Source organism: Ceratosolen solmsi, unplaced genomic scaffold, assembly GCF_000503995.2.
Source record: "Ceratosolen solmsi marchali unplaced genomic scaffold, CerSol_1.0 scaffold10, whole genome shotgun sequence".
NCBI lineage: Eukaryota > Metazoa > Arthropoda > Insecta > Hymenoptera > Agaonidae > Ceratosolen > Ceratosolen solmsi.
Window position 1 is genome coordinate 15,222,280 of NW_011948412.1, and position 64,159 is coordinate 15,286,438.

General features: G+C 21.8%; 3 protein-coding genes across 3 annotated transcripts; all 3 read right to left on the reverse strand.

Moving 5' to 3' along the window:
- Positions 1–1,057: 1,057 nt before the first annotated feature.
- On the reverse strand, positions 1,058–11,392 carry LOC105360619 (synaptic vesicle glycoprotein 2C-like). The gene is made up of 11 exons (XM_011497573.1): positions 11,125–11,392; positions 8,153–8,209; positions 6,901–7,062; positions 6,416–6,578; positions 6,221–6,342; positions 5,557–5,795; positions 4,838–5,064; positions 3,705–3,922; positions 3,326–3,485; positions 1,242–1,369; positions 1,058–1,156 (listed from the first exon to the last, which is right to left on the reverse strand). The coding sequence occupies exons 1-11, from the start codon at positions 11,126–11,128 to the stop codon at positions 1,101–1,103; spliced, it is 1,536 nt and encodes a 511-aa protein (XP_011495875.1). The 5' UTR covers positions 11,129–11,392; the 3' UTR covers positions 1,058–1,100.
- Positions 11,393–31,271: 19,879 nt separating this feature from the next.
- LOC105360627 (synaptic vesicle glycoprotein 2A) lies at positions 31,272–45,462 on the reverse strand. The gene is made up of 11 exons (XM_011497585.1): positions 45,304–45,462; positions 44,454–44,501; positions 44,202–44,363; positions 43,712–43,874; positions 43,431–43,552; positions 41,664–41,902; positions 40,915–41,259; positions 39,330–39,477; positions 38,733–38,892; positions 31,723–31,850; positions 31,272–31,496 (listed from the first exon to the last, which is right to left on the reverse strand). The coding sequence occupies exons 2-11, from the start codon at positions 44,497–44,499 to the stop codon at positions 31,396–31,398; spliced, it is 1,614 nt and encodes a 537-aa protein (XP_011495887.1). The 5' UTR covers positions 44,500–44,501; positions 45,304–45,462; the 3' UTR covers positions 31,272–31,395.
- A 6,733-nt stretch (positions 45,463–52,195) lies between these two features.
- On the reverse strand, positions 52,196–53,886 carry LOC105360636 (speckle-type POZ protein-like). Its single transcript, XM_011497597.1, has 2 exons — positions 53,142–53,886; positions 52,196–52,593 (listed from the first exon to the last, which is right to left on the reverse strand). The coding sequence occupies exons 1-2, from the start codon at positions 53,829–53,831 to the stop codon at positions 52,249–52,251; spliced, it is 1,035 nt and encodes a 344-aa protein (XP_011495899.1). The 5' UTR covers positions 53,832–53,886; the 3' UTR covers positions 52,196–52,248.
- Positions 53,887–64,159: the final 10,273 nt, after the last annotated feature.

Below are 64,159 nucleotides of genomic sequence, written 5' to 3' on the forward strand. Positions count from 1 at the left end.
AACAATAACGATAAAGTTGTCAGAACTATTAACAATTAAGTCGAGATCAAGCTTTTCTTAATATAGCAGAAAACAAATAAATATCGTATTTACAGAATTAAAGTAATTTTTGAAATGAATCTAAATATTTAAGAACAAATTTTAATTCTATATGAATTTAAATACCATTCGTTTGACTTTGAAACAATATTAATGCAATTTTATTGAACAGTTAATTAAATAATTAATTTCAGAATTAAAAATTAATTAAATCATAATAAAACATAGGACTGCATTTTCTGAAGCGATGTAAGTACGTATCAAAATATTTTTATACCTATTTATTGTTTAGTTATTAAATTTTAAGGCACTAAAAAATGTACATTAATAATGTAGAAATTCTTTGATCGTTTAAATTATGCGTGTGAATATGTAAAACACGCTATTATAAACGTATGATTTAACGTACTCTTAGAAAATCTCTTATTAAAATTTCGCTAATTCATTGTAACATAATCAATAAAGGCTAAGTTATAGTATTTCATCGGTATTTTTAAATACTTGATATTATGCAAGTTCTTCTTTCTAATGTAACCATGCGACATATTTCTAGTATATAATGACCATTTACAATAGCCATTAACATGATACGTTATATATAAATAAATACACACATATATAAAATAGTAAAAAATTACTACATTATGAATACTCGTTGGACATCAGTTGGTTTTTTTCTAACTAATTCTCTTTTTTGTGCTATTGATTTTAACGTGTCTAACAAAATCTTTTAAACACTTCTAATTTTTTTAATTTTATCTGATATCTAGTATCAAAATATATAAATAATCTGTTTAGAACAAAAATAATTATAGTGATAATATAGATGCATTTCTTTGTATTGGAAAATAATTGTAGTTTCATATATTTTCTTAAATAGAAAATTTGTTTTTTTTTTAGAATCGAAACTCATTAAAATATTATATTTATTGATATAATTATTAATTATTTGGACGTATTCTATTCTTGAATGCAATAATAAAATATCACACATATTAATACGTAAGTATATATGTACAAAAGGCAAAATGATTTTTATGAGAGATGTTTAATTATCTCTGTTAATTTAGTGTCTCTTTCCCAGTCTTCGGTAAGAAAATCGACAGAAACCCACAAGCTAAAATAAATAAATACAATATTAGTTTTATAATTTTCTCATTTTATATTTTGCTAATATCAAATTTAATTTGAAAGCTATTTACCAAATAAAAAAGCGGCGAAAAGGATCACTGGTACAACACAGGCCAAGTCGATTAAATAACCGAATACCAAATTTCCTACCAATGCACCTAATCGGCCCATTGTAAGAGATAAAGCTGCTGCCATAACTCTGAAAATCAAGAAAGCACGATTACATCTTATTTTAATACCATTACATTTAATTGTATAATTAGATTTTAAAAAGTAACTATTAAATTCAAATTATTTATTATTATTATATATATATATATATATATGATTGTTAGATTTAACGGTTGATATTTATGCATCAATAAATTTAAGTTAATACTTTTATCCTAATTTATCAATTAAATAGGAAAGTAACATCATAAAAAATATTTAAAAACAAAATGCGGAAATGTATCTATAATTATCAACAGATCAAAATTTAAATTTGTATTTCAACAATTTTAGAATGCTATTCTACAATCTTGAAATTAGAAAAATAATAACATATTTAAATTTACAATTTTTTTTTATAAAATTCGGAACAAAATTTCTTTCTTTTCTTGAGTACTATATTTTACTAAATGAGTTTTATTTTTTTGTATATAAATTATATAGAAATAACTTTTGACAATTAATGATAAAATGTTCACAGCCGCATAGTACGTTACCACTATAATACGTGATGAATGAAATATTATTACTAAATAATAAGAGTTTAATGTTTACAAATTATTGCTCTGAATAACAAAGTACAAGATAAAATATTTACTCTAAATATTAGTTTTTTAATAATATAAACAAATATAATCAAATATTCAAGTTTAACCTTCGTGTAAAGTTTAAAAATAAATACAAGTTATAAAATTTTAAAAAGATTATACAATATTTAAAATCATAAAATTTGTTAATTTATGCTTTAATTTCATACATAGTTTCATAATTTTTTTTATATAGTTAAAAAAATAATAAGTAAATTAAGAAAGTCTATGTCAAAGTATGTTACTGTATTTATTTAAATTTTGATAAAACGATAGGTACGATAGGTATGGGCAGAGTAGGTTATAAAAATCAAATACTATAGAAATAGGAACTGCAACACGTTATATGTCTATTATATTTTATTACATTGTGTCGGTACGGTAGGGATTTAATGTACAAGTTATACTCCAACGAAAAAAATGCTGTTCAAAGAGAAGTCAATTGAGTAAAGCTATTAAAAGTAATAGATGCTAGCCAGGAAAATGTTGCGATAACCACGTCGAGTGCCAAAGTTTTTTTAACTTGGTGTTATAAATTCAGCCAAAGGCCTCGTCCCAAAATAAAGTTTTTCAAACGTGTGTATGTTGTAAAATGAAATGAGTTTGTTAATAGGCGTAAACCAAAGATGTCATATAGTGTTCTTATACATTTCTATCTATCTGCATTTTGATACAAGTAATATAATGCTTAGTTTCTTTTATAATTTGGTTGCCATCGTATTATTAAGATTTCATTAACATGTATTTTTATAATTAGATATATTTTTATGCGTATAATAGAAACTCTGTTAAAAAAATATTTTTAATTTGTTGGTTATTTAAAAGTAATTTGAAAGTGAATTTTATACATTAATTAAACGTTCTTAAATTTTTCTCTAGTTTGTATAATAATTGAAATATTGTATCATCATAGAGAGCAAATCATATCATTTTGTAACATAAAAAGTGAAATTATTTTATATAGCATATTATATAAAATTAAAATGTAGGAAGCTTTTTAATCAGAAAAATATATTTTCATAACTAAAATAAATGAAAGAATTAATCAAATAAGACCAGTTTTTATATTTAAAATAAAAATTGAATGACCCGTTGAAATTTTATACGTTATAATATCTGAGATATAGGTTATCCTAGAATAGTATTGATGCGAATATAAAAATTAATATATTTAATAAGTATTACAAAGTAATCTCTTTCAAAATTAATGCAAATAAATAAAAATAAAAGCTTAAAGTAAAAATTGAAACGAATACGATATGATTTTAATCTGCCTTCTTATTGATTTAATGATTAACAGAATTTAATTGCATACTTTCGAATACAAAATGGTTTTTATAAAAGTATGTGTAACTTACCTAAGATTAGTTGGGAACATGTCAACAATTACGCAATAAACCAATGATATTCCAAGAGATGTAAGTGCTTCGAAAAGGCAGGAAAGTATGAGATTTTGCGTGGCATTTATCACGTAATAGAAGCCTACCGTCACACCACCCGAAATCACCAGGGAAAATACTGAAAAATTGAGAATAAAGAATGAATAAATTTTCAAACTCTATGCAGCGATACTCAACCCTTTTTTATAGTTGTTTGCTATTAAATTTGTATTCAATATTGGGATTGCAATAAAATCAGTATATTAATTAGTGTAAGAAAAATTGAAACAATTTATTTAAGGATAAATAAAATTATAATCACATATGAAAGAGTTGAGAAACAATTCTCGATACTTACTGAGAAAAAATTTAGCTCCTAGCTTGTGAACGAGAAGAGGTAGTACAATGGATCCAGGAACACAAGCGAGGCCAATATAAACAGTATGCAAGTAAACGGATGGAGGGATTGTTGTTTCACATCCATAAGGATCTAGATCCGTCATGTTTCCAGGTAATGCGGACACGATGCACACTGACGTTGTTTTATCGGGATATGTATCCTCGAATTCTTCGAACCTGGAAAAATATAAGTATTTTTAAATAATTTTTTAAATCATCCATCATAATGTAAAAAATATTAATCAATGATTTGGAACTTCAAATAAGTATATTATGTTAGTTCGTGCGAGAGAAAAACCAAAAATAAAAAAATTTAGCCTAATTAATATGTAAATTACAAAATATAATCTCAATAAAATTACATGTAATTGAATACTATTGAAAATTAATGACTTCTTTAATAGTTTAAAATATTTTAAAAATAATTTTATAAACGAACTATCAAAGATACAACTTATTTTATATTGTTATAATGTTTATATTGCTTTCATGGAAATTAAATTTGCATATTTTAATTCAAATCAAGATTGTATATTTTCATTTATATAAAGTAATTTTTATGTATTTAAATAAAGTATTAATATAAATACTTGCATAATTGATCAATTTTTGTCAATAAATGAGAGTATTAAAATGGTGATTTGACTTAACTAAAGAAAGAAGATTAATTAAAATACTAATATTCCTATATAATCACATCGATAATACAATGTTAAAAATTAATTTACCAATCAAATGAATTAATATTTTTACACAATAGAATATTTAAATATAAACAATAATCAAAAGTTCATTTTCATCCTGAATTTGAATATTTAAATTTCAAGCATAATGTAAGAAATTCTTATACTAATTATATACTATTAAATTATATTTTTATAAAAACAATGCGTATATTGACTACCATATTAAAGCTTTATACTACTATGCTTTAAAATAATTTAATTAAAAAATTTAAAATAATAAAATCAGTATAAAAATATTTATATTTTACTAAGAATATTACATTTAAATATTACGTTAATATTGAATTATCTGTTTATTAAAAGTTATTAATTTGGTTATTGAAAATAAAACATTTTATTAGTGTACCTCGTAAATAATTCAGGAAACCAGACCATCAGTGTATAATAACTGCTCGTTAAACCAAATTGAATACCACAAGCTAAAAGAGTATTTTTTACGTAAGGTGGTTTACAAAGCGCCTTTGTTAAATCCCAAACTTCTGCAACAAGGACTTTTAGATCCTTTCTTCTATGAAGCTTTAAAGCTCTTGTACTTTTGTCTTTCGAATTCGGTTTTTCTTGAAGAAATTTTACCTAAATAAATAATTTATACTTTGTTACATACTAATAAATTTGTTTTCGTTTCAGTTGGATAAAGCAAGAAAATGTAGAATCGTATTTAAAAATGTATAATTTAAATCGTATTTAAAATTCTTATTAGAAAGATTGAAGTCCTTTGTATATTTATTAGTACTTTTATAATTTATAATAAGCAATGCGTGACTAAAATATTGTACATATTAATACCTATCATAAATAATTTATTGTTAGAGGCAATGAATTTGAAATATATTGAATTTGAATCAGATTTCTTAAAATCTGTTATAAATACTTTCAAATTATAGTTTCAAACTATAAAAGTATAAAAGTATATATATATATATATATATAATTTAGAGTTTATTACATGGTAAATATCTAATGCTTTTAATACATTGAAACTGAAATTCAATATAAAATTTATGCAGATTATCACTATTATATTTTCAAACATATAACTTTAAATTTAAGAATTTAGATATTTACTGGATAAGTGTCGGGATCGTTGCTTGTATTCTGCGCGTAAATCCATCTGAAAACCTCAAGAGCTGCATCGGTCTCTCCACATTCAAGAAGAAATTTCGGACTCTCGGGAAAGGCGAAAAGCCAGAGACCAAGCACGAGAGAAGGCAAAGCACACAAAGCTACGAAGAGATTCCAGGATTTGAAGTCGAAAGTTGTTGTCTCATAGGATAAATCTAGCGGGACAATTAGCCATGCGATCACTGCAAATAAAGTCGCGATAGTTTGTTACATGCATATTATTATTATAATAACGCAATGGTGTATATTTAATAGAACCATCGTATAATTCATACGATCGTACAATTTATATATAAATATATGTTTTGCAGCTATATGATTGTACTTCATTAATTATTAATTGATTGAATTATATTAATTAATTATTTTCTCGAGTAAAAAAGTAAATTATTTTCCTATATTTCAGCAAAAATAATTTGTAATAATAATGACTAGATATGTTTGAAATATGATGAATATATTATTTTGTTGATAAATATGAAAATATTTTATAAATTAATATTTTCTACCTTTTATTAATGGAAAATTAATTTTTAATATAAAACAGATGTTTCTTCATAATTAATGATATGATATAATTTGTAAAGATCAAAAAATATATACGAACATGGTAACAGAATAACTCCAATAGTCCAGAACATCTCCATCCAACATAAAATCCTTTCACGATGTTTCGTCGGTTGAAATTCACCCAAGTAAGGAAATACGATTCCCATTGCACCCGTTACTCTAAAACGGAGAATTCAATTGCAAATAAAACAATGAGTTGAAAGGTAATTAAATTTTGATAACTGATTCTTACGCGAAACCATTAAAGAAACGAAATACTAAAAAGACCCAAAAATACTGAACGAAGGATGATAGTATACCAACAATACCATCCATAAGTAGAGTTGTTATGAGCACAACTTTACGTCCTTTTGTATCGGCCAAACATCCCCATATATATGAACCGATGACCATTCCTATACACAAGAAAATATATTAACTGTTATATTTATATTGGTCCTGATAATTGAAAAAAAAATGTTATACGTTATATATACATCAGACGCATTTGCAATTTGTCAAAAATTTATTTTTGCATACTTTTATTTTTATTTTCATTAATTTATTTTAATTCTTTCTTTTAATTAGTGAATAAATCAATCACCAAATTCGTATACTATATTAAATATTAAGAAATTTTATAGGAATTAAAACAATGTTTTTTAGATGCAACCATTGAATTTGTTTAAAGAAACTTATTACATTTATTTTCGTAGCATTAAATAATTCTGAATGTACCAAGCATTGGTGCAGCCGTTAACCATCCTTTAGATGTGGAATCCATTTGGAGATCACATTGAGCAGCAGGCAGCACGAAAGATAAAATTGTGACACCGATGGCTGTATCCATGTAAATTAAACCGCATACTGCTAGGAGCATGTAATGAAATTTTCCGAAGCCTGAAATATTAATAATTATTCGACTCATTCCTTCATTATTGTAATTTTTCAAATTTTCAAAATTTCAACGATAAAGTTATAAATAATAATGTTTAGATATATTTTCATATTCGGAAAGCGATAAAATTTTTTTTTTTCAATTCTTTTAATGCTCTCAAGATAAGTTGAGAAAATTCAGTGTAATATTTTCGGAATGATGAACATATCATTACATATTATAGAATAATACATTATTTGATTAATATATTTTAAAAATTAATATGCTAAAATGTATTATAAAACTTATTGGTAAATTACACTAAAATTGTTTTCAATTATTCTAAAAAAGTATTATGTATTAAATAAAATTGAAATCTACAGTTAACTATGAAGCAAATAAAATGTATCGATGCTTTTAACATTTTAATAATATCATACAATCAATGATTAAGAGTTTATTTCAATTATAGAATTTTTAATTTTTGATAAACTGTATATTATTTTACCTTCATCAAACAATATCAAAATCAATAATTCATTGTACAATCAAATAAATTAATGATAAAAATTTACAGAAAGAAAGAATAATCATATTTTAAACTATCTACAATAAACTATCGATTCCATTATTATTATCAGTAATTATAATTTTACACAAAACATTATAATTGCGCTAAACTATTCTTTCGTATAATGAACAAGCATAATGATTATACAGACAATTTAAATATTATATTAGTGGTTGGATATCATTATCTATGTCCCATAACTTCAAAAATTTGTTATCGCGATCAAATATTTACTAACGGACGCATTAAACCTGATTTCATCATTATGGTGTTCTATGGCAATTATGAGGCTGTATTTACACATACTATTTTGTAATTAATTTTTCTTGATAATAATTGATAACGAAGTTTTATTACAAAAACATGATTATGTTGCTGCTCCTTTTATTTACGTGTGTATGAAAGATGAATTTATTGTTTTAAATTTAATACAATTATCAACCTTATCAACTATATATATATATATATATATATATATATATTAGGCATTAAATAAAAAGTGAAATAATATAATAACTCATCCTTTCATGATTTTAACTTACCTGTAACACTGATTGCATGCTCGAAGTCGGCACCTCCGTCTGCCAGGAAGTCGAGCCCTAAAACCAAAGTTTTATTTCATTCTTAGTTATTGAATTAAGAACAATTAATTTTGTTTCTGATTCTGTCTGACAAGTTCTACATTTTTTAAAATGTGTTTCATTATCAATAAATAGTAGTAATACTACTATCAATTTTATTTGCAAGTAAACATCTAATTGTTCCAGCAAAACTATTATGATTCAACTTGTATTCTTAAGAGTGAAACAATTGTCATTCAACAATTTTATAAAATACATCTTCGAAATTGAAGTAAATATTTTTATCAGTAGATATAAGCATATATTTATTCAAGTCAAGGTTATATTTATTAAATAAGAAAAAAATTCTATAAATCCACGATTTTTTTGGTTTATGTAAATATTTATTTTCGTGCTACCTAGAAATATATTTAATTTGATTTAGATTTTTTCATTGCCACATGAGTTTTATCATAAAATGAAAATATTTAAAAACCGACACTATATAAAAATATATTTTGAATCTTTAGTTTTTCAAGCCTTTTTTTTAAAAAAGATCTAGATATATGTATGTTCATTAAATATCAGTATTTTTTTAAGTTTAACGTAGTTTATTAAAATTTAATATGATAAAACTATATTAGATAGCAAATTTATTTATAATTTTTCGAATATTGAAAATTATTGCATTTTTTATATATATTTAATATATTAAATATATTATGTTTAATATTATAATGAAATTAAATATGATTTTTGTGTTTAAACAACTTAAGAGGTTCCAATTCTGAGTATAAATTCTAAATTGAATTATGATAGTTATATATTTTAACATTAAATACGTTAATAGGTACTTATATTAAATATTAAGTTTAGATATTTAATTACGAATTTTGTTATCAGATTTTGAAAATTAAATTTTTATTTTTAAACCATTAATTCACATTATATTGTGAAAGCTTTGATAACCTTTAAATTAATTATTATAATTTCATTTTTTAAAAGTAAAGTTTTTAATGTTTTAATTGTTATTTCACTGTAATATTATTTTACATTTTTCTATGTTAATTTTTTAATATAAAATAATAAATAATTTTATTCATACATTCACAATTTTATAAAATTATATTTTTATATATGTAAGTAAATTAAAATATAATAAATATATATTATTTTTAGCTATAAAACAATTTAAATACAAACATATATTTTACATGTCTTGTATCTTTATTCAAATATATGTGTATATTATATGAATTTAAAATATTTAGAAATTTTTTTTTTTTTTATATATTTTTTTTTATATATTTTTCGAGATTTAAAATTTAAGATTTAATTTCACTGTGAATTAGCAATGTAAAATTAATATTTTTTATTACTATTATTGTTTTTAATTTTATGTAAAATATTGTAATAAATATATAACTAATTACATACAAATGAAATTCCCATTTTAATCATCACTTGTATTTATCTAAATACTCGTGAAATAAATCAATTATATGATTATAAGCATAAATTTAAGCACTTAATTAATATTTAATAAAAATATACGTATTAATTACTTTATCAAATTCTTATTATTTTTACATATATTACAAAATATAATTATAGTTCGTAAAATAAAAAATATTAAAGTTATTATGAATAGCAAATTTCTAATAATTACAATTAAAACGTAATGTAAAAGGTTTCGACGACTTGGAAATTGAAGAAAATCTCTGCATATATAACTATAAATATATAATAAATATAAAATATTGTACGATTTTATTGCATTTAGAAATTAAAACAATAAATTCAAGATTTTTTTAATATACAAGTCACTTTGGTTTGGTAATAAAATAATACGCATAACAATTTGTTGGTTAAATCGACATATACAGTCGCTTATATAATTATATAAAAGTTGATCCAAGTGTTGATTGATTCTTTACATAGGTTTTTATTTTAATAAAGCTGATCAATAATTTAAATAAGCTTAAGTAATGAAAGCTTAAAAGACTAAAAAATTAATTACTAAATTAATTATGTTCCTGTGATTGAATGCAATTCCATGAGAACTCATGTCAGCCATGAAAAGTTTATTCTATGTTCATTAATTAATTCACAGTCAGTAATAATTTACTTCACTTACAATTTCCTATCGCACTCATATCCTTTTTATCGATAGTACAAATTTCATTTATAAATAACAAAATGGAATGTATTTCATTAAAAAATCTTAAAAGTGAATATATGTATACATCAACCAATTAATATTCTAAAAAGTAAATAATGATTAATAAATTTCAATTTAAAGAGGATACAGTTATCATACTTTATTATTATTAACTAAATATTAAAGATTAAATTTTTTGTGAAATATTTTATTTAAATTTAATAAGGAGCATGCATTTTTAAAACATTTTAATGAATTGAATTTGATGTTATCAACAAGAAATAAAAAAATTATGTAACATTTATATGAAAAAATTACGACTTACTATTTAATTGTTTTTTCATTATAATATACGACAAAATAAATTAAAATTTATTATTATTATTTAATCATTATTTTTAAATAATTCATAAAATGAATTAATGAAACTGCTTTAAAAATATATTACTAAACATTTTTTATTCTACCAAAGAAATTTTTGTATAATGAAATCGTATAATTTTTTCCATTACATTTTTCATCATGAAATACTTATGCTAATTGTGCTAATTCAAACAGCTTTGGATAAGATCTTGTAATATTTACGTTATGAAATACATAAGAAGTGATCTATTAATGATATATAAATATATGATTTCTAATTTCTGACTGTTAAAAATTATTGATATTTGTTTAAAATTCCAATTCTGAAATTTCTGAGTATTCATAAACTACAGTTTTTCATCAATGAGTATTCATTACGAAATAATTTTTAAATGATTTATAATATCTCTGATTAAATATCACTGCTTACCCATTTCGATATGTTTTTATGTGATTGTGTTCCGTGGTAAAAAATTGCTGGTTGATAATACTCTCTGTCGTTTGCTTGCTTTCGATTGTATTTGCCCCGCGTTTCCGTTGACTCTGGCACCATTTATGCACTCCAGTCATTGGTGCCAGACACTTGCTCCTTTACGGATGCGAAAACTCGCTTTTGACTCACTTGTTCTTATTATTGGTTGAAAGAGAACAATACCACACGGTTGCTTGTAAGTTACGAAGTATACTGATGTGCTTGGCAAGCGTCACCGTCTTAAAACCTTCTCAATGATAAGTCGCGATGGATCGTCTCTTCCCCCTCTCTCACTCTCTCTCTCTCTCTCTCTCTCTCTCTCTTTTCGACTCTCTTTCTTTCTACGTTCTAACTTGAAATACTATTTTACACATATGAACAAATAAAAAAATAAAAAAAAAATGACACGTGAGAGAGAAGGAAAGAAATTATGAATTTTTCATATTCTGTAGCTTGAGGAACTGCTACTGTTAATACTTGTGTAGTTAATTGGTGGAATCGGTCAGAAATGAAACATCAATGATTATTTTATCCCCTGAAAATAAATCTTAATAATTATAAAAGTAATAGTACATGAACAATAAAAAATTACTTCCTATAATATAGGAACTTTATAAATATAAATATGTTTTTTGCTCGAGTATATTATATAAAACCTTAATTATGTATGTTTCATAATGTTCTATAATTTAATGATCATATTGCATCAGAAATTAAAATTTTGTGTATTACATATATACAAATTGTAATTATACTTAATTTATTACAGTTTATTTTTATGTACAAGTAAAGTTCTGAAATATTTGACAGTAATAATAAAATTTAAAATAGGAATATTTTCGTCAGCTAATTATTTTTATTTAGATTTTTAGATTCCTTTTAAATAACTAAAGATTAAGATACTACTTATTCTTCATATTTTTTCTTCTTTGTAGTATAAAGAGATAGTCAATGAATTAATGTAAATTTATCAAAAATCAATATCTGGTTTTATTTGTTCATAAAAACATAGTTATGTTTTAAAGTTTATAAGAACCAGAACTAGTTTCGAATAGAAAGATATTTAATTTAAATAATCATTACGAATATTTGAAAAAAAAATATATTTTTGAAAATAAAATATTTTAGTAAATTTAAATAATTATTATTAAAATAAAGAATCATTTTTAATAGCTAAACTTTTTAATACTTTCAATTGTAAAATGATTGTTTATTTTACAAAATCAAGTTGTAATAATCTAATTAAATAAATATTTTGAAGTATATGTGGATTAGCCTCTTATTCAAAATGACTATAGAATTATACTTGGATGTTATTAATCATGTGTAATCTACAAAACATTAAAATAATCGTAATTTAGAATCGTAAATAAAATATTTATTCGCAATAATTATCACTGTTTAAAATATTAATATGTTAATATTATCATTATTTTTTAATGTTAATCTCACAGTAATAAATAATTGAACTTACATATTTATCAAGTATTTTCATGTAATTATTGTCAAAACCTCATTTATATATTGTAGATAATTAATATATTGTTTAATATTGATAACAATCTCTATTATTTATGAATTGAATTAATTGCATTTATGTGTTAGAGATTGTGAGATTATATTAAAACAAAAAATTCTATTGTATCGATAACCAATATATGTTACAATATTTTTACTTAATATTATTTTCTACATGTTTATTGTTTGTCTCGATAAAATACTTTTTCTTTACAAAAAGGATTTGCACTAATTGTTGTTTTTTTTTAATTTTAAATATATTATTTTACATACAATTTAATTATTAAATTGAACAATTTTAATAGATTTGCTGTGCAATAAAAATTTATTAGACAAAGAATTGTAACGGAAAGCAAGTTATTAAAAAAAAGTCTGAACATTGCACATTGATCGCAAACGATCAATGCAAATTACTTTAAAAAAGAATAATAAGATTTATAAGTATAATGTATGTTGACTAAGCAAGTCAATAATGTAAGTAAATTAAATTACATATCATGTGATGACATAAAATCTTTGATTACAGTAGAATAAGACTTTTCGATCAGCCGGCGTCTTGATCTCTCCGACAATCTTATAAAAATATATCTCCTCTCTTTCTAATTTTGAATTTATTTGTTTATATATTTACTTAATTATATCTATATATTTGTAGTCTCATTACTTTAAAAAGTAAAATTATTTACTTTTAGAATGTTAATTTATAAGATTTATTTCAAATATTCATATAAAAATATTCAAATTACTTTGAATTTAGGCGATATGTAACAGTCACTAATGGGATAAAATTTATTTCTCTTTGTTATTGCTTATTTTAACATTTATTTTTTTACAGGTATTTATACAAAATCGAAGAACTTCATGTAAACCTCTACCTATTTTAATAATCGAGTATATATACATATATATAATTAATATATATATATATATATATATATAGAGAGAGAGAGAGAGAGAGAGAGAGAGAGAGAATAAATATATATATATATATATAGTTATATATTATTTAAATAAATATAATTTATTATCAATAATATATATAAATTATATATATATTATTTTATAATTATAATAAATATATATATATATATATGAAGAGAGAGAGGGGGGGGGGAGAGACAGCGCGCAAGAGAAAGAGAAAGTACCAGACGAAAAAAAAACAAGAATATTCGCTTAGTTATTAAAAAACTTGGTTTGTTCGATTTTATAATCGAATTTTATTACTAGATTATTATTATGAGAATTATATTATTAGTTATGTACAAGTTAATTGTTAAAATTTATAAATGCATAAGAATTTGAATAAATATATCAAAAACTATAAACAAAACTTTTATCACAGTAAATATTTTTCACGTGGTATACTATATTTAAATTCTAATTTTTTTCGTAGTTTTAAAATAAGTTTCCATAATTATTTCATTCATAATACCATTTAGTGTAAATAATACGATATTTTATTTCAATGATTTTTACGATCAAATTATTTTTGTTTATAGATTTAATGCTTATTTTTATGATACAATATTTTTGTTTCAGATTTAAAGTTATCTACAAATGTATGTAACATAATTCATAAAAATATTTGATATTTAATAAATCAATTCGTGAATAATTATTTATAAAATATATACAACTAAAACAATATTCACGCATTTTTAATTTTTATTTAGCATGATCTAGTGTACTTTTTCGAGTGAAATTCAAAGCCAAATTGAAGAAAAAGAAGAAGAAAAAAATTATTAAAGACTATTGATAATATGAAAATGAAAAAAAAAAGTTATTTAGTTTAGGGTTTCATATATTTTTTAATTATTTAACATTTTGTATATTAACTCACAATAGTTTAAAGTAAATTTTCTACAACTTTAAATAATGAATTGTTAGTGTTTAAAATAAAGAGAAATTTTATTTATAAATTATTCATAACGTCAAAGAATTGTCAGATTTAAAATATTTATCAGATATTAAAATAATATATAATAATAATAATAATAAAAAAACAAAATTTGTACATTGAAATTTAAACAACGCTTGGAATGAAATAAACATTTAAACATTCAAAATTGATTATTTATTATTTTAATTCTTGCGTATTTCATTCAAACTTTACCTAAAATTTCCTAGAATATGGCATTTTTAAGAAAGTGAAATTGTATGCTATTTTTTGTATGGAAATTATTTAGTACAAACGAATAAATATAGTTTTGTGGTGATATCTACATTTAATATTAAAATTAATATAAATTATTTTCTTAGATATATTTATTTTACATTTTTTTTCTTCAATTTCAAAATAGTTTGTTTTCTGAACTACTCCAATGAATTTTGACATGACGATAAAATAGATTGAACTAACATATGAGTCATGGAACTTTACTCTGATTTTATTCTTTATATCTATTATTTACAAAGCCATTAATCTGAGTTCCATTCTTAAAAAACAAAAATGATAAATTAAGATTAATTACTAAATGATATATTACCGTAAGTATTTAAATATAATTTAAATAAAAATTAAAAATATTCATTTTATGCAATTATTGTACAAAATAACTGTATTATAATTGCATAACATTGGTTTCTTATTAAAAAAATTTAAAAGAGAGAAAAACAGACTCGCTTGTTCGAATAATTTATATCATCAAACAAATAGAAAAAAAAGTAGTGATCATAATAAGGAAAACTTAATAGAGTTAAAATGGTAACGTAAACAAGAGAGCCATAGAAAAAAGTGGTTATGCTTGCACATGAAACAAAAGTTGATTATTATGAATCTTGTGCAGATTTTCGTAATGGAGACGATTAAATATTCACATCAAAGCTGGAAATTATTTAAAGATTGAGATTTAATGGTTCAGTTGTATGTAGCAGTTAATGTCATATATTTTATATATTTTTAAATATTATATTATAACACTAATTAATATGAATTATGGCGCTATTTAAAATATTTAACAATATTAATTTATACTTAAAAGTTGAGAACTTATCTATTAGTTTCAACAGGTTAGATTATTAATGCATTATTTAGAAGCAAAATTAAACTATTTTAACGCTCTAAGCTTTCACTGAAAAGTATGTATATTGTATTATAATATATATATATACATACAATAATAGAAATTTTAAAAGATAATTCGATCAGATTTAATAATAAAATTTATTTACTCGCAAATTATTTTACAAAGTATTTTTATTTGCTGTTCTTCGTGTATAAATTGGTTCTTTTATTTGTATATTGCTACTAGAGAATTCTGAACCTATCTATACAATACCATTAACTTATTAATGTTGTTGTATATTTAATTTTGAAATATTGTTATTTTAGAATATCCCTAGGCTTCAACTTTAATCAATCTAAAAATTTATTGCTATCAATTTCAGAAATAACAAAACTTTTAGTAATATAATATCATGTTCTACTTGAGACACTAATTCATAATAGAAAGTTAGGAATGAGTCAATTGATAATATATTTAAAGTATAAAAGTATAATGATATTAAAAGACAAATTATATTTATTCTTAGTGTATCAAATTAAAAATTGATATTAACTTTTACATAGTTTATGGCATCTGATTTTTATTAGAATAATAATTTTATTATGTATTAAATATTAAGTAGGGTTTTAATTGTTGCAAATTAGTATAGTAATGGTAAATGAATGAATATTACATTTTTTATAAATTCTATTAACGTTTTGTGATTTCACTATTGCATGGCATGATGAATTTGAAGACCGTTCAAAGATTTATATTAATTAATTTCAATGGATTGATTATGCAATTTATATCAATGAATATTTATGAAAATTGAAGATTTGCTTTGAAAATATTTATTTCACGATTTAAATTGATCTTTTACATTAATATTTTTCCAATTAAATGGAATATTCATTTAATTGTTTCTTCAATAGCTTCTTTATAATAGAAATGATTTTAACTTAATAAATTTCATCGAAAATGACTGTACATGTAACCAGAGTAAAATAAATATTTAGAATTTATAGAAAACAAATTTCAAAATTTCATTTTGTATAATTATTTAAAGATAATATTTTAATAAATAGCTCATTGGAAATTAATTTTATACTTGCTTATTATGACCTTAAATATTTTTTGGATAAATAATAGTTTTAAAAATATTATCAGCAGATTCAAATATATCCTTTTTATTTATACAAAGTATACAAGTTATGATAATATAAACTGAAAAATTGAGTTTGCATAAGATAGTTTAAATTTGCTACAATACAAATTATACTATCGTTCGATTGTGTTTTATGAATTTATTATTAGAAACATGTTGTTTCAGTACAAAATAAAAATGCCATAGGGATGCATATACTAAACATCATAGAAATTAACACAATTATTAAAAGTATGAAATACGTTAAAATATTTATTTTATTATAGAATCTTAATTTATTATTTAATAATTACAATAAAAATTACTTTATTGGAAATTTATTTTATAAAGTACTATGACGATAACCAAAACAACAAATTTATTACCTTTATATTAAAAAGTTTGTTTCAAATTAATATTAATTAATGCAGTTAAATCGACGTTATGAATTTATATGTATTTTACATTTAGCATTATTTAATGAGGTGTATAGCTTACATGTATCAAAAAATAAAAAAGTGTTCATAAATTTATCGTATCTAAACTACCACACGTCATTACGAACCTGTGATATTTCACTTGATTGTAAGTGTTGAATAAAATGTTAAACTAATATATCAATATTTTTGTGAAAGATCATAAAAATGTAAGAGTATTTATTACAATAATTAATTTATTGTGTAATAAAATTTTATAATATTTTGAACTTCTGGTTTGATTAAAAATTTAATCTCCTTATCTGCATTGTTAACTATTCATATTTGCATTGATAATTTTTTAATTGGTCTTTAATAGATTTTTTAAATCTATGATTTGTTAGTGTTCCAAATAGTCATAAATTAATAGATAAATACTTATTCCATACTCTATACAACCTTATCTATTGATTAAAATTTGTACAAATAATAAGTACCTCGTGAATTATTTAAGTTTATTTTAAGTAGGTTTCAATCAAATTATACAGTTATAATGAATTTGGCAAAGACACTAAAAATGTTTATGTTAAATAAAAAAATAATATTATTCTTATAAATTTATATTAAAATATCTTACTGAATTTATTAACAAAAAATAAAACTTTTAAACTCAGATGATGACTTTGAATATTTGTTTTGATAATATTTGTAATATTTTTTTGTTTATATTTTTTTCTTCAAAAATATTAATTTTTTTATTTTTTTTAATGTATATTTAGTACAATATGAATGAAGTTTATTTTAATATTCATATTTTATTAATTCAAAGTGATAAATAACTAATTACAGGCTCCAAATTTTGAATACAAAAAGATAATTGTGAATGGATTTGGATGAAACGTGTGTAAATAATTAAAAAATGATAAGTAGAGTTATTTACAAACATGGAGATTTTTATTGTGCTTATTTATTTTTCCCACGGTACATAACGTAACAAAATAAAACATTTTTGTAATATCAAATAATATAATAAATATAGCTACTACAGTATTAACGTATATAACTATAGTATATTAACGTATAATTAAGGTATGAAGTTTAAAGATTTGTTATATATTTTGGAGCACTATAACAAATATTTTAGTAACAATAAAGAACTTTTATTTTTCATAATAATTCGCATAAGATTATGCATTTTTATACTTAAATAAAATCTTTATTTCTAGATTACTTATGAGGAAGTCTTAAAAGATGAAATTAATTCTGATTCAACGGAGCTCAAAACTTATACGAGTCAAATGTCACTTCATAAGATTTACACAAATATCTTATGCATCGCAGCACCTTTTCTGTGCAATTCGATATATAGTTGCCTCGTGCCTATTTCCAATTCCTCATATATCCCTTTTATAAATTATAGAAATCCATTACTCGTTTGATGTATGCTTATAGCTTTGGTACACACGAATGTTCTTCGTATTTCTTACTTTTATCGCTCCATCTTTTATCATTTTTTATGGTTTGGCATAATAAATATTGCGTATGTATATATAATTTGTTTATGTATATATATATAATTGAGTGCTTATTTTTGTGACTTATATATATATATATATATATATATATATATATATATGATTGGCGAAGGATTAATTTACTGCTTTTATAATGATGTTGGGATCCGAAACATGTGACCTACAAAATTACTAAAATAGATAAATAGATTATAGCTAAGATAATTTAATGAGGAAACCAATTATTGTATTATTAATGTCTTTAATGCTATCTATTTGAATATTCAACGACAACTTTCAAATATATAAATAATATTTCCAATATAGTATAAATAAAAGTTAATTACATGATAAAACTTGATAATTATTGACTAATATAAATACTAACTTGAAATTTGAATTATAGGTGTTAGAATTAGAGATTATAAAGCTGTAAATATGTTGTTGTCTTATAGATATTATAATTATTAGGTAATAATTAAATAACAATAAAAGATTTTATTTTAATTATTTTCTTGTAACATAATTGTATATGCTATATTAGATAAATTAAAAAATTGAAAGTACAATTATTTATATTTTACATGTACAATAATTTCATATTTATTGCTTATATCTTATTTAATTTACAAGAAAAAGTAATTTTAATAATTCCGAAATTTAATAAATATCCAATTAATTCCAGTAATTTTAATCACAGTATTGTCTAGACATTGGTCAGGTTATTTACCACCAATTCAAAGAAAAAGCTGTTAGAATATAGAACTCATTTTTAATGTTAATTGAGGCTTTGTATAAAGAAAATTTTTACGTTTACGTAGTTACTTCAAAAACAATATGATTTATAAAGATTATTCGGTATGGTTGCTATTTATAAAAATATTACTGAAAGTAAAGAATATTTTCGTTTTACGCGTTCAAAATTTATTTGATGTATGTATGTTTTTGACGTAAAGAAGAGGATTTAATTAATTAATACACAAAATTTAATTTATTGCTTGTAGTAAACTTTACAATGACAATGTCATTAAAATAGTAATTCCGTTCTATAATTTAATTTTGAACTCAGACTTTGATAAATATCGACGCTGCCGAATAAAACTGCAAAATATTAATATCTGAATTTGAAATTTTGAATCCTCAGAAAATCATTTCAGTTGTATTTTGTACATGAATACAGAATTTGAAGAGTATGTTCCATCTCAGTTGAAAATTTAATGTTAATCGATACAGTTTATGACAACAATTTACGCTTCATGAAAATCTCAAATAATTTATATTCTTGATGTATCACATGCTTTTGTTTATAGTAAACTTTACTGTTTTCTGAACTAAGATCATATTTATATTGATAATGATGCAGTAGCGAAGTATTATCATATTATAAAGTATATCATCATATTTATTAAATATTTCTTAAATATTTCAATATCGCCATATTTATTAAATATTTCAAAAGTTTTCCATTAAAGAATGTTTATATATATATATATATATATTATTTAATAAATTAGTTGGAGAAATAAATTAAATTAATAATAGATTAAGATACAAACATTTTATGGTTTAAATTATAATATTTATGAGGTAATAATTCAAATATGATTACTTAACCTTCTGCAAATATTAAATTTTTAAAATTCATAATTCTATTTATTAATAATTTAATAGGATATATATATATAGTTATATATGGATAATAGTATTAGAAAATATTCAAAAATTCTTTTTTGTAAAAAATTATATTGAAATTATATTAAGTAATAAACAATAATAAAGAGATTAAATCTTTTTTCATATATATTGTATACATATATATAAAATTTTATATTTATTTATTTTAATATAATTTAGTATAATATAAATTGTATTCTGTTATAATTATTTTTAATACTATATATAATTATAATACATGGAAATAATTTTCTGAAAAAAAATAATTTTTCAATTTTAAGAATATTTGTTATAAATTAATTAGTTATAAGTTGTGCGACTAGCAGAAATACTTAAGTAATTGTTGAATTATACGATATAGAATTGTAAATACAAAGTGAATATCTTAAATATAATAAAAATATTAACCACAAAGAGATGAAAATATAAATCTAAAAATACATTTAACTCTATCGTGAAATGTTACATTATTATAAGTAATTGAAAATAATTTTAACTACTGATGTATTATTAAAATACGATGTATTATTAAAAAATAGCTAAGTTTTCATATATTGTGGTAGCAATACAAGTGGATACTATACACACTCCAATGATTCATTCTATAAGAAGAATAATTAAGAGCAACTTTTTAACAAAATTAATAATCACAATCTGAATAATTACAATAATATTCGGTTTTTGTCGATAAAATTCAAATACAAGACGATATCGAAATTTTACTATCAGAATTTATATATTAGAAACAGTGACTTAGATACTTAAAATTACCATTAATTAGAAAAGAACCAAAGAAAAATGACAATAAGTAGCGTTATATATTTATCTACTACTAAATGACGAATTAGATTCAATTAATTTATTTGTATTATATTACAGAAAAAATATCTACTCTTTAATGCAGTTATTTATATTCTACAAGCATGTTATAGTGATTTTGTTTATTTTTTCAACTTTTTGTTTCCTTGAAAATTTTTTTGTCATCAGACAGAAATCACAGCATTTCGATCTTAAGAAAATGTAATTCAATTTTAGTTAAATTAAAAATAATGTTTCTCGAACGTCGAGGATCTCAAAAAATTTTGATTTACTTGTCTAACTCTGTATTAATTTTTTGCAATAATATCAGTCGCCACTGATCGTGCTGTTCAATATAAATCATCGTTATTCAGATTGTCAAATCGGTTAAGGACTTATGTCAAAATAATAGTCCATTCACGGACAAATGTTATTATAAAATAATTACACTTATAGTTAGTGAAAATTAATATTGAGATAAAAATCGAATAATATTATTGATGGTTTTGTTCAATAGCACAGTTGGAGAGAAAACTGACAATGAAAGCTTTTCTGATTTTACATATAGTGATTATTTTTTTCTATCACAATTTATTCTTGTAGTATCGATCTATAAAATTTTTTCTTAAGTTTATGTAAAAGCTAAAACTAAAATATAAAATACTGGAGGATAGTTATTATAATGGATGAATGTAAATATAATATATTTATAAATCCGCAAGTATCAGAAGTAATTTAACTAAACATCAAAACTTATTGAACCTGTCAAAAGAATTAATTTAGTATTTCATAACCTTTTATCAATAATATCATTTACGAGAACAATTACAGATTCAGTCAATTAACGTATATAACTTGAGTTTGTGAATATGTTTTACTATTGTTACAAGCAAATTAAATTATATATCCAAAAATAGTTATAAAATATGAAGTAGTTAATATTTTCAGTCATTTTATTAAGAGTTAATACAAAATAAATGTTATGTGAGTAATATATTAATTTTAAAAATAACATCTGTTATTTTAGTTATTATTGTCTGTTATTGTAGTACTGCGCATAAAACTTATTCAAGAAAATTTATATATTCTTTTTAATCATTTTCTTTTTTGAAAGTATTTTTGACATTTAGTTTTTCCATGCAAAGCAACTGATTTAGGTATATAAAATTCTTTTATATAACTTTTAAAGAACCAATACATCCATGTGTTTAGATGTCCGTATCAAATTTCATCATTAATTTATTTTATAAAACTTCTTTTTATATAATTTTTTTTGCATAAGTAATTTTGTAATAATCTTGTATAGTAACACAGTAATATTATTGTTAAGCGTGATTCGCCTATTCTTTTATTATTTCCAGTTATGGATCATCCTATTTTAATTATTTATTAATTTTTATATAACCCTTATATTTTATTCTTGCTATGTTGGAGTATTTCAGTTATAGAAATATGTAAAAAAATATGAGAACTTAAAATCTATACTCAAGTATTTAATCGCATAAAATTGGTTCTTTCACTGCTCAAAAGATACTACAATAATTTTAAAAGATTTTTAATATTAATCGAAGATAATATAAGCCTATTCATGTTAAAAAGATTTTAAATTCAAATAATAATTTAAATTCAATTAATAATTCAAACTTGATATATATATATTTATGTAATTAGTAGAGTTTTTTTAATATTTTCAATGCACAATTTACAACTTTCAGATTAAATATTTAAAATAATTATAATTTAAAATTTTTCAGTGGTTATAAGTTTTATTGAAATATTATATGATTATTTGAAGTTTTAAAATAAAATAATTTTTCACCTATATCGAAATTTCCACATAGACTCTTAATGTATTTAAATCGAAAAACATTTACAAGTATATTTTCTATTATATTAGAGAAAAATTTTCATTATAAAATAATATAAATAAAGAATCAAAATTTAATATTAATTAAATATTAAGAATGTATTTTTAGACAGTTTCACGTTTACTTTAAATATAAGAAAATAGAATTATTTGCAATGTCAATGCAATTTATAAATAGATATAATGAAAATGGCACGATAATATCTTTCAAGTTTTCCGGGTTCAGAAATAATCAAGTTCCTTAATTTAAGTATCAATTGATTCGCTAATACAATATTTTCAGAACTGCGTAGTAATCGATTAACATGTAAAATTAAAAAAAAATTTGTCTCACAGCAGCCCATTTCACAGTCTCTGATAGGTGGAACCCACGAGGGCCAAAATCTCGGTCACAAAATATGAAAAGAAACAAAGAAGAGCCAATTGAGAAGAGCTGGTCAAAGCCCAAGGTTAATTATTCGATAATCAAATACTTATTGAAATCAGTAGCATTGCTGACTCGCGTAATGCACGCGTACTTGACAAACTAATTAACAATAAAGTGTTACAAAAAATCGTTTGTCCAAACTCCTAGTAATGTTCCTATTAATAAACGGCATCTACAATTTTACATATTTTTAAAACTATAAATTTGTTAGTTAATCTACTTTCTATATCAACAATTTGAATTCATTGATATTTTTCATGTAAAATTGAAAATCAAATTACATCGATAAATTGTATTGGGATCATTTTTATTATTAAAAAGAAATATTTCATTTTAATTTCAACATATTTATTGAAATTGAAATTACAGAAACGAAGAAAAGAAGAATATGGAAAACATAATTGACACATAAATGAATTATATAATATTTGTTGAACGAATAAAAATTTAAAAACAGATAATAATATTTAAATAATAAGTTTAATAAAATAAAATTACCCACATATATCATTAGAATCAAAATTTCAATTAATCATATACATGTTCATATTACAAAATATTTTATAACACCATATGCATATACATAGACAAATTTTTAAATTTATTGTTTTCAATATAAATTATATTAATTTCAATCAATTAAAGATATAATTAGTATTAATCAATTGATAATGTATAGTTTATCAATTTGATTTACAGTAAAATATATCAAAAATATTTTATATTTTGACATATAAAATGATTAATAATATGTAAAGCAAAATATTATTGATAATAAGTAACAATTTTTTTTAATAAGAAAAGATATTAAAACGTGTCCATTTATCCATTTTTTTAAAATTTATTATGATAGAATAAATAAACATGAAAAATATAAAATAATAATATAATAAATACAAATTTTGAATTACGTGTATACTTATTTCCATTTATTTTTATGACATTTCGTGATTTATTAAAATTAGCAATGACCATTCTTCACAGATATTACAAATGATAGATTTCAAAGAGCTTTTAATAATAAAAGTTAAACTGATTTTAATTTAAGGTTATAAAGAATGTTGTAAATGAACTGGAATCTTCGATTTATATACATTTTACATATTGTAAAACTTACATTTCCATATATTTCCAAATGATTTGTACTCATGAAAAAGACTTATCTAATATCGTGAACAAGTATTCAAAATAAAAGTTTATGTACAGAATTTCCATTGAATTATATATACAGAATATATAATTCTATAATGAAATATAAAGAACTATTAAGAAATTTGTTCATTGTTTTTATTTTTTATTCGTGTTTATTTGTACGGCGTATAAAGAATAATTTTAAAGTAAATAGTAATTTGATTTATATCCAACAATTATTATATAAATATTTTTTAGCATTTCTTAAGGCATAGGAATATCTATATATGTAAATATACATTTATATGCAATAATAGTACTATTATCACAATTTAAATTTAAATCTACATAAAAGCAACAATTCCTAATATTATGACGGATATTAAGTCATGAAAGTTTTAAGATTTTAAAAATTTACTATTTAAATCAAAGTAAAGGTCTTATTTTTATTATTATAAAATAATAATATATTAAGAGAGTAAATAATTATAAATTATAACTATAATAAATATATATTATTTTAGTATTAATTAATACTACTTATAAATCTTTTCCAAATATAAATATAGGATCTTGACAGATGAAATGAACTCTTTTGAATTATATATTATAATTTAAGGAAAGTTGAACGATAAGAAAAATATTAATAATAAACTGATTGTGATGATAAATTCTCATTTCTGATGTTTGTCTCATATGATTAATTAAAATAATTAAATAACATGCTGAAGAATATATAAGATTTATTTATGAAAATGTATTTTGAAAGAATTGGCTGAAAAATAACCGATAATATCTAGTTTTCTTTGTATCATATCACTTCAAATATCGTTCAAAGCGTTATTTAAAATTTAGTTATAGAAATTGTTGCATGAATTATAATAATATTAATATTTCATTAATTTAGATTTTTGTTAAATGAGGCTTTTTATAATATTTCAAATTTTTCTTATTTATGATTGCATATTCATGATAGGTTTATTATCAAAATATTACGTTACATATTTTACAACTGAAGGTATTCGTTATTCTTTTATAAAATGTCTATATTAACAAGTGAATCTAAAATATTATCTGAAATATTATCTTTATTTACTACCCAAAATATTGATCATGGATACTGTATTACATCATTTTGTATAAAATATTCAATGTCTTCTTATATGTATACATAAATATAAAATTAAATATTTCTTGATTTATATTCCATATTCGTTTGTATTATTTTTTCTGTATTTTTGATTATTTATTTATAATTATAGTAATTGACATTATTCATACATTAATAAAATTTACAGACATCTATAACATTTAAATAACTTTACTAAAAAAACAAATTAGTTTTTTTTAATGCTTATGCATATTGAATAATGTAATAATTAATATTTTTAGCATTAATTATTTTTTCTCTTTTCATAATCAGTATTTGTTTCTTAAATTCATTCTTTTGATAGCTTTACTTATCTATCACTACTTACCTATTTTAATAAAAATAGTAATTATGATTAGCTAATTTATAAATGCAAATTTTTGTATTTACAGAGAAAAGGTTAAAATACTTTATGTTAATCTATATATAAAATGTTATCATTTCAAATAGGAATTTATTCATATTATTAAATATAGTTCAGAGTTTTTTTTTCAAAAGAGTTAAATGTGTATTAATATTGAAAATTTGCTAATGAAAATTACGTTAAATAATCCATATTGAAGTACAGTAATTTATAACAAAAATACTGTTTTATCAGCTTTACTCAGTAGAACATAATACATTATTTTAATTATTTAATTTAATTTTATAATAAATACATATTATGTACTAAAAATCCTAATTAAGGTTGATCTATTACAAATTAAATTATCAAATTTCCTACTAGAAAATTAATTTGTAGTTTTACATATTTAAAAAAAAATTGTAAAACTATGTATACCGAATCAACTAAAACCGATCTTATCTGTATTATCTCTCGACTTCGAGTTTTATTATAATTTATTTTTCCATTGTTATCGTCATTATCAGGATGCAGTTAATCTATGGCGACTTTACAAGGAAGCCCACTTATTTATCGATTTTAAGAAATGTTTAATCAAACTATAGATAATTTGTTGAACTCACCTTATCAATTTTCCCAATGAATTCTTATGCAAATGTCTCTTCTTTTTCATATATGTTATGTATCAGACGTAAAATTATGATGAGGTACAAATTGGTCGTGTGAAATTATCAGCTTCAATTGCGCGTTTGACCAACTATTCGTTATGATCCGCTAATAATGGTCAAAGAATTTATATTTGAACTCTAATGAAGCTATTTCGTAAAATTATTTAAGCATATTTAAACAATATGAATAGATATTAACAAATTATTGTTTATGTATTTTTAAAAATAAAACTTTGGAAAATAATCAAATTTTCAATAAACAATTAATTTTGATATTCATGTTTTATTAAATATTAATTAAAACGTGACATTGTTTCATAATAACAAAGTCTATGAAATTTACAAACCATTCAAAATAACGGAGTTAAATGCCAAAACAAATAAAATATTTGAAAATTGTTTAACTTTGTTAGAATAATACAGGAATATATTAATTAATTAATACAACTTTTAATATCAATAAATTTTAAACGTTTTCAAACTAATATTAATAATGAACTGAACATGAATTTGGAATAAAGAATAAAGAAATTCTGATAAAATAAGTAAATTTTATGTTTTCTCGGAGTTAAAGAAAGAATATTAAAAAATTTTTATTTGTCTTTGCATAATAAGTCTTAATTATTAATTTAGTTGATTATCAGATCTTTTTGACAATAAAATATCATTCATATTAAAAATGTGGAAGAAAAAATTAAGATAGAATTAAGAATTAAAAATTCTGTCAATTAAATAGATATGAAGAATATAGAAAAATTTCGATTTGAATTTTAATATTATATATTATTTTTAAAAAAAGAATAATGAAAAAATCACATTGAATGCCTGTTTCTATGAAATAAGTAATATAGTTCTAAAATAATTTGATAGCTTACCTTTTTTAAAATGTAGCAATTGTTGTTGATAAAATCAAAATTTGGAACCTTATAGCAATATAGCAGCATTCAATGCAATTTTCGCATGAATTTAAATCGCTTAATTTCACCATGATACGAACGAGTTGTCATGGCTTACCTATTAGCTTCTATAAGACTGTCGCCTAATGCTTATCGAATATCGACAAATAAGCGAGACCCATAAACTTAATAATGTTTTTATTAATGAAACTTTACCGTCCATTTCTTATTGCTTTGCTCTCGACTTACTAAATATAAATTGATATAAAATAATCAGGAATTTGTATCGTGTATTTCATAATTATCATTCTGCAGATACTTTTCTTTCTTTCGTGATTTAGCGTTTTTGTAAAGGTTATTATTAACTCAAAATCGCAATGGATATAAAGCACAAAGAGGAGATAAATTGAAAGTGAAACCCGGTAATTTATTAGTAGTATCAAGAACATCTTGAATGCGGGCAAACATTTTTCTCATATAAATCGTAGCTGATCGGTTGTCAGTATTTTATCTCAGACTAAAAAGCAATGCTTTTGAAAGCTAAATAAACAATAGTTAAGTATCGTGAATTGATAGCGCTGCCTATCCTCGATTTAAACGCGCCGTTAGAACATTTTATTTACATAATTAATATTATAAAAGAAAGGAAACGTTTATAACCAGCACTCTACACTTGTGAATTCTGTCCACAAATGCCGGTGTGTTCGCAGGAAGCTCGAATTTGAGAGGGGACAGCGTTCGAACACGGAAGAAAATGGACTGAGCGCAAAGCGCAATGGTTCCGCGAAAATCAGCTGGTGCTACTTGGAATTTAATTTTACTTGAGGGCGAGAGAGAAAGAACCAAAGAAATGAGAGAGAGAGAGAGAGAGACAAAGATGCGCGTGCGCGTGCGCGTTCTTCGCGACGAAAGGAGACGTGGAGGGCGTAAAATGTGAACTTTTCTAAATCGGTTCGTGAATTACAACCGTAACAAAGTGTGTGCGAGCCGGAAGACGATTTCTTGGCGTGATATGCAATCAAAGGAGGGGGAGACGCTCGAACTTATATTTACAAACTGAGCGGTCATCGGGTGCCATTCATTTCTATTGCAAGTATCTATTCATAATAATTGCGATTTTTTATTTGTTTTGAATTACTTTAAATAATTAGTACATTTTTTACATTTATTGTGTGAATGATAACGCGAATAGAATATATCAATTATAACATGGATTTAGTAAATTAGCTTTTTATGTATTAATTTGAGAAACATTTATGACGTCGATTATTCAATGAACCTAGAATCGTGGAAATTCATTTATATCATATGTATAAAAGCTAATACATTTTTATATTGTGCACAATTTATAGAATATTATCTATACAAGAATATGTGTAGAATATTTGTAATATAAATTAACTAAATTAACTTAATAAAATAATATACAAATTTATTGAAAACGTAATTTTTATTTTTTAAGATAATTTTTAATTCTATTCCATAATTTGAATTATCATTATTCTAGCAAATTGTCGAAATACGATTTTCCTTATGTTCCATTATAAGACGTTATATACTTAAGTAAAATCGAACATTTTTTATTCTATTTTAATAATAATGCAACTAAGATTTTCTATATTAAAACAATTAAAACTATTGAATTCTCAAGTCTTTATTATATATTAGTATTATCGAATTCCAGAAAACTTATATATTTATTTGATATTATTTTTTACGTAAATTTAACCATAAATGATTATTGTTATTTTTATACATACTGTCATTACATTTTAACTCTTGTATAATATACATGAGATGTATTATTGATAACGAATGAATGTATAATAATTTAATGCGTTAAACAATACCTACAAAATAGAAAGTGTGTATTTGGTTAAATAAAAATATAAGTTATATATTTTTATTGGAAACAATTACGGAAAATAAATATTATTATTATATTGTATTTTTTATATTTTATATATAAAAATATTAACACTTATAAATTACAGAGTGTTTATAATGTTCTCCATTTATAATTTATATTTCTGTTAAACAATAAAAAAGGAATGATTAATATTCTTTATATAAAATAAATAAATTATAAAAGTTAAGTAACAAATAATTCGATAGCTGTTTCTATACTAAATATGTTATAATAAAATTTTATATTTTTTTTAATTAAATGGTCATTAAGTAAATTACAAAACTATCGTTTATTTAACGGATTAAAAAATTATTATTAGTAGAGTTATTAATTAAATTTTTAAATTAAATTAATTAAAAAAGTGTTATTAATTATAAATAAGAGTTATTAATTAAAAATTAAGTTAAAAAGGATAAATAAAAACTCTGTTTATTATGAAAATATAATTTTATATTATGAATTTATTTATTTGTTAAAAACTATAGAATTTTTCTATAAATCTGTTTATTTTAAAAGTACTAACATTAATACTCAAATAATCATGTTGATGATTCCTATTCGTGATATGAAAAATAAGTAGAATATAGGAATATAGTAGAATATAAGAAAATAACAGAAAAATATTATATTAAGATTCTTGTCATCAAGAGAATCTAAAAGGAATTTATTTGTTAATGAGTATGTGAGTAATGAATACTGAATGTTTGTAGAGTATGAAAGAGGTTATATAATATAAAATATATTACGGTAATATTATAACATAAAATTAATTATCTCTCCTCTCCTCTTTTGCAGCGAAAGTTTATTGGTATTTATAAGTAAAATAATATAATTTTGAAGTTTGATAGTAAAAATGTATATTGCCTTTAATGTTCATAATATTTCTATTAAATGAATGATAATGAAGATGATTATCATAGGTATGAATTTGTGTGTTGCGATAAATTCAATTAGTCGATACTTCTTTTGATGTTTATCCGACTAGAATATTTGTATTGCCATAACATGACATTAAATAGATAATTATTGACAAAGTATAAATGATTTTGCTTATTAATAAACAATAATAATAAATATTATTATAATACGGGCGGGGGAAAATGAAATGAGAGAGAGAGAGAGAGAGAGAGAGAAAGAGGGAGAGAGTGTGAGAAGGAGAGAGAGAGAGAGAGAGAGAGAAAGAGGGAGAGAGTGTGAGAAGGAGAGAGAGAGAAAGAGAGAGAGAAAGAGAGAGACAGTCAGACACACAGAGAGAGAATACACGCCTGTGAAAATTATGTCTGTATGATTACGCAAATCAATACCTTCTAATTAACATCAGGAGAAGAGAGCTTAAAGAAAATAAGTCGATTAATACTTAAAAAAAAAAATTTCAGTACCAAAAAGTCTTAATTTCTTCTTATTCAAATTTACTACTATTTTTTTAATTAAGCTTTATCAAAAAAATATTTACACTCTATTATATCAATATTAGCTTACTAATATATCTATATGAATTTAATTAGAAGAAATGTTTGTCTTATTAACAATATATTTGTGAATTCACAGACACAAAAAAATGATTATAAAGCCTAATAAAATATTTTTCTGACAATTTAAATTATTCGTTTTTAAACATAAGTTATTTAAATAATACTTTTTTGTACATACAGAGGAAGCTGAGGAAAATCAACTTTTATCGAGTTTACTTGACTGGCCCTAAATATGAATGAGTACAATTTATTTTTGGAGCTTTTGAACATTGCAACGTCTAGAATATGTTTAAGTCTGATCTTAATAGGTATCCGTCACGATGTGAAAGCTTTATTTTGAACTTCTATGCTGACGCGGCCTTGAATTTTTCTCATTTTGTCTCTGCTTGGTGTTGCCCAACATAATGTTGCGGCAACTGTAATCATGTAAAATAATTAATTTAAATAATCTATTAAAATAATGTCGATATATAAAAATATTAAATAATACTTATAAAAATATTAAATAATTTATAAAAAAATTAAAGCGTAACATATTATTGAAAAATGTTCTTAGAATAATTTAAGACGATAAACGATTTACATAAAAGATACTGAATGCCATATATAAAATTTTATTGAGAATATAAATTTTCTACTTACAAAATAACTGAGCGGCCATAATAATGATCAACACCATACAGTAACCATCGATGAGATAGCCGAAAAGCATATTACCGAAGAGTGAGCCAATGCGGCCGATAAATAAAGTGATGGCCGTGGCTACTACCCTGAAACAAGAGAAAAGTTTAACAAAAATTGCTACTTTATATTCAACAGTTAAATGCAACAGTTGGGCTTTATTTTTATACTTAAATTATATTGGTTTATTTTGACATAAATACGTTACTCTGACCGTGATCAAACTTTAGACATTTTAAATGTAATTGAAAATGTAATGTTTCGGCAGTTGGTGAAGTTTGTATAAGAATTAAAACTATATTAAGAAGCTACCTTAGTCATTTTATAATTAGTGGATATTTTAATGAAAATTGCAACGATAATATGATTTTTTAGTAAATATAAAATAAGTTCTGTTAAATAATTTAAAGAAAAATTAATTCATAATATTTAATCAATATGAATATTAGTTTATTGGTTTAAAGCTATTATTACATAATTACAAACTTTACGCACATCCGAATAATACTAAACAAATTGCATTGAAATTTTTTTTTTCAAATCGAGAAGACAAAAAATAAGTTGAAACAGCAACACACTGTATATGTTTTATACATTTGATACATTTTAATCATAGACAGAATAAGGATTTAATATAAATTTATATCAATATACTTAAAGTCATTGCCCTAATACGAAAGATAATTTCATAAATATACTCAAAATTATCAAAATATAATGGGTGTAAACATGATTAAATATTGCTTATATATTAAATAATAAAAAATAAAATATTTTAAAAACTTTGTAAAATATAAATTTTTAGCTATTGTTGTAATTAAAGTGTAATATAAATATTGTTAAATTTGTGCATATTTTTATAATTAATTTAAATATTGTTATATAATTTATAACATTATATAATTTAAATATTCTTCAATTGCCTAAAATTAATTATTTAGAAGATAATTTATGACTTGAATAAGTTAAATATATTTATATTATATAACTTTTCTTCTTTTTATTATATATTTATTTCTTTTCTTTAATAAAAGCCAGTTAAATCGCATTTTACCTTTACGAAGATGGATTTTTTAATAGTTTAAACTTCGATGGACTGATTTTATACTTATTGTAAATAGTAACAAATAATTTGGCAAATTAATAATCATATATTATAATATTTCAGGTTTTGTTTTTAATTTTTTTTATCAATGTATGTTAAAGAATAATATTAAATTAACATAATTTTGTTCACTATCGTAAATTTCTAATACAGCTCATTATAATTTTTCCTGCAAATTATTATATAAAAATGAAAATTTTAATCTCTCCTAGCATATAAAGTCATATTAGTCTGTAATGATAATTATATTAATGACTTAGGTAGTATTTAAAATATATAGAGGCATTTTGAAATTGCACATTATTCCCTTCTAGTCTTCTAATATTTCGTATCCGTGTAATAACGCATAATATTATTAAATAAAGTGTATAGATGTACAGAAATTTCATAGAATATATTATTTTCAATTGTAACCATTGTCTCTTGATTCAATACTCTTGGTTCAATATAATGCTGAGATAGAAAATGAGTCGAAAGATTTATGATTTATTTCGTTTAAAATTTATTAACTTTGTCAATATATAATGTTTTATATTTTTTTATTATAAATTTAATTTATAATTAAGCTATATCAATTCTAGTGATTTGCAAATTCTCTTATGAAATGAAAGTGACAATAATATATAATTTGAATTCATGTAATAATATGAAAAGATTGTAAGGGGAGGAAATTTCTAGTTCTCAATAATAACGTAATTTAATATGGGATGTTAAGAAATGTTATTAGATCCATAATGAAAATAAATAATAAATTGAGAAGAGGATTAAATGAAAAAAAAACTTTTTCTATTAAATACTTTACTCTAGGTACGAGTGAAAATGGTTACAAAAACAGATACTTAATTGGGGACTGTGTTTATATGGGGAATTTTATATGAAAAAGTTGAACTCTTCTACTATAATTACATTAGTGTGAGCGTACGGGTACTTCGTGGCGATCGACCTCGTTTCAATGTGCATTTATACTATTGCGGCTTTTGCCCGACTTTCTGAGTGTTAGTTGCATTGTGCATTTTACGCTTGCTGATATTTATTTCATGGTGTTCAACGTACTACATTGGTTTAACATATTTGGTTAAAAATGAATCAACATTTTTTCTGTATATTACTTGATGTTTACATAAAAATGAGTTTTGTGTATTGAAGGTAATAATTTAATTACGGACGTTATCAGTTTATATATGCATAAGAAAGATCGATACTTATGCGTATGTAATTGTATAGTATTTATATTAACTAATTTCACATTATGCTTAAGAAAATAAATGTGCCAATATTGGCTTTTACAATTACTGGCTCATTGGATTAGAAAATATTATAATTAATTTCTCCTTAATCATAAATAAAAATATTAATGAAAGAAATATTTAAATAAAAATATAAGAATGTATAATGAGCTTAACGAATATATTCAAATAATATCATTTAAAGTATTTAAATTAAAAGGTCTATGAAATATATACTTATTTAAAATGCCCAATGTATACAAACATTATATTAATGTAGGAATATATTACATTAATATAATACTTTTATGTATAATCACATGATGTTGAATTGAAAGAAGAATTGAAATATATTTTTTTTAAGAAATAATGGCCTATTATTATTGATATTATTATTGATGAAGCATTTTGTAGAACTCAATATTTAAATTGAGGCTATATGCAACAATCAATATAAACTTCTATAACAATTCCACCGAATGGATACATTCTCTTGCCTTTCGCTATTCCAATAAATGCATTTCACTGAATTATTATGAAATATAACAATCAGATGCATTGTGCGTTCGGTTACATATATCTTCGTAAATGGATTTAAAGTATATTTAATATTTATATTTTTGTTATTATTGTAACAGAATATTGTACTATAAATATGACAGATACATTGATATTCACAAATGCTTTTTCTTTGAATATAAGTTTGATAACTATAATACTATTAAATTCAGAAATAGAAAAAAATTATTATATACAATTTTTATACATTTCTAAGGAGTTTTATTTTTCTCACAATGTACGTTTTATCAGGTTTCAGTTATTTATGTAAAATATTTTTGTATATAACTAATTTGAAATTCCAAGATATTAATTACATTTATTAAATGAGGATTTAAAATTGTTTCATTATACAAAACATAATTATTAAACATCTTAAATTATATAAATTATAATTATTCATATTATTAAGTATTTTAAATTAAATATATTAAATTTGTAATTATATAATTCGGATTTAATCAAAATAAATATCAATGAAAGTAATTTAACATATTCGAAATTATTAAAAATAATGTATTTATTTTATATTGTTGATATTGCGTAAAATAATTTTACATTAGGTCTAAGTTTGATTTTATATTATTGTGAGATTAATCCTTCGAAATCGCCATGCTATTATTATTCGAATTTTTCTTGCACGAAAAAAAGTTTTATTAGTTTACCTTAAAAATTCATTAACTTCTATTCAACAACAATTAACTCTTTATAATAAATAATAGATCCCATGTAAAATGTGATGATATAAAATCTACAAATATTCAAAAGATTTTTCTTTTTTTTTTATTATGTTATTGTAACTAAATTAAAATTAATTTTGCATTTATGAATATTCAAACTAAATAGTAGTCATTACTAGTGATTCTTAGGTAGAAAAAATTCTTAAGACTGAAGATATTTATTATATAAATATACTATTTTGTATATTCACGATAAAAAAAACTTTTTGTACATCACGATATTATAATTCAAAAGTATTATCAAATAAATATAAATTATCAAACCAAAATTATTGTTTTTAGAACATAAATTTTTTATAAAAAATTGTAAAGTAATTTATAGAATATTTTATAAAAAATAAAAGCTTTAAATAATTACTGTATAACAAATATACAGAAGAGTCAATTTTGGATAGTTTTTGAAAAAGAATTTATTCTTACAGAAGATACAACGTTATAATAATAGTTAATGACAACGTAGCTTTACTTACGTCATATGATACAAAATTTCAATAGTAAGATAATTATAATTGAAAATAAAAATAATAGAATGATTTACAATAACGTATTTATAAACAACCAACTTTACCATCATTTGAATATATATACTTTATGAATTAAATAATTTTATTTGAATGGGTGTAATAATAAGTATTCAAATATTAATATAAATATAAATATAATTTAAAGATCGGAACGAAAATGTTTTAAAAAATTCAATATATATTGATGAATTCATTAATTATAACAATCAGATCTTACAAAAAATTTTTTAAATTGCAAATTGCAATATGCAAAATGAAAGATATTGGGTTTAATGAAATCATTTTTACAAACTATTATTGAAAAATATTTCTATAAGAGTCTTTTGAATTTTATGTTCTACCATTATTTCATATATCATAATGATTATTTTCCCGCTTTCAATTGTGATTTCAATCAAAATTAAAAAAAAATTCATATCAATAGAATAGAACCATTATATTTCAAAATTGACTGTTTCCTCATTATTGTCCAATAATAATTTCAATTATTAAACCCATTATTAAATATTAAAAAATTCAGAATAAAAACATTTGCTAAGAATTTACTATGACTGTATAGAAAATATAAAATATTATGTATAAAATGTAATAAATTATTTAAAAATATTAAATTATACTATTACTTATTAAATATAATAAATTATATAAATCCAACCTGATTCCAAATGATTAATTGTATAAAGTACTTTAAAATATATTAAAATTCAGATTTTTTATAAAATAATATAGTTCGAGATATATTGTCATCTTTAACGACATTGAATATTTTAGTCTTCAGATGACGATGATAAAACATATTTGAAATTTTATTTGTTATAAACTTATTAATATAGCAAATTTAATATCTAAGGAGATAATAAATAGTAATTATTGGCTAATGTCCTACTGCAAATTATTATTTTTTAGATTTAATCATCTTCAGAAATAATTTTCATACAAAACTGTAATACTGACTGAATAAATTATATTTTAAAATAGTAAATAGGTACAAACAGAATATTTCTAGTGAATTGGTTTGAAGATCTCTTTTTAACTTTTGTTAAAGAATGCAGATATAATTTATATTATTTTTGATGAATTGCATTTAATAAATTGTATTTAACAAATAAATTTTTATATCGGGATGCAAACACTTAATAAATATTATAAAAATATTATATAACAATAATAATGTTAAATTAATTAAAGTAATTATTGTATGTAAATGAATCATTTAAAGTACTCCTTATAATGTTCAAAATTGTATTTATCAAATTTAATATTGTTATGAAACTTGCTTATCGAGTACAGTGATTTATTAAAGTTTTTTAAAAGCAATCAATTAAAGAAAATAATTAATTATTTCAATGATTATTTTATTAATAATTAAACCGTAATCATTAAACAATTTATATGATTAAATTTAAATAGTAAAAATAAGTATTGATATAATATAAAGCAAAAATAGATTCTTTGCATATGCTGACATTTATTATTAAGATATGTCTCATACCGCCATAGATGAACTTTTGGCAGAGTTTTGACATACACATCGATCATGCGGAACTTTCTAATGAGAAATTTTTTGAAGTAGTTCACTTAAAATAATAAATGAATATTGATGTTTCGGTAATGGTTTCGTTTAAAATAGACAAGGTCAGACATTCTAAAAAAATGTTCGGAAAGTTAAATTTTACATTAATATACATTTTGTATAAATGATATATATGTGTATATAATTGCATTAATTTGTGCATAAATTACATGAAATCTATCTGTCTTAATATAATATAATACTGTAATATAATATACGAATTTTAAATGTAAGTAATCAATAATTATTATCTATAGTGAGTTCTTATCTATAGTTGCTTGAAATTCCAATATATCTGATATATTTACTGTTTATTCCATATATTTTCCTTACATAGTATCTTTAACGGAGAGTACAATAGAATCTATCTGCATAGTCTATACTACTGTTTCATAATCTTGAGAGATCGTATCACAACTCATTCGATTATGCGAGTTTCTAAAGTCTACCGAAGCGCAGTACAATAAGCCAGCCACTTGCATTTAAAGAGTAAACAAATACTATGATCGCTCATTACACGGATGGTTATATTACAAAGGTTCATTTATGCGTTAGCCTATACAAAGGAGGTAGTTATTTGCAATCGTAGTATTGATATAGTGTTTGCACGAACACTGGTATTCTTAATATACTAATATAAACGACAGTCACCAGATAATGGGGATTACTAGAATGGTTAAGAGAAGCAAGCAATAATAGGATACGAATACATTAATGTGAAATTGTAGTTATGTATAGATTTTATGAATGTAAACTAAAAACGTTGTTGGCAAGTTTCTAACGATAGGCCCTAGAGGAGTCGCGACTTCGAATTTTAATCAAATTTTATTAAGCGTTCTTTTTTAAAAATATAAAATTATTTAAATTTTATTATTGTTTGTATTTGCTTCTAATGTGATCCAATAATTTCATTTTATACTAATCAAGTATCATTTTTAATTTAATTAATAATAATAATAATTTATTGATTAATAAAATTTGTTTCTGGCTAAAACAAAATTTATTTCAAATAAAGGTATATATATATATACATCAATATTTTGTTAACAAATTAATAATTTTTAAAACATAATTTAAAATTTAATATTTTCACGTTAAAATACTATTTTGTTATGATAACAGATACCATTAATCGATATCTTGCATTGTAGTAATTATATATTTATTATTTATTTATTATTGTAGTAATTATAAATAAATTGAATAAAATACCTTTTGAATAATAAAATATGATTATTTTCTTACCTAAGATTCGTGGGGAAAAGTTCGACGAGTAGGCAGAAGATAACACTTATGTTGAGAGATGTGAATGCTTCAAAGATGCATGAAAGTATAAGGTTTTCCATTGAAGTTTTGACAAAAAAGAAGGCGACAGTTACTACACAAGAAATTGTCGCTGTGAATACTGTAAGTAAAGATATTATTTATCTCTCATATAAGAAATGCAAATTTTCTATGTTTTCTCGCGACAATGCAATTATAAATTAATATATTTATTTCATTTAATTAAAAATTGAAAATGATTAAAAAAAAATGATTAAAAAGAATATTTTCAATAATAATATAATTGATAATCATACTCAAGAAATAAACAATAATCTTAAAAAACTAAATGACTTATATATTAAAAACATATTTAATATATATTTTTCGTTCCCTCTGTTGCTTTTAAATTTAATAAATTTAAATATTACTATACCAGTATCTTATATATATATATATATATATATATATATATATATATATCAATTTATAATAAAATGAACAAATACATCGATATTAATTTATTTCAAATATCAAGGAACAATTAATTGTGTCTTTAATTATTAAATGTGTACGCACACATATATATTCGATAGCCAAATCGTTCAACCGTCAGCGGAAGGAGAATCGCACAGGGAAGACAGGCTACGCCTAGCCATATTGAATTCACATATACACTCGTATCGATCTCATTGTCACATCCGAAAGGATTAAGCTTATGATGAAACTGAATATGATTATAATTATTAAAAATGTAATTTATTTACTAAATAATAAAAGGAACGATTTTTTGCAAACAAAATTGAACCTATTTATACAACTAGTTTAAATTCTTTCATCACTCCATTTCTATTTATATTATTATTAAAATATTATATAATTAAAATATGGAAACTTTTATAAAATATACAAACTGAAATTGAATTGAATTTCATATTAAGTCAATTAAATTTAAATTATAATAATAAGATAATAAATTAGCTTTATAATTTAGATATATCAATATTTAGATAATTTTAAAACAACTATTACTTTTTAGTTTATTTATGCAATATTTGGAACAGTGAGAAAATTTTGGTAGAAGTAAAATTCTTTATAATAAAATGAAATTTAAATATTAAAAATACTTATATAAGTATTCTAAGTAACAAATGTGGTGTAATTGCTCTGTATTTTGAATTATTCTTTAAAATTAATTTCATGAAAAGGAAAATGTAAGATTATATTTTACCTAGATTTATCATAGATACGATTATGATATAATTCCTTTATAATTTATGGCATTCTAAATAAACATTTCAATATACATTTGTTGGTACTTAAGAATAACAGGTGTGTATTTTGTTTTGGCTTAAAAGTTTTTTTATTAAATTTTATAATGATATTATATTAATTCTTTTCAGCAATTTCTTAATAATTGTAGCATGTTTTTTAAATATGTAAAAATTTCCATTTTTATTAATTTATGAAATATGAACTTTTTATAAAAGTTTTTCGGAAATTAACTTAACTTAATAATTTATTATTTAATTAAAAACTAAGAATATTTTTAAGCTCATAAACTTATAGAAATTATAACTATATGTAGGATAAAAATAATTTTTAATGGAATTTCAATATTTCATAGGAGAAAAATGACATCCTCATAGATTCCTAATGCAATCCCTAAATTTGTGGAATAATAAAAATATAGTGCCATTATTTATATCTTTATTATGGTAATTATTTGACAATGATAACAAGTTCTTCAGTAACGCTGTCGTAGGCAATTATGTCAAGAGATAATGTAAACATATAAAGGTGGCCTTGCCGGTCATATAATGTGATTCTATATCATACGTAGAACATTCAGCCGTACAAATTCAAAATATTATTACAGTATACATTTTTGTTATTCATTTTAATTATTGAATTTGCATAATTAAATGTATAAAAATGTCTTTATTTTAACTTATGTCTAAACAGATAAATAGCATACGTATTTTTATATTTAGCAGATGTATTAAAAAATATTTTTTTAATATAAAATCATGAAAATGTGTCATTATCAAAGTTGCCGATTATCAAATAATTACATAATTTTAATTTTAATGGCCTTTATCGTTTATACGTAGCAATTTTGATGGATAATATAGAGACTGATACAAAATAAAAAATAACTTACGCTAATGGAATTATTAGTTATAGCGAGTCGCTGAGATACAGTACAGACGCTCGCGAACTGTCCAGGGAAGATTTTCTCGAAGGTGGCGAAGCGCTGGAAGAGTTCGGGGAACCAAGTCATGAGGGAGTAGTACGTTGAGGTCATGCAGAACATGATGGAACCGGTAACGCCGAGCCTTTTTGCATAGGGTTTCTTTGTAAGTGCTTTCATTTGAGATTTAGAACTATTTAGCATTATCTTCAGCCTCTCCTTATTCGTCATCGACATAGTTTTCAATGTTTCCGTCGAATCCAGTTGGTTTACTAGGGCACTAATCGATGGTATCGAACATGTCGACAGTACGTTCTAATGTGGATAATTGAAGAATTTCATTATACTTTATTAAAACACATGATTGCACGACATAAACATTATTTTACGACATAAATAAATCTAGATAAATTCATAAAAGTAGGTTTGCTAATTAAAGAAAAAAATTGTTACTTTTAAGTAAAAACTGGATTTAGTTGCTTACCATTGAACAATAAATTAAAAATATATGTGAATGAATGAAATTATTTAAATTATACCTACCAAATGATAACAGTCCCATCATTTAATATAAATAACGATTTTCAATATAATAACAATTTAATATTTTATTGCATGACAATATTTAATTAATTTTTCCTATTTTTGCTAATGAACTCCGTCAAAAAAATATCATATGATTTTTTAACTTTATACAGCTAAAAGTAAATCAAACAAACTTTAAATTGCTCGGCAGTGTTGCCAGTATTTTCGATGTACATCCGCGTGAGTACATCCATGAGAGCATCAAGGCGGCCATTCTCTGCTAGGTACTTAGGTGTTTCTGGGAGGTTGAGCATCCAAAGGGCAACGATCAATGCCGGCAAACAATTCGTTAACACAAACAGATTCCATGAACTAAATGACAACATGTGCAGCTTGAATTGGAATCTCAGTGGGATTATCAGCCAAGCAATCACTGTAATTCAAGTGATACTGTTATCAAGATATTTGACTGGAAGGAAATAGCGTGCTTATAATTCATAAATTAATTATAAAAATCATATCTTATGACCTTCTCTTAGCTTAATTTGAATTTATGTATCTGACATTTTTAAAATGGCCTGTTGTAATACACTATGCATAGTTGCAAAATAAAAATGATCAACACTAGGATATTAAAGCACTAATTGAAAAATAATTATGAAAAAGTAACTAAATTTAAGCGTTGGAAAAATTAAGATTTATATAAATCTGAGTGTTAATATTGTGGTTAGTTTAGTGTACTTGTGTGTACTATACTAATATGCGTGTTTGTATAGTGTAATAAATATATGTATATATCTATATATAAAAGTGCGGGGGCGGGGTGCGCATGCGCGCACGCGTATGTGTATGAATTTATTTATTTCTTTTATGTAGCATGATTTTACATAAAAATGTTTTGCTTTTAAATGTATAATCAACAGACAAAATTTTACATCCGTTTTGTATTATTGTGTGTTGTGTTAAATTTTATTATTTTTGTTTTCATCAACATAATAATTTGTAACAATGCAACTGTAATGTGAGCGGTTTTCTTGTCCACCCGCGTATTTACACATGCATTTATGAATAACATACATAAACAATTAAAATTACGAGAAATATAAGAACAATGCTTGGTAATAAGAATTTTTTATCAAATAAAAAGATTATAATGTAGTTACTTAAATACATTTAAGTTCGTTGCTTTTTCAGTTTTTTTCACGATTTAATAGTAACTTATACAATTTAATTGTAATAGTCTTTAAAAAACAATAATTCATAATAATAACAATAATTCTGAAATACATGATGTAATTATGATACAATTACAACTATGATTATAATGCTATATTTTTCGTAAAATTTTATAATTGCTGTGAAACTTTTATGATTATTAAATTGATTGATGAAATTGCGCCAAGAATTTTTTAAAAGTTATTGTCTTATGCTATATTATTATATAATTTTATTTTTATATGCTATTAATAAAAGTTCTGATTCTCTGCACAATAAGTTTTGACTGGTTCTTAACATAATAACAATTATAATTATATCGATGATTGGGAAAGGCAATTACTTTATAAATATAAACATGATTAATATATAGTATCTTATATATAGTACAAAAATTAAAAATATAATTAATTGTGATTACTACTAGGATATACTTATTAAATGATAAAATATTTATAAATTCATGAAATATTTTAACATTATTCTATATCAAATATTTGAGGATATGCGAACTTCGAATATTCTCAGTTGGATATCCTTTTTTCTTAAATTACATCATGGTAACTTCAATTTTACACTTTCAATGCCAATATAAATAATTATAAATCTCATCTAATTTTTCACAATATTATAATAATTATGATATTTTTTAGGACTTAAAATAATTACGAGTCTATATATATTTAATATACATTATAACTTGCATTTTGTTTTACTTCAAAAGAATTTTTATGAAAAGTACATACGTGCAAGTATTATAACACCAATTGCCCAGGAAAGTTCCATCCACGATAATATTTGGTTTCTATATTTCGTCGGTTGAAATTCGCCAAGATACGTAAAAACAATGGATAGCTGTCCAGTTACACTAAAAAAATATTTATAACTTTTAATAATACGCATTTCCCAATGTACATTATAATTTATGTCATTAAACATTGTTAAAGTTAAAATTTTTAAATGGATCTCACATTTTAATTAGTGTAAATTAAAATTTAAAATTTAAATATATACTTATAATATATACCTAATTCCGCTTAAAAATTTAAGAAATACGAAGGTCCAATAACTAGGAACAATGGATGCCAATGCATCGACTGTTAATTGCATAAATAACGATATTAAAAGAGCAATTCTACGCCCCTTTAAATCGGCCAAGTATCCCCAAATACTTGAGCCAATCACCATACCTAGAAAAATATTTGTTTAAGTTCATTTAAATTAAATTTAAATGCGACAACTGCTTTAAAATAGAATTAAAATTTCTATACCTAATATTTAAAAATAAATATTTTAGTAGCTTCATTTTTTAATAAATCTAGTTCAATTTGTCCGAAACTAATTAATTAATGTACAATTTAATATAATCATATTAACTTTGTTATTTAAAAATAAAAACCATGCATCTAAATAAATCTGTAAATTTTTAAAAGTAACCTATATTTTAAGAACGTCCTTTAAGTTACATATTTTAAGAATAAAATCCATTAATTAACACAGTTTATTGGAAGATTTACCTAACATAGGAGCAGCACTTATGCGGCCTTTATCGATGGTCGTCATTTTGAAATCACAGGCGGCAGTGGGAACGACGAAGCCGACACTTGTGATACAGAAAGCGCAATTAAAGAAAATAAGCGCAGACACAGCCGTTATCTTGATATTGAACTTACCAAAGCCTGTGATAGGCAATACCATATACATTACGATAGATTATACATCGAAATATTAAATGATATTAAATTCATAATATTCAATTATTGAATTACCTGTTTGCTCGACAGCTTTTTCTGCTATACTTTCTTCCATATACATTTCTGAAATATGTGAAAATACTGTTTTTAATTTGAAGAAATTATAATATGGAGCATTTATTATTATCCACAATATTCATAAATTTTAAAGTTATATTGATAAATTAGAAATAATTTGTGTGTATTCTCTTGTTTACAACTTTTGCATTAACATATTGTATTAATATGGGAAAGAAATTTTATGTATATAGAAGTATATAGTTAGTTACTTTAGAAAAGTAAAATATGAATATCCTTAATAATGTTAAGATTGTGAATTTTTACATATTTTGGTATGCATTACATCGGTGAAAACAATATATTTTTGATTAATTTCAATGAAATAGAAATATTTGCCTTTACATCTTTTGAATTTATGTATTTTTAAAATGTCACTTGGTTCAATTATATATACATTACGGAAAACGGTTTATCATTATAATAATGAAAAATCTTAAAATATTCAGAGCTTTGTCGTGCAAAATTTTTTTATGCGTATTTCGATTTAATAAATACATATAATATACTAAGTGCATTCATATTTTTATTTTAGTAATTAAACATTAAACTAAAGTTTTATTAAATATAAGATTTATGTATTATTAATAATAAAATACACTGAAAATATTGTATTCAATTAGTACATAAAACAAATCGATAATATTAAATATAATAAGTATATTTTTTATAAATATACATTATTATTATTAATTGTATAAAAAATAGATGTACTGGAGTGAGATATGTATTAATTTTGTGCTAAATATAAAAAAAAGATTATTATACTTTATACAGTATTGTAATAATATTAATAATTATCACACACCAAAAGAATAAATTTTCTTCACTTCGTTTGTTGATTCAAAATTTCAATCAGTGTAAAGTGGCATCACGTGTAACCACCAGATACTATTGTTTGAACAACTAAGAAATCGTAATAAGACCGTTCTCGTAAAAAATCGATGAAATGTGGAATCGACACATCCAGGATTACACTTTTAATAATAAAATATAAATTTATAAAGTAACGAGTTTTTAATTGGAGGAGCAAAAAAAAACCGTTAACCAACTCACACGATACGTGACTAGTATGTAAACTCAATTCGTTTTCTTTTTATCATACGCCATCTCTTCCCCCTTCCTTGTCGGTCTTTCACCGTTCCTTTTGTTAAAACAGCTGTAACAACCAGCCAATTACTAATTAGTCTGAGACAATATGAATCCCCCACCCTTTGAAACTAATTTAATCGTTTTAAAAACGTGTGTTAATCTATTAATTGACGACACATAGGCAGTTTTCTTCAGTTCAATTTCATGTCTTTTCTGTTCTGTAAAGATTTTAACATAAATATCACTGTGTGAATGCAGATAAAGTAGAGTGGTATGCTGCACTGTTTATTTATTAAAAATAGATATACCTTATCTGTGCAATGTAAATATTATATTAATTTTAAAGTAATAATACACAAATAATTATTATAAATAATATCTTATGCAATTACGTGTGATAAAAATTATATAAATTTATGGTTATCAGTTTTTAATATTTATTTACTAAATGAAGTTTAAAAATCACTATTATATAGTGTTTTAATTAATATTAATTTTTGATAATTTTTTTCAAAATAATTTTCCATTAAAATATTTATGTTTATTGGTAATTATGTGTAATATAATTATGCTAACAAATACTTAATAACTAATCTGTATTATTTATTATTAACTAATTAATCAATAATAATTTATTTACATTTATAAAATACTAATAATAATTTGAACATTTATTCCTAAGGTTTCATCGGCTTTTTATGTCTCTAGTTTTACTATTATTTAAATAATGTTTCTGACAAATTGTAAATATATTATTATAATAATTTTTATATAATAGCAATTGTAAAAACTTTCACGCATTATATTAGATGTAATACTTAGTAAAAAAAATTTTTATTTTTTGTTTAATTTAATCAATGTTTTTATTACTAATAGGTTTAGGTTTAAGAACTGCTTATTTAGCTTATTTAACTACTGACGTTGATGTATTAATTTAATAATTCAGCAACCATATATAATTAATAATAATCATATTATCAAGATAAGAACTGTAAATATGTTTATAATACACTGGGATATTATTCCAATTTTCTATTAAAAATCTGATAATAAATTGATGCATTAATTAAATTAAAGTGACATTTTTTGTCAAAATTATAAGATTTTTTATTATGTACAATAAATAATTTATGTAATGTTTTTTAATAAAACACTTACTACAGTGTACAGATGAACTTTAATTATAATTTAAGTTTCAATATTTTAAGTTATAAATATGCAATTATTCTTTATACGTTACCACACTACCATATTTATTTTTAGCATTGAATACTATAAAGTATTTTTAAAAAGTTACTATATTCGTAACTATACTTACTAATTCACAAATTTATGTATTTTATTATCTATTTAATATTTTTTAAGTCTTAAACAATCATCATAAATTCCATTCAAATAAGAAAATTTTTTTGTTACACTATAATTTAAGTTTTTCGGTATATTTAAATAAGTTTAACAATATTCAAAACTTATTTACTTTCAAATAAATAGATTATTCATAATTTGTTAATATTTGCGCAGTATGTTAATATTTTAAATATTGTAATAACCTTGCACATAAATGCGTAAGTGCGTCCATGTGTATATTAATTTAGTTATTCATGAAAATGTATTAGCGTAGATTGTTTCTGTAAATTATTCTATACACATATATCGTTTAAATAATATATATATATATATATATATATATATTATAGTCACTGCACATATGTATGTCTGCCTTATATTTTTATAATATTATTTAGGAAGTTATATTAAAAAAACTTTATTACATTGATACTTAGGTATATTTAATAATTTATTTAATTGTTAGAATATTTTAATGTTTTTAGAAATATGATATCGTTGTTGCATTTTCCTGCTTTTTGTCCTCAGAAAAATATAAATTGATATCGGTACACATGCGTATTCATATCCTCAAATGAAACTATGCAAGCTTCTGATATTTTATTGATATAGCTATATGCTGTATTATTTATTATCACAATTATTATCACAATTTATTATTCTAAATCTTATTTTTATTATAAAATCTGTTATATTTCTAATATATTTTTATATAACATATTGTAATAAATATAATTTATGTATTTATGCATTTGTAATTACATATTGTTATTACATACTGTAATATATATTGTTATTACATATTGTAATTAAATATTGTAATCATATATTGTATTATATATTGTAATAAATTATGTAAGTTATTATATAACATGTACTAATGAATTTAATTTATAATGCACAGATTATTAAATCGAATTATTCAATCGACACAATATTTAAAAATAAAAAATTCCTATTTTTTAATTTGTATATTGTATGTTTCATTGTATTCTTATCATAAATTTTCATTGACTCCTTAATAGTGTCAGTACTTGATAACATTTGTTTAATAGATTTCGACAATTTTTAATACGTTTTTGATTGATTAAATACAAAAAATTTATAATCTATATATTGTTTTAGCAATTTTGTTACTTATTAAAACTTATTTAATTATAGCTGAACAATAACAATCTATATTAATGAGAAAATTTTTATAGAATTAAGAAAAATAATTTTAAAATGCCGTTTTGTTTCTTAACACTACAAATTCTCTTTTATTTATATAAAAAATTTTAGTATAAAATTTAATTAGTGTTAAAATTATATTTCCTATTCAAACAATCGAAATAGAAGTTCTAACAATTTAATTTAAACCTTTTAAAATATTTTTTTCATACAATTAAATTAAATTATTAAATGGTATAGAATAATATTCGAACATATTTTGTTTTAAATAATAAAATTACAAAATTTGTACGATTAAAATATGAATAGCATTATTTATATGAGTAAAAAATTAACTTCTTACTATTTAATAATTCAGACTGAGAGTTGAAAATAATATACTAATTTATTTTATATGATAAACAGCATATTCATAAAGCAAAACTAAATATTGGTTACTGTCTTAATTGGGAACTGGTTTCCTTATTTTATTATCTGTGCTGTTTATATCTCTCACAAATCCTCCGTTTGCAGCAATATAAGAGTATCAAAAGCTTCATATTTTCTTATAAGTAAACTTATTATCTTACGTGTAATTATTTGAATAATCATAAAAAAAACAATGTTTGTATGGAATATTTGCTTTTTGTAAAGGTACAGTCCTGTTGATATTTACGTAAATGAAATATAATCATTTCCTTAAATAATTACAATTTTTTGCTTAAAGTCACATTTCTACAAGTAATAATTATAAATAAAAGTACAAAATCAATTTAATTTTAATTTATACTACATATAATGCAAGTATATTGATTAAAATTTCTACCAAATATTTTCATCGATAGTTTATTAGTTAAAGTTATTATTAACAGATTAAATTATAATAAAGACAATATAATACAAAATAATATATTACTATTTATTTAGTAGAAAATTAAGTTTGAAATGACTTAGCTAAATATGTTGCAGTTTTCATGTATCGAGAATTAATTCTCAGTATATAAAATAATCTTCAACTATATTTCACGAACATATCAACACAAAGTGAACTCACAAAAGTAAAAACACTTTCTCATATTTAAATTCTCCTTTGAGAATTTATATCATTAAAGTAATTTGTTAAATATCCTGCAACTATTGATAAACAATATATTATTTCGAAACGACACACAATTATGTCAACAAGAGAATATATTTCAATTAAATTTGTTCAGAAAATTCTAAATATGTAACTAAAAAATGAACCTAAAAAAGTTCGTTGTAAATAACTAGTCACTCATTTTAATTGCTTGCTATAAAATTATTGTTAACTTGCTCGGAAGTTGAAATAAAATTAGTCTAATACCGTCAATGATGAGCCCAGTAGTTTGGTAAATTCTACTATATAAAATAAGTCTGATACACAAATATAGATATATATGGTATATAAAATAATACTTCTCGTTATAAATAAACTAATAAAATAAAATAATGAAAATCTATTCTTAAAATGAATGTGTATACTTAAAATTATTTTACCTTTATAATTATAATATTTATAAAAATCGATTATTTTAATACATTCTCAATCAACATTTTAATGAAATTAATTTCTAAAGCAAATATAATATTCTATTATCAAACTATAATCCTATCATTGTGTAAAACATTCATCAATAATATTTATAATGTCAATATCATTACTATTCAATATTTCACACGTCTTGGTATTAAAAAATCACATTGTATATTGGTAACTTCTAATGCAATGTTGTAAGTTTTTACGAGATAAGAAATTATTAGTTTTAATAATAGAATCATTAAAATAATTATTAAATTAATATTCAATGGAACATTGGTGATAATTTTAAACAACTTTATCGTTTTGATAAATACATTTATTTAACATTGTGCATTCAAAAAGTAACTTTGAATTCATAATTATTATTTGTAATTACTTTACTAATTTATATTATTGATTTATTTGTAATACTAATACGTGAAATAATTAGGCTTTAATATATTATTTATTTATTGTTTTAATTTAATGAAAAATTATTTTAATTAAAGTGAATTGATTTTTTAAAAAGGACACAGATACGGATTTCACGTGAAAACCATATGTATGACAAAAGTTAAATAATTATAAATATATAGGAACTTGCTGTTCAATCAAATGAACATAAATTTCATTGTAATATTACTTATAACAGAAGCAAATACTTTTTTTAATCTTTCAGTAAAATAATATTATTCAATAATGATAAAGAATAATCTATTTTAGTAGTATATGTAATAAAATTATAAATAAATTATAAAAGATAAATTATAAATGAATAAATTAATAAAATTATAAAAGCTTCTTTACAAAAAAAGTTTCTATAATTTGTAATTATTATTATAAGCACATGATCGTAATTGTATGTATGGTAGAATAAAATATGCAATTTATATATTTATAATTTTCATTTATAATTAATTAAGTATTTAATTTTAATTTATTTTCAAGTATATAAAAAGTTTGATCATTACCGTTATGGATGTTTAATACATATATTTATTTATAAATTTTCTAAGTTTTAAACATTTGATTGATATTTTATGGTACGAGTTTCATAAAATATATTAACATATATACACATTAAATAAAAAATATAGTCACAATAGCAACTACTTTGTGAAACACTTTCACAAGATTTTATAATTATATGATTATAATAACATACCTTTCTGGAAATCGCTAAAATTGAATTAATATTAATAATTATATTTTTTTTGTACTTACAGTTTATTTACTCATATATGATATTACTCCTTGTGATATAATTAATAAAGAAAATGTTCACTTTAACCTTATCGTAGAATATTGGAATTAAGTACAAATCATATTTTAATAGTAATTTAAATATATATAATCATAATATAATTAAAATATTTTAATTATCAGTATAAGTTTTGTAATTTATATTCAGTTATTCGAATACTCCAATACTTTTCAATTGTTATTGACAAAATGTTATTATTGACATGTTCACGACGAATAAAAGTATTAATTTTAAATTGTGAATTTAAGATTAGGATTTACAAATTTATGCATTAAAAAAAATCGTAATTTATTTATATATGTAATATATAATTGAATAAATGAAAATTATGCTAATACTATCATAGCGGATAACATATGTAATTTACATTTGTAATATATGTATTTAAATTTTTTACGATTAATCAAAATTATAATTTTGATAAATAAAATATATATGAACTATAACACTTAACAGTAATTACATTGTTTTAAAATATTTGATTATTAAATTAGATTGTATTCATCTTCTTATTTATTCCTTTTAATACTATTTTTAATCATAATAAAAAGTTATAATTTCATTGAAAATATACAAAAAAGCCTATCACTCCACAAATTTGAAGTTATAAAATCTCACTGGAATTAGACGTATATTTTTATTATTTTTAAAGTGTCTTTAATTGCAATAAAATAAAGATAAGTAAAAGAAATACTAGATGCAAAAAATATATATTTATATATATATATATATATATATATAAATTCTAAACGATGAATCTAAAAGGCAACCAAACCATTATTATAAGTATAAATAAATAAAATTACTATTATAATATAAATAAAAGAATAAATTTAAGAATTATATAAAACTTAAATGTTTAAATAAATAGATAAGCTAATAGATAGAATGGAAGGAGAAAAGAAAAAAGTAAGTAATTTAAAATCGCTTCCATGGCCACGATAAGTAGGACCGACTTTCTATGACTTCCTGTGTCAATGTCAACCGAGCTCTCGACAACCAAGATTTCGACATACTTATTGATATATTTATCTCTTTTTAAATAATTTGTTAAACAAATAGAATTTTCTTGTATTTTAAATAAATTTTCACCATTAATTCTACATGTTAATGCTATGATGAATTTTATGTTTGTTCTTATTTTAAAATCAAATAACGGCATAATGTTTGATTACTAGAAAATTACACTTATCAATAATCTAAAAATATCATTCTCTTGAATAAATTTATTATCATTATTTTAAAAGTATAATAAAAATACAATTAGAAGCTCGATTAACTTTTATATTTTAAAATGGATAATCCTTTATAATTATTCATATCTTTTCATTACTAATCTTGCGTCATCTGATGGATTAAAATCAAACATTGTCAAAATCATTGTTATTTAAATTCACATTTTCATGTTTGTTGTATTCATCGCTACTAACTAAATTGGAAAAATCATTATTTGAAAAGTTAAGTCCTTTATTCGAAGATTCCTTAATAATATCCTTAAGATTATTGATTTTGAAAGAAATTGCGATTCTTGAGATTTCGTCGGCATACTTTTCCAAATTTTTAATTCTTCCAGTATATAAGTACCGCATAACTTCGTAAAAAGCATCGTAATTGAAATTATTTAAATATACTATAGGCTCATCTAAGTTCTGTTTTATCCTCTCGAATATTCTGTCAAACACTGAACTATGAGCTGCTAGTATTGCCTATATAAAAAAGAGTCGTCAAACCATAATTAAACTCAAATTCACCAACTTAAATTTTATCAAAACTTTTTTTTAATTTATAAATAATATAATTATAAGAAATCGATGTTATTTTTGCATAAAAGGAATTTTAATTTTTAAATTCAAATTAATTTTAATACTTTAACTAAAACTGAAAATCTCATTTATATTTATTTTTGGTAAATACTTTTTACTATAATAGTCGGATAATAAATACGAATGGTTAACACAATTTCTGGTATTTGAACTTTTAATTAATTATATTCTTGTTGACTTTAGTAGAAATTTATAATTTTTTAAAAAAAAAATTATGAAAATTTATCAGAAAACCTTCTAAAAGTGATATTATTTCTTTATTTTTAGAAGCTTATCTCAAAACTTTTACTTCTCAATGCAACATTGAATTATATAAAAGTAAAAAATTTTTAATATTTTAACTCTATATTATAACTATATATTTCAATTCAAATTTAAATATAAAACTATATTAATAAAGTTAAAGTTATACAAAAATTAAGGATTTATACCATATGAGCTGGAAAACTTTGACCATTAACAACAAATGTAACATCACTGTACTTGTTGTAATTTAAGAATTTGCCGATGGCATGCAGAACGTTAAGGGCACGGATATCGTTTTTATTGCAAATTGATCGTGTGACTTTTTTCGAATTTGTTTTATCGTCATTATTTATGAAATCCCAGAAGCTTATATCAGCATAGATGGTTACAGTATCTTTCATTGGATGCTGACTATTAGGATGCTGATTTACTAACTTGTTCCTAGGCGTTGCTTGTGTGAGGCCCCAACCTTTAAAACTATTGTTAAATAATTGCCGTAATTCACGTGTTATAATTAAATCACTGACTTCACTCTTGAAACGGAATCTGAATTTTATTTCGAGTTTCTCCATGTCTACACAGTTCCATAGCAAATGAATTCCAATAGAATTTCTCATCGGCCCATCCCGTGTATTTATCTTTATTTTAAATTGATGTTCATTATGATTAACTAATGGCTCGAATATTGGCGAATCAAAGGCGTTGGTATCGATAGCACTAAAATTATGAATTGTCCAACTTATATTTGTACTTAATTCTATCGGGTAAGTTACTTTCCACTCATCAACGGATGTAGAGGCCATAGTGTTCATGGCATTGAATATATAAATTATATTATATAAAAAGTACCCGCCAACTATCACACTTTTTTGCATGGTGTATTTATCGATAATTGTACGATTAATAATTTGCAAAATAATTCGTGTCCCTATATATGAAAAAGTTAATATTTTTAATTTTTATTTATATTTTTATATAAGTAAAGTAAATATACAGATGTAAAAATTAAAGTATAATTAAAAAATTGAAATTCTAAAATAAAATTGAGTAAATTAAAAAAAATACATGACAAGAAGCTTGAAAATTTGACCACTTATACTTTAATATTACAATTTTTATAAGCATTCAAAAATTCGATAATATATGAATAATTTTATAATATTATTTAATCTTGAAAATTTCAAACAATTAAAACATTAGATTTAAATCAAATCAAATAAAAATAATCAATTTTTGATATTTGAATATATAAATATTTTATTATTACAACCTTTTTATATGTTAAATTTTTGTATTTGTTATTATGAACAACTAAAATACAGTAATTAGCAAATGTCACCTGTCTCTTCGTACCGTACTTAGTAATGATTGCACAAAATGCCTGGTTTTATCCACGCAGGCCGCAATTTTCGATAGTTAATTGATAAAGCTGAGTAGATTTGTAAGTAATTTACACTTCTTGATAAGTAATTATTACTTGAGTCGAATATAACATGAGATATTATTAAATACACTTTAGTCTATTATAGGCTATTATTCTTTAGAGTTCTGCTTTATTACCATATGCGGGATATGAAAACATATTATACTATAATTGTTTTGTTAAATTTAATAGTGAATTAATTCTGTTTTATAATGACTGATAAATTTAAGTTACCAAGTGCTTAAAACATATTTGAAGAAACTACTCTTCAGTTTTTAAATATTTTTTATGTGCTTGTATATTTCCTATATATGTTCATATAAATATTCATTTTAATTTCATGAAAATCCATTTTTAAAAAATCAAGTAAAATGATAAATATATTTTAAGAATAAATATTCAATGGTAATAATTAAATAATGAGCTTTCTTGAAGATATTTTCAATAATTTAATGGATAATATTTTTATATTAATTAAATGTACCAGTAGTTTTTCTTTACAAATAAAAATAAAACTACTCCCTCTTTTACTACAAAATAAATATATATGATTATTTACATTTTAAAAATCACTTTATTTACATTTTATGTAGTTTTCTTTAGTATTTTTTATTAATACATGTAAACGTGTGATACCGTATTATCATAGATAATAATAGATATTTAAGTAATTTAATTTCATGTTTTAAATTATGCTTTATTTTAATAGAATAATAACAAAAATTAAATTCCGTACCAACAGCATTCATAGAAAATGAAAAGTAATCAGTTTCTATTGCAATACTCTTAATTTATTGCAATACATTATTAAATTTAAATTTATTGGTAAATAATATTACTACAGTTGGCTAATGTATTAAAAAGAATAATGAATAGTAGACGTTTCACAGAATAATGGGAAAAGTGAAAAACAGGAACGCTGCTATAGGAAACAATAATGTTCTAGAAAACTGCTTCATGAGCCAATTCGAAAGTATTCTACTATATAACAAAATAACAAAATTTTCTCAAGAATTATCAGAAATTAGAGCACCATTAATAATGGAAATAGGAAATGATCCTAGAATATACATATATAAAGTATAAAATTAACACCAATAGAAATGGCAACAATAAAGCATTTATCAAATGAAAATGTTACCATATCTAATTCAGATAAAGGGCATTTATAAAAAATAAAAACTATTGGATATTATATATAGATGTAATAGCGTTTTATACATAATATATCATAAATATATATATATATATATATATATAATATTAAATTTATTATATAATAAATTATATCTTAAAATTATATCATTTTTATGCACTTGTAAAAGTTTTATCCATAAATATTGATTAATTAACTTTTGTATATAGTATAATATTGCAATGTGTATTATGAAGGATTTTGCACATACTAATATAATATATTTGAACAGTAATATAATATCTAGTTTGAATAAGATGAGCTTTAAAATGTGGAATAAAGTTATTCAGAAACTTTATGTAGATGCTTAATATAATTATTTATATAATAAATAATATAATTAATTATATGATACGTAAATATAACAAATCATATGAAGTAAATGTACGTAAATATAGACATTATGTAAATTCTGTACTCAATTTAATGTTTGAGAAGTCATAACATATAACATCGTTAAGAAATTTTATAATTATTGAAATAATATTAACACCATAGATTTCGCTTAATATTACTACTAATGAATTTACATACCGTTATTTTTTATTGAGAAATAATAATATTATACATACTATTATTTATTATTATATGAAATAATCGTATATACCTGTATAATAATCGAATATTATAGATTAATATTTTTTAAGGTATACGATTATCAAACTACATTAGACTGTAATTCGCATGAAAAAGCAAAAACAATGTACAATATTTTAATTAGCCTCAGCAACTTAATACATCGAAAAAAACAATGTGGGAATAACGAAATTTTCTATTAAATTCTCAGAATTTAATTATATTTTATATTCCTTTTTCAATCATTTAGTACTTTTCATTGTTTATTCTTTTGTAATAAATTATTGTATTAGTATCCAAAAGGGTGCATTTAAATATATACAAAAGAAATATACCGTTCGTAAGTACTTAAAAAATATTCAATACTTGTGTAATTACAAAATACTAACTAATATGTAAAATAATATATAAAATTAATATAAAAAACTAATATAAAAAACTAATATAAAAAACAATAAATCTAGTGCGCAAATATGCAAATATCGTGTATATTTATCAGTTAATTTTTTTAATTAAAAATTAATAAATCGCTTTTGTAAATATTCGATTAAATATTCACATATATATATATTTCATTCCTATAAGCTCTAGAAGAAAAGTTTATCTTTTCTTCTTTTTTATACGTTATATAAAGCCATTCCATACACAGTTTTAAAATTTAAATATTGTACATATTTTAGAAGTTTATGTATTATTTTAATATTACTCTACAGATTTATTTTCTTCTTTATTTTTCACAGAATATGAAATCTTAATTTTCATTCTTCCTAAAATCATGACAAAAAATTTAAACTACATAAGACATAAATGTGCATGCAATTAAGACCATAAATTTTACTAATCTGCTTCTATAATATTCATTTTTATATATAATTAAAACTAACAACTAATAAAGTTTGTTTCATATTTAGCTATCACTCCTTTTTATTTTTTATTATTTTTATTTTCAACCAGTGTTTAATTAATTTAGATTATAGTAAATTATAATAACTTATTATTAACGATTTACCAATTTGTGACAAATTTTTGTTTTTAATTGTAAATAAATAAAAATATATTTAGAGACATTTCAAATTATTCCAGAATATGTTTATAATAACTATTATTTTACTTATGTAATTGTTTATCGATACAGAAACGTATATGTAGAAAGTATACACTTTGTCAAATATCATTGTTCATTTAAAATTTACTATTTTCTATTTGGTTAAAATATGTTAAACAACTTTTAATAGGTTCAATTGAAAATTACTGCTTAATTTTGTTTCTAGACTATTCCAAAATAAAATTGGTATAAAAAAATGTTACATAAATGTTATTGAAAGGAAAAATACCATTCAATAGGAAGTCAAAAAGTAATGAAATAGTATATGAAATATTTTAACAAAGAATATTAATTACTCCACATATAGAGGTGAGTGGAGTATGAATTCAAATATGATAATAACACGAGAAAAGTTTTATTTCACTTGTAGATCGTATTACTTGAAGTACTCCAGAACAATATTGAAATAAATCCGAATAAAATGCATATTAATATATGAATTTTACTAGTAATCAAATTCATAAGTAGTAAAATATTAATATAATGTTTACATTAATATTAATAGATAAGTTTGTACAACTAATTCAAATACTAAATTTACAATTAAATGATAAATTTTTTTTTTAATTATAACTGGTAAATATATAAAATTAGTATTTTTAATTTCCATAAAGATATAATTAATTAATTAAAAATCTTATTTCCGGTTTCCATAAGGTAAAGGTTCTCTTTTATGTTTTAATATATATATATATATATATATATATATCTTATTTAAAAAATTGATTTAATTCTTCTTAAAATTCGAAAATGTATAATGATAAATATTACAATTATCACATAGGTATTATCAAAATTATAATATAATTAAAATGTAATATACTTGTGTTATCAATTATTGTTGTTCATTAATTTTTTCTAGATTCTCATTTGAATCTTTTATATTAACATATATTTTATATTTGGACAAATTGTTTTTGTATTTAAATTTTTAACTAAACTATCAGCAACACGTTTATAAAATTTGAAATCTTAATTAAAAAGTTTACGACGCATTTACTATTTTTTTATTACAGTAATTATTGATATATCGAACGTTTTCATTATTATACCTGTAGAAAAAACCATTAATATTTTATACTTCAAATTGTATAGATAACTAAAATTATTTATTGATCGAGATAAAACAATTAAACTAAACGATATCTTTAATTAAGTAGAAAAATTTTAGTTAGTATAAAAATGTAATAAAATTTATGTTTGATAATATAAAATAACATTTTCATCTTAATATAAATTGTTTTGATATTATTAAATTCATAGAGTAGTTTAGTTAATGATACAAACATAATTTTTCTGTTTCAAAGATTTTTTTAAAAATGTAAGTATTTTCTTGAATTTAGTATTGTATTTATTTGTAACAATTTAAGGCATTTAAAAATTTATAGTAGAAAAAATTTTCATTTCTTTGGTTATATTTTCTCTATTATATTACGACAATCAATATCAATTTTTATGTAAGCATTTTTTAAATATATAAACTATTTCATATTATTAAATAATATTCAAAATATCATAATATTTAAAATAAGAAAACTATTACGTAATGTTTTTCATCTAGATATGATGCAAAATTATTTATAGAAATATATTGCCAATAAATAAGTTATTTATTTATGAAAGTGTAATATTACCTTGTTATTATAGATAACGATTAAAACATCAAATAGGATTTTGAAACAGAATATTCAGAGAGAGTTTTAATTTATAAAACCATAAAGAAAAAGAACTACATAACTGTTGTAGAAACAAAGTTGTTGCCATTATTTAGATGTTTGACTGGTGCTATTCATTCGATTATGTATAAATTTTTATTATGTTAGCAATTTTTAATTAAATCTTATCTTTTACATTATAGGTTATCAATTTTATTTTCATGCAATAATAAATATTGTATTTAAATAACATTATTCGACTTTAACTCTTTATTTTTTGATAATTTATAAGTTTAAATTTCTAATAATGAAATTTTAAAGTTATTGGAATTAATAAAAGTATGATTAGTTACTTTTTTAATAATAAAGGAGAAAAATTAAATTGTTGTAAACGAGTACAAACATATTCTACAATTTTTTTATTATACATTAATAATAAAATGTTAATAGGAGTATTATATGAATATCACACTGACAACGTTAAAATATTTTCTCTCAATTTAGTAAATATCCTCGAATAGATACTACATGTAGCTAAGCAGAATAAATATTTAACAGTAATAAATATATTTTTATAAAAAAAACTATAAAAGCTATTCAATTTTAAGCGAAATACTTAAATTTTTTTTAAGTAATCGTTAATAATAATAATTATTGCATACAAAATTATTAATCCTTAACTCGTATTTCTTTCAAAATTCATTTAGGTTGGAAACTATTTATTTTGCAATTGTCCTCTTCCTTTCCCTGTTTTTCATTTCTTTCTTTCCCATATAATTATCTTTCAACCCTCTATCTTCAAATATTAATTTTATCCGTCTTTCCTTTGTCCAAATGTTTTGTATTTGTATTTCTCGCATTTGCATTTCTTGTTGTTTTTACATCACTTTTGTATTCTCTCCTATTGCTTTACATATATACTTTTTCTCTTAATTTGTTTTATTCATTCATTATTTTATAAAGTAAATGGAAGGGAAAAATATATTTATTTTGCATTATATACTGAATAAAACGGAATCCAATTTTCAATGCGTAACCGAAACTATTTATTATAAACTAGTTGTACCATATGAAGGTACTTCATTATCTCTTCTATTAATTTTAACATAAAATATGTATAACTTATAGTAAATGAATTGGAATTAATTAATAATTAAAAAAAAAAACAATTTTATACTTTTTTTCTAATAATTTTCTTTAAAAATAATATAACACATAAAATAAAAATTATATAACAATTAAATTATTCAGCGATTAATAGTTTAAGAAGTTTTATGGATTGTACTATTTAAAGTGAAGTGAAAGTAATAATTAAAAATTAAAATTAAAATACTAACATCTACTCATATTACAACAGCTAAGTAACGATTAACCAAATATTTTCCTTTTCAGCCTATACAAAACTATATTTAAATACCAATAAAGAATTCTAATTAAATTTTTACTAAAAATATATTTTCTATTACAAAATATGTGAAATGACATTCAACATTACAATGTTGAAACAAAACTTTTCCTCGTATAGAATTTTCTTTGCGTGATGTTTTCAGATTCGTGAATCTTATTGCAGTGGGAACTACTTGTTATGCACTCTGCTTGCGTAGTTTGTGACTACTACCGCGCATATTTCTTCTTACGTTTCAGTGTTGTTCGTTCAACTCAGAAGTTCATTTGAAATACCTTGAGATGCCGTAATATCTAGCATAAGACTGAAAATATTAGGAAAATAACTATGGACGAAGGAGAATATTTAAAATTTTAATAGTATTTAAACATTCCCATTCCGTGATTTACAGGAACACAGTTTATTATAAAAACTAAACTTAATTAAATAAACAAAATTGAAATAATTTTGAAAAACTAGGTAAGGTTTGAATTTTCCTAAAATAATTATACTTCACATATTTTATATAATTGTTATTTTATATATTGAGACACAATTAAAATAGCAAAAGCACAAATTAATTTTGGATGTCTTGTAAAAGATTGCGTTTATATGCTTATGAAATATGTGATATTAGAAGAAAGTGTATTTGTTTCAAGTAAGTATGGATAAATATAATATTTTCTTAAAAACTTTCCAAAGACCATTGCTCTATGGACATGAATCTATTCTATACTCACATTCGTATTCGTGCAAAATAATGGACTTGTGAAGCAATGATTTGATAAATTATGTATCATAACAATTTTTATTAATTTACATAAAATTATGTAAAGTTAAAGGACTTTCATTATAATGATTAATTACCGAATGCCGTAATTAATTACTGTGAAATATTAATTTTATTCAATATTGTTCAATATATTTTGGTTAACTATAACAGATTATTTGACATATTGTTTTTGGTTGATATACCTTTTAAGTATTTTTAGCACTTTAGACTCATTTAAAGCTCATTATATATTATAAATCTATTATAAGTACAAGAGTATTTCTCGCTTCTACATTATCCTTATTTTGTCTCAATAGATAGGACTAATAACATCATATATCATTATCACTTTAGAATATTTATTTAATGGTATAATTATAATACATTTTTAAAACTTTTAAAATCAAATATGTAATATACATAGTTTTATTAATTCGGATATAAATGACATAGAAAAAATATGATAAATAATTTATGCAAAATTGTATATTATAATATTTTGCAGTTTACAAATTAAAAACATTGACTACAATAAATTACTTTATAATAGACTTATTAAAAATGAAAATATTTATTTTGAAATATTAATAAAAAATTTTTAATATAATATACTTTCATATTATCTTAGTTAATCAATGATAAAAAATTAGGATCTTTACTGTTGTATGCGTAACATTACTCAAAAGGAGAAATGAAGTTAAAATAGTTGATTTGTAGAACATATTCAAATAAAATTTTGTTTTTAAACATAATTAAATAATACTATATATCAAATTCAGAATTTTTATTATTAATTTACAAAAAATATGATCAATCACTATTTTATACTTGTTATTTATTACATATATATTATTCGTTATATCCTGAATGCAATATCTGAAATTTTGAAATAATTGAAGATATCTTTTATCGTTTAATCAATTAGTAACAATGTATGAAATAAAATTTTGAATTTTTTATTATATTTGTAATAATTATATTATTACGATAGATATTATTTGTGTTGTTTTAATAAATTAGACATAAGACTATCTAATAAAGAAAACACGTATTTTCAGCAAACATGTAATTAAATGAAACTAATTGAATACTAATCACTTAAAACTGTACTTCTATGTTTCCACAAATATTATTGCATATATTAGAACAGTAATATTTGTATTATTTAACGAATTCATTTTTTTTTCTACTTAATATTATGAATTAAAATGTTATATTTCAGATATCTCTAAACATCAATATATTTTTTAATGTTTATTCCCAGGCTTATTGTATAAATATGTATATATATATAATATATTGTTTAATTATATGTATATATATATATATAATATATATAATATATAAATATTGTGTATATATATATATATATATAATTCAATGTTCATGTAATATTGAAAAATTTAATTGACTTTTACAATAAAAAATATATAACTTATAATGAATATTTAATGTGAGATATCAAGGAAAAGTATATTATCTAATTAATTGTCTTATATTACTACAGAAAACATTGTTTTAAAGATTTTCCATTTAAGAAGAAACTTATTGATATTATATATCTAATGATGGTTAATAGAGAGTGAGAGGGTTGAGTATTACGTCTTTAGAATTAAGTATTATAGTAATTTTCAAGGTTATGATGATTTCTATGATTTCTTAAATGATTCCGATTAAATGTTTAACGTCAAATGTATTTATGTTTTGCATTTATACTATTTTGTTTATTAGTATGTTAAATGCATCATTTAAATATGTCGTGTTATATAACGTTTCTACAATACGCTTTTTTATTTATGCACCATTGGATTCACTATCGATTGCATTTATTTAAAATTTGACCTACTTCACATCTATCTTAATATTATATAAATTTTGCTAACCATAACATAATTTTGTATTGACTTTGAAGTTTATAACTAGGCGTGTATTTTTCAATACATAGAAAACTAATTGAAAATTTATTATATTAATTATATTTTATTTTAAGACATGCACATAGAACAATAAGTCAATATAAATTGTGTTACACAGTATAAAGTATCTTAATTTTTTTTCAATTTAAAAATAAGTATTAGAAATATATTAATAGTCTATTTATAATCATAAAGTAAAAAGGATTTTGTAAAGCATACTTTACAACAATATCGATATATATGTTTCATCATCTGAATCCATTTTCTAAGCATTCTAGCAATTCTAATAAATGCTCGATAGAAGGTTCTATTCGAATAGTTCATTTCGAAGTTTATATATCTAATTGAATGGTAAATATTATATCATGCGATATAGGAATTAATGTATAATCAAAATTAAAATTTTTAAATAATAAATAATTAAATTTAAAACAATAGACAGCGTTAAAAATATTCCTTATTAATTATTAAGTGTGCAATAAAGGATCGATAAGAATTGATAATAAGAATAAAATTGTGGATCAGAAATGAAAGAAGAACAAAATAAAAAGAACTTAGTTTATGTTGCTGGATATTATACAACATTATCAGTATTAAAAAGAATTTATAATATATAATGTTTTGAAGATAGTTATCCTTACATAAGGAATTTCAATACATTTCGAATATAACTTTGTATCATTTATAATGGTTTTGATAATTATAATGTAATGATTTTTAAAACAATTAATATTACGATTTTTTTTTGCCTGTAATTTATGAAATTGATTGAATATTTAATTTATGCATATATGGTGGATCGTATAAAATAATAAATTCAATGATTACTTTATCTTTATTAAATGTATTTGCTTTATTCATTGGCAATAATAAAACCTTTTGATCCGCGTAACATATTCATTAATTTTTTTAATGCAATGGATTCAAATTATAATCCATACGAATCATATTAAATTTTTTAAGAACGTCTGAGATATTCACAGATAAATGGTCCATAAGATTCAAAATCTGGTTAAATTCAAATTTAGTTAAAGTTTTTCCACGATATATTTAAATCAGTTTAACAATGTGTAGTAATTATCATTAATTTGCTTTTGAAAAGTTAAAAATTTTAATACAATTTAATTATTTATTGTATTAAAGTAATATTAATAATTATACTTAATATTTCAATGTA

Excerpts from the sequence above, each read along its gene's own strand:
- LOC105360619 (XM_011497573.1), bottom strand. Across the intron at positions 7,063-8,152 it reads GCATGCAATCAGTGTTACAG|GCTTCGGAAAATTTCATTAC; the intron begins GTAAGTTAAAAT and ends TTAATATTTCAG. Across the intron at positions 6,343-6,415 it reads CGTTTCTTTAATGGTTTCGC|AGTAACGGGTGCAATGGGAA; the intron begins GTAAGAATCAGT and ends TCTCCGTTTTAG.
- LOC105360627 (XM_011497585.1), bottom strand. The coding sequence starts at position 44,499 with ATGTATATGGAAGAAAGTATAGCAGAAAAAGCTGTCGAGCAAACAG. Across the intron at positions 41,260-41,663 it reads ACACTGCCGAGCAATTTAAA|AACGTACTGTCGACATGTTC; the intron begins GTTTGTTTGATT and ends TATCCACATTAG. Across the intron at positions 38,893-39,329 it reads TGGCTATCGAATATATATGT|TATTCACAGCGACAATTTCT; the intron begins GTGCGTACACAT and ends CTTTACTTACAG.
- LOC105360636 (XM_011497597.1), bottom strand. The coding sequence starts at position 53,831 with ATGCAAAAAAGTGTGATAGTTGGCGGGTACTTTTTATATAATATAATT. Across the intron at positions 52,594-53,141 it reads AAAGTTTTCCAGCTCATATG|GCAATACTAGCAGCTCATAG; the intron begins GTATAAATCCTT and ends TTTTTTATATAG.